General features: G+C 54.7%; 8 protein-coding genes across 10 annotated transcripts; 5 read left to right on the top strand and 3 right to left on the bottom strand.

Moving 5' to 3' along the window:
• Positions 1–572: 572 nt before the first annotated feature.
• KCNA7 (potassium voltage-gated channel subfamily A member 7) lies at positions 573–7,185 on the top strand. The gene is made up of 2 exons (XM_084759148.1): positions 573–2,884; positions 5,331–7,185. The coding sequence occupies exons 1-2, from the start codon at positions 2,327–2,329 to the stop codon at positions 6,147–6,149; spliced, it is 1,377 nt and encodes a 458-aa protein (XP_084615274.1). The 5' UTR covers positions 573–2,326; the 3' UTR covers positions 6,150–7,185.
• A 2,418-nt stretch (positions 7,186–9,603) lies between these two features.
• On the top strand, positions 9,604–12,020 carry NTF4 (neurotrophin 4). 2 transcript variants are annotated; one of them, XM_084759426.1, is made up of 3 exons: positions 9,604–9,728; positions 10,652–10,778; positions 11,377–12,020. In XM_084759426.1, exon 3 carries the CDS (start codon positions 11,388–11,390, stop codon positions 12,012–12,014), a length of 627 nt encoding a protein of 208 aa, XP_084615552.1. In that variant the 5' UTR covers positions 9,604–9,728; positions 10,652–10,778; positions 11,377–11,387; the 3' UTR covers positions 12,015–12,020. The 2 variants fall into 2 exon arrangements, with proteins under 2 accessions (XP_084615552.1, XP_084615553.1); XM_084759427.1 differs by lacking the exon at positions 9,604–9,728 and adding an exon at positions 10,223–10,240.
• Positions 12,021–14,354: 2,334 nt separating this feature from the next.
• SAXO3 (stabilizer of axonemal microtubules 3) lies at positions 14,355–16,439 on the top strand. The gene is made up of 5 exons (XM_084759282.1): positions 14,355–14,556; positions 14,714–14,914; positions 15,002–15,160; positions 15,689–15,807; positions 15,994–16,439. Exons 1-5 carry the CDS (start codon positions 14,401–14,403, stop codon positions 16,328–16,330), a joined length of 972 nt encoding a protein of 323 aa, XP_084615408.1. The 5' UTR covers positions 14,355–14,400; the 3' UTR covers positions 16,331–16,439.
• Positions 16,440–16,590: 151 nt separating this feature from the next.
• On the top strand, positions 16,591–17,865 carry LHB (luteinizing hormone subunit beta). The gene is made up of 3 exons (XM_084759529.1): positions 16,591–16,936; positions 17,186–17,353; positions 17,566–17,865. The coding sequence occupies exons 1-3, from the start codon at positions 16,922–16,924 to the stop codon at positions 17,806–17,808; spliced, it is 426 nt and encodes a 141-aa protein (XP_084615655.1). The 5' UTR covers positions 16,591–16,921; the 3' UTR covers positions 17,809–17,865.
• Positions 17,866–17,889: 24 nt separating this feature from the next.
• On the bottom strand, positions 17,890–30,973 carry RUVBL2 (RuvB like AAA ATPase 2). Its single transcript, XM_084759118.1, has 15 exons — positions 30,766–30,973; positions 26,414–26,468; positions 25,042–25,097; positions 24,657–24,798; positions 23,705–23,834; positions 23,543–23,609; positions 21,395–21,501; positions 21,221–21,314; positions 20,953–21,076; positions 20,520–20,614; positions 20,316–20,434; positions 18,661–18,780; positions 18,359–18,488; positions 18,124–18,238; positions 17,890–18,039 (listed from the first exon to the last, which is right to left on the bottom strand). The coding sequence occupies exons 1-15, from the start codon at positions 30,775–30,777 to the stop codon at positions 18,014–18,016; spliced, it is 1,392 nt and encodes a 463-aa protein (XP_084615244.1). The 5' UTR covers positions 30,778–30,973; the 3' UTR covers positions 17,890–18,013.
• A 382-nt stretch (positions 30,974–31,355) lies between these two features.
• On the top strand, positions 31,356–51,554 carry GYS1 (glycogen synthase 1). The gene is made up of 16 exons (XM_084758945.1): positions 31,356–31,702; positions 33,099–33,280; positions 34,766–34,957; positions 36,320–36,505; positions 36,751–36,895; positions 39,187–39,304; positions 39,641–39,761; positions 40,531–40,637; positions 41,570–41,629; positions 41,723–41,801; positions 45,098–45,211; positions 45,457–45,583; positions 47,994–48,089; positions 48,179–48,342; positions 50,997–51,077; positions 51,202–51,554. Exons 1-16 carry the CDS (start codon positions 31,585–31,587, stop codon positions 51,526–51,528), a joined length of 2,217 nt encoding a protein of 738 aa, XP_084615071.1. The 5' UTR covers positions 31,356–31,584; the 3' UTR covers positions 51,529–51,554.
• A 2,445-nt stretch (positions 51,555–53,999) lies between these two features.
• On the bottom strand, positions 54,000–55,764 carry FTL (ferritin light chain). The gene is made up of 3 exons (XM_084759509.1): positions 55,435–55,764; positions 54,975–55,121; positions 54,000–54,470 (listed from the first exon to the last, which is right to left on the bottom strand). The coding sequence occupies exons 1-3, from the start codon at positions 55,534–55,536 to the stop codon at positions 54,168–54,170; spliced, it is 552 nt and encodes a 183-aa protein (XP_084615635.1). The 5' UTR covers positions 55,537–55,764; the 3' UTR covers positions 54,000–54,167.
• A 2,049-nt stretch (positions 55,765–57,813) lies between these two features.
• On the bottom strand, positions 57,814–63,980 carry BAX (BCL2 associated X, apoptosis regulator). Of its 2 annotated transcripts, none has more exons than XM_084762215.1 (6): positions 63,826–63,980; positions 63,309–63,360; positions 63,064–63,210; positions 61,889–62,024; positions 59,135–59,266; positions 57,814–58,097 (listed from the first exon to the last, which is right to left on the bottom strand). In XM_084762215.1, the coding sequence occupies exons 1-6, from the start codon at positions 63,857–63,859 to the stop codon at positions 57,939–57,941; spliced, it is 660 nt and encodes a 219-aa protein (XP_084618341.1). In that variant the 5' UTR covers positions 63,860–63,980; the 3' UTR covers positions 57,814–57,938. The 2 variants fall into 2 exon arrangements, with proteins under 2 accessions (XP_084618341.1, XP_084618340.1); XM_084762214.1 differs by having other exon boundaries at positions 57,814–58,081; positions 59,162–59,266; positions 63,826–63,979.
• Positions 63,981–66,473: the final 2,493 nt, after the last annotated feature.

Below are 66,473 nucleotides of genomic sequence, written 5' to 3' on the forward strand. Positions count from 1 at the left end.
TGTTTGTGTGTGTGTCCCTGGGATGCAGGCTGTTACCCCAGCCACTCTTCAGGCTGAAATCAGAAGCTTGCCAGTTCAAAACCCACCTGGGCTAGAGTTCAGAAGCAGCCTGGGCAACTTAGCAAGACTTGGTCTCCAAATAAAAATGAAAAAACAAGCAAACAAAAAAGTCATCTGGAGACTTAATCACGTTTATAAGAGTGCCGGGTGAAGGGGCACACACCTGTTATCCCAGCACTCTGGAGGCAGAGGCAGGTGGATCGCTGTGAGTTCCAGGCTAGTCTGGTTTACGAAGCAAGGTCCAGGATAGCCAGGGCAACACAGAGAAACCCTGTCTCAAAGAAAAACAAAAACAGAGAAACAAAGCTGGGCGTGGTGGCACACGCCTTTAATCCCAGCACTCGGGAGGCAGAGGCAGGCGGATTGCTGAGTTCGAGGCCAGCCTGGTCTACAAAGTGAGTCCAGGATGGCCAAGGCTACACAGAGAAACCTTGTCTCGAAGAACCAAAACAAACAAACAAACAAACACACACACAAAAAAAAACAGAAACAAACAACCAAAATAGCTCAATGGTAGGGCTCTCCTCTAGTCAGGTAGACACGGAGGGTCTTCCTGTGTCACGCCTCACAGTACTATTTGAAAACAGTGCCTCTCCCTGAACCTGGGGCCCACAGACTCAGCTAGTCTGGTTAGCCAGTAAGCCCAGGAATCCTCCTACCTCTGTCTCCCCAGCGCTGCCATGATCAACCAGTTTTTGTTTGTTTGTTTTAGGACATGATCTTACCATCCAGACCTACACAGAAAAAACCCTGTCTCGAAAAACGCAGGCTGGCCTCAAACCCAAAGGTCAGGTTGCCTCTGTAGTACGAGTGTAGGGGTTAAAGGTGTGTGACACCCACCACACCTGATCTCATAACTGACTTTTATTTTTTGAGGGGCGGGAGTATCAGAGAGAGGGCGGAAGGGACGCGGCCAGGTTTAGCGGGGAATTACACCTCTTGGTGCAGGTCTCCGTCCCACCAGCAGAGGGCGTGAGGATCCCTTTCCCCGATAGTGACTAGGTATCAATGCCCTTTACTACCACCCTACCCCATCAGACAGGACTATTTTTTACCCAGTGTCATTAGACACCAGCGGCTGGAAGGCCATCTTCTGTCTGCCCTTCGGTTCCTAACAGTGTCCCTGAGCATCTCCCGGGCCGACTCTAGACCCTTCCAGGCAAACCCCGCCTCCCTTGGCGCCACTCTTGGCTTCAGCCCAGGCCGTACTAATCTCAAAACATTCTCAAAACACTTACTGAAATTCTAAGTACAAACTCCAGCGCTCACAGTAGCCCGGGAGCCGGCGCACATTCGCAACCGTTCAGAGTTGCAAAAGAGGCCCCGAGAATTCGGCAAGCACCAGGGACGCCTCAGAGCTCCTTGGGAGTGATAGAGCCACAGAGGAATAAATACATGACGCCAGACACACAGTGACATTCATTGAGAGATACTAGGAAAGAAAAAAAAGAAAGCCAGTAACAAATCCAGGTGTGGTGGTGGTACACATCTGTCATCCCAGCAATTGGGAGACAGAGGCGAGAGGATTGCAATATTGAGCCAATCTGAGCTATATACCGAAACCCAGTGTCAGTAAAAAAAAAAAAATAATAATAAAAGAGAGAGAGATACAGAGGCTCCCAGCCAGAGAGACAGGCGTGGACGAGAACCGGCAAAGGGGTGCATCCCCCAGTGCAGAAACCCAGGAGGACAGACTAGGGACAAAGAGATGAAAACTGGAAGAGAGAAACATGCCGCGGATAGCTTATGGCTGACACCCCCCAGCAATCGGAGGGACGAGGCAGAGGGTCGCCACGAGTTCGCGGTCAGCTTAAGATACAGGCTGAGAAGATTGTCTAAATAACAAACAAACAAATAAATAGCCATGACGCCACATGCCTGCAATCCCAGCATTTGGGAGGTGGAGGCAGAAGGGTCATAAATTCAAGGTCATCCCAGGTACACAAGAGTTCTAGGCTACTTTCGGCTACCCAAGACCCTGTGTCATGAAACCAAAATCCAGACAAAGAGAACAGGTGACCACAAAGGAAGGCTCAAGAGACCCACTGGGACGCGCGCGGGTGGCAGTGGGGAAGGGCAGGTGTGGGAACGGCAGAGGGCGCCCCGCGCCCCGCGGGGTCACGCCGCCCCCTCCCCCGCGCCCTGGCCGGACTTTCCAGGCTATTTTTACGCGCGGACACCGGACACCCCGCTAGGGCGGCTGCGGCACCCGGGCTGGGCGTCGGGGCCACACGTCCGTTCGCCGGTCGCCCGGGCTGTGCGCGCCATGGAGTCACGGTGCCCGCCGCCCTGCGGCTGCTGCGAGCGGCTGGTGCTCAACGTGGCCGGATTGCGCTTCGAGACCCGCGCGCGCACGCTCGGCCGCTTCCCCGACACGCTGCTGGGGGACCCGGTGCGCCGCAGCCGCTTCTATGACGGCGCGCGCCGCGAGTATTTCTTCGACCGACACCGGCCCAGCTTCGACGCGGTGCTCTACTATTACCAGTCGGGAGGGCGGCTGAGACGGCCGGCGCACGTGCCGCTTGATGTCTTCCTGGAGGAGGTGTCCTTCTACGGGCTGGGCGCCGCGGCGCTGGCGCGGCTGCGGGAAGACGAAGGCTGCGCGGTGCCCCCGGAGCGCCCGCTGCCGCGCCGCGCCTTTGCGCGCCAGCTCTGGCTGCTCTTCGAGTTCCCCGAGAGCTCGCAGGCTGCGCGCGTGCTCGCCGTGGTCTCCGTGCTCGTCATCCTGGTCTCCATCGTGGTCTTCTGCCTCGAGACGCTGCCAGACTTCCGCGACGACCGCGATGACCCGGGGCTCGCACCGGTGGCGGCTGCCACTGGCCCGGTGAGGGGCGGGAATTTGGGGGAGGGCCAGGGCGGGGCCTTGGAAGACCTGGCCAGTCAGAAGGTGTGGCAAGGGGCAGGAGGATGGAAGCACTGAAAAAAAAAAAAAATCAAATATGTAAACAGGGTATGGTACTTCATAGTGAAGCCCAGCACTCGGGAGACAGAGACAAGATAGTCGCGAGTTGAAAGCCAGTCTGGGTTACTGATTGAGAGAGCCTTGCCTGGAAAGAGCCAAACAGTGACGGGGGAATGTGCCTCAGAGGTAGACAAGCTGCCCAGAATTCCCCAGCAAGGGACTGGGGCGTGGCTCAATGGTAGATCTCCATTGAATCACAAAGTGACTTGGGTTTGGGGGCTGTGTGGTTCAATGGTAGAGCTCCTGCCTAACACTGCACAGTGAGGGACCTGGAGAGACGGCTCAGCCATATGAAACACCGACTGTTCTCCCGGAAGACCTAGGTTCAGTTCCTAGCACCCAAACGCCGTCTCGCAACCATCTGTAACTCTAGGTCCAGGGGATCTGATGCTCTCTTCTGGACTCTTCGAGCACCAAGGCACACGCATGGTGCACAGACATACATGCAAGCAAATCATCCATTCACACAAATAAAATTTTTTAAAAGCCCCCAGCGAGGGATGTGGCTCAGTGATAGAGCCCCTGCCTAGAATCCCCAACTGAGGAGCTTGGGGGCGTGGCTCAGTGAGGGGCTTAGGGGTGCGGATCAATGGAGAGCAGCTTGCCAAGCACATGCAAGGCCGTGGGTTACATCCCCAGCAGGTGCAAAATACGTGAGGCCAAAGACACTGAGGACTGCAGTGTCTGTGCTTCTAGCAGAGAAGCAGGGAAGATGGATGGATGGTCGGGCAGGGCTGGGTGGCAGTGAGCTGGAACATGGTTCAGTGAGGTTTAGGACCAAGGTGGTAAGAATTTGTACAGAATCAGGCTTGGGCGTGGTGCTGAGGGCCACACAGCAACATTTTAAACCCTTCTGAACCCGTTATAGTCTGGTCCGGGTTGAAAGCATCAGGAAAGGCTAGGCATGAGGGAAACAGAAGCAGAGCAGCACCCTGCTCAGCTCTGGGGAGCAGGGCAGGAGACCAGAAGGAAGGAGATTCTTCCTGATCAACCGTGAGATCAGGAGTTCCCACCAGCGAGGGAACAGTGTCAGAATTTTTGGTTAATTTTTAAAAAGTATACACAAGGGAAAAGATTAACTAAACCGGGTCTCGCTATGGAGCCTATGATGGACTGGAACTCACAGAAGGAGACTAGATGGCCGGGTGTGGTGGCGCACGCCTTTAGTCCCAGCACTCGGGAGGCAGAGGCAGGTGGATCGCTGTGAGTTCAAGACCAGCCTGGTCAACAAAGCAAGTCCAGGACAGTCAAAGCTACACAGAGAAACCCTATCTTGAAAAACCAAAAATAAAAAAATAAATTAAAAAAAAAAATAAGGCTGGGTGTGGTGGCGCATGCCTTTAGTCCCAGCACTCGGGAGGCAGAAGCAGGTAGATCACTGTAAGTTTGAGGCCAGCCTGGTCAACAAAGTGAGTCCAGGACAGCCAAGGCTAACACACAGAAACCCTATCTCGAAAAAACCAAAAAAAAAAAACAAATAAATAAAAGACTGGATGAAAACTCACAGAGATCCAGCTGTTTCCACTCTCTTGGGGCTGGAGTTGAAGGTGTGTGCTGTGACAATTGGCCTTGTTTTAGTTCTTTGTTTGCTTGCTTGCTTTTCGAGACAGGGTTTTTCTGCTATCTTGGCTGTCCTGGACTCACTTGTAGACCAGGCTGGCCTTGAACACACAGAGATCCGCCTGCCTCTGCCTCCTGAGTGCTGGGATTAAAGGTGTGCGCCACCATGCCTGGCTTTGTTTTAATTCTGGATGTACTGTGGTACACCTAGGGCATTAATTAGGCAGGCAACTCTATCACTGGTCCAAGCCCCCAGACCCTCCCTCACTGAGTGATGCTGAACAGGATCTCTGCCACTGAACCTCACACATCACTAGCCCATTTCTGGGGGATTCTAGTGAGGAGCCGCTATTGCTGAGCCCCACCCCCACCCCTCACAGAGGGGTTCTAAGCAGAGACCGTGTCCATGCGCTACACCCGCCACTTTCTTTTTTCTTTTTAAAATTTTGAGACAGTCTCATAGATCCCAAAAAGCCCAGGTCTGCCTTGTAATTACATTTCCTGCCTCAGTCTCCTGAGTGTGAGATGACAGCCTTGTACCAAAAGGCCCGGGAGATGCCACCTTTTCACCCATAGGTCTGAAGAACAGAAATTCGGCCATCCAAAGACAGTCCCTGGGGTCCTGGGTTGTGTAGGACAGTCAGATCACCGGGGAAACTTGGGGACACTGCTACTGGGACTTTGCTATTGAAACGGTGACTAAAGATGTCAGCCTGGTTTCCTGACCGCTTTCTGTCCCCCTCTGCAGTTCCTCGCTCGTCCGAATGGCTCCAGCCCCTTGCCAGGAGCTACTGCCCGCCCGCCTTTCAACGATCCCTTCTTTGTGGTGGAGACTCTGTGCATCTGCTGGTTCTCCTTCGAGCTGCTGGTGCGCCTGGTGGCCTGCCCGAGCAAAGCTGTGTTTTTCAAGGACGTGATGAACCTTATTGACTTCGTGGCCATCCTGCCTTACTTTGTGGCACTGGGCACTGAGCTAGCCCGGCAGCGGGGTGTGGGCCAGCCAGCCATGTCCCTGGCCATCCTAAGGGTCATCCGGTTGGTGCGCGTCTTCCGAATCTTCAAGCTATCCAGGCATTCGAAGGGCCTTCAGATCTTGGGTCAGACGTTGCGGGCTTCTATGCGTGAGCTGGGGCTCCTCATCTTCTTCCTCTTCATCGGCGTGGTCCTCTTCTCCAGCGCAGTCTACTTTGCTGAAGTGGACCGGGTGGACACCCACTTTACCAGCATCCCGGAGTCGTTTTGGTGGGCAGTGGTCACCATGACCACAGTTGGCTACGGAGACATGGCGCCCGTCACGGTGGGTGGCAAGATCGTGGGCTCTCTGTGCGCCATCGCCGGTGTGCTCACCATCTCCCTGCCCGTGCCCGTCATCGTCTCTAACTTTAGCTACTTTTACCACCGGGAGACAGAGGGCGAAGAGGCAGGGATGTACAGCCACGTGGACACACAGCCCTGCGTCACGCTGGAGGGCAAAGCCAATGGGGGGCTGGTGGACGCTGAGGTGCCTGAACTCCTACCTCTGCCACTCTGGTCCCCCACTGGGAAACACATGGTGACCGAGGTGTGAGGGACAGCTGGGGTCTTCAGGAAGCAGTGGGGTGGGAGGGAAGAGGGAAGGAAGGCGGGGACAGGTGCTGGGGTAAAGACAAAGACGAAGGTGGTAACTGAAGAGAGTCTGGATCCGGGGTTCCGTCCTGAGGTAGGGGGACCCTCGTGTAGACACCACGAATGGCCAGGAATTGAGCGGAGCCCAGGGGCTCCCCGTTGGTTGTGCGGTGCTGCAGAGCTGGAGACATTTCTAGCACTGAAAGAGGCTGGATCTTATGGTGTGAGTGAGTGAGTGGGGTCCCACTGGGGGCAAGTGTGGTTTTCTTCTAGTGTACGGTGAGTAGTTATGTGGCTTTGAGTCCCCTAGGGCGTGAGCACGTGGCTGCATGGTCCTACCCAGAGGTCACATGGCGACGCATGGGAGATTATATGGGGCTGTGCTTCTAGGACTCGAGTTATTTTACATTCTGTGAGCTCTGCAGTCTTGCAGGCAGAATGTGTCTGCTCGGGGTCCTGATGGGGAAAACCGGCCTATAGTGTAGGTGACAGAAGAGGCCACAGTTCTCTGTGCTGTATAGTGTTTTAGGGCCACGAGATGTGTGGAGACATGAGGCCCCTGTCAGCCATGACAGTTGAGTCTGATGACCTCTTCTGGCCTCATGGGATCCTGCGGATGCGGTTCAAATGTGAGTCCCATTGGAATGCTGGTTCAGCCCGTAAGGCCACATTACAGAGGAGTGTCAGGACCCAGGGGTCGCAGGGGCACAGATAAAACCACTGCGAGGGAGGAAGCATGGGCCGCACAGGTGGGCCCACTGAACAAGCTTGCTCAGGGATATACACTGTAGCATTGGTAGTTTCCGTCTGTCCCCCTGGGTCCTCCCGTCGCATTCCATCTGGAGATACTCTGTGGCAACCAGCTTCCTTTGCTCATTTGGGACCCGATTCTACGCTGCCCCATGCTGTAGCACAGAGATTCAAAGGCTGGAGGTGGCACAGGAAAGAAAAATGCTGTGGAGGAAAGAGTAGGTACTTGGGCCAGGCATGACAGGGGGACAGAGATCTAAAGGGGGCGGGGAGAGAAGAGGAAGGGAGAGGCCTGGAGAGGGGAAAGAAAGCAAGAATGAGATGACAAGCAGAAAGAGGTAGAAATGAGAGGGAGGGAGAGCAAGAGAGCAGAAATCGTGGTAGCCTTGAGCCTAAGGGCTGCCCTCTCTGTTCTCTGAGTCATGACAGACTCTAAGCCATGGCGTCAGTATCCGTCACAGCCAAGGAAGGTCACCACACTGCTGGAGGTGCTCTATGTTTCCGAGGGCAGAGACCCAAGGCTGTAAAATGCTGTGGCTTTCCCCCAAGGTCACCCAGCACGTCATAGGGCCAGGACTGGTGGCAGGTGGCCTGCCTGTGACACCCCACAACTTCTGGTGTGCAGGTATTGCCTGAGGCCGCTGGTCCTATGTCTTTTCGTTTTGTTTTATCTTTTGAAACAGGGTCCCTCTATGTAGCCCTGGCTGTCCTGGAACCCACTGTGTAGAGCAGGCTGGCCTTGAACTCACAGAGCTCATTTCTGCCTCTGCCTCCTCTTATAGGGGAGGAGGCAACTGTGTTAACCTAGGCTATAGAGAAACAGTTTGGGGGGCTTCTGGGACTGAGATATGTTTTAGGGAAGATGAGCGGTTACAATCACTAACTGAGTTCAAGGTATTTGACTGGCATTAACTTATTAAAACCTGTTCACTGGTTCCTAGTGTTGCGTTATTTTTGATAACGATGTCACCTGCCTCAGTCATATGAACTCTTGCTTAAGACCCGAGGCTGAAGTGTCTTAGGGAGGCTGCCAGGAGGATGTGCCTCCTCTGAGCCATCTAAGACATCAAGGAAGGGATGTGCGGGGAGCCCTTTACGTCCTTCATCTTGCCATACAAGAGAGAGGAAGGGGGCAGGGGGCGGGAAGGGGGGGGACGGCGGTGGGAAGAGCATGATGGTAAGGGACACACGATAGAATCCAAGGGTGGGCATACACTGTCACAGAAATGGGAGACTGCTCTGCACACAGGGGACCAAAGGCAGACGGAGCCTGACTCTAGTCCCAGACGCATCCATCACAGGATACAGGGGAAGAGGTAAAGAGCACAGAGAGGGCAGATACCTGGCAGATAGACAGAAGAGAAAGCACAGTGCAGAGTGCAGGGAGACCGGAAGAGGGACGGAGGGGGGAGAGGGGGAGGGAGGGAGGGAGGGAGGGAGGGAAGGAGGGAGGGAGAGAGGGTAGGACGTCAAGAAAAGCGAGACTTTCCCTCTCTTCTTTACTGATCTCTCCTTTGACCCCCCCCCCCAGACTGGAGATGGAGTCCCTTGGCAGAGATGAGCCATGCCAGGAAAGAGGGAGAGGTCAGAGAGGTGACCCAACTGGACACCCAGACTAGGAAGTGTCCCTTCCCACCTCCAGTAAACAACTGGAGTGGGCTCCTGAGTCACCCTGGCTGGGATGGCAACTTGAGGGGAACACCTTAATCCGGGGACACCCTTCCTTCCACTTTGCCATGCTATATTTAGGTTGGGGGGGTTGGGTGCTGGGTGACCCCCCCCAAGCAAGTGTCAGCTTTCCTCCTAAATATAGCTCAGGGGTAGGGGAGCCAGAGTCCCAGAGTGGGGGCATGGGAGAGCAAAGGGCCCTGCCACCCAAGGGACCCACCCGTCCAGCTGCAGTGGTCCCGACCCTGCTTGAAGTCTCTCCAGCATCTTGCCTTTCTTTCTGAGGTCCGCTTCTTGGGGGTGTTTCCCTCTTTCTAGGGCTCTGGCTTCTCCGGCTGCGTTTTTTGTCCCCTGTTTTCTGTCTTTTCTCTCCTATGGGTCACAGCTAGCTTATCTCACTCAACAGGCAGGTCACAATTCTGAAAGCCCACCACGGTTTTCTCATTCTAAATACCTTGAAGTTTTCTTATCCACCCCAAGACTCCCTGGTCTTCAGCCAGGAAATTCCAGGATGGAAGGCCCTATGGGAGAGAGCCCCCACAGTCACTGTCTCCAGCGTTTGGCCTTATCTCTGCACAAGCCCAGCTGGCTAATGTCTGGCAGAGAGATCCAGGAGAGGAGACAGGAGCAGAGAGGGTGGGAACCGGCACTAGACACCACAGCAATCCCAGGCCTGAATCCGCATCTGAAGGGAAAAGCTGGGGCCTGGACCCCTAGGTCTGAGGGAGGAGGGCTGGGGTTCTGAAACTGGGTCTGAGGGTGGAGGACTGGGGGTCTGCACTTCTGTGTCTTAAAGAGGAGGGGCTGAAGCCTGGACCCCTGGGTCTGCAGGAGGAGGGGCGGGGTCTGGACCCGAGTGTCTGATGGAGGAGGGATACAGCCTAGACTCCTGGAACTGAAGTGGCCGAGGCCAGGCTTCCGAGGTGCCGGCACGCGCGAGCTAGGCGGGATCCCCCGCCCCTCCTCCGCCGTCGGGCGCCGCCCCGCCTCCTCCCAGACCCAGGCCCTCCCAAGCACAAACGGCGGGCAGCGGGCGAGCAGCGGGCGTCCGAGCTGCCAGCGAGCCGGAGGAGGAGCCGCGGCGGCGCCAGGGGCAGTCGAGGAGCAGGGAAGGGCGCCCCAGGTAAGAGCTCCGCGCCTCCTCTGGCAGATTCCGCGGTCCTGGTCGTCCGGCCCCCGGGTAGGGAGGGACGGGGGCGGGGCCGACAGGGGCGGGGCTTGGCGGAGGAAACTGAGGCAGGACAGAAGTGTCCCAGAGGTAGAACGGATTCCCTCCAACCGCCTCAGGAGTAAGGATCGCAGGGAGTCCCCACTTACAAGCACTTTGGAGGAAGGGCCACAACCCTTGAACCTGAGGGTCTGAGGGAGGAGGCGGCTGGAGTCCAAGAAACCTAGTCTGCAGGAGGAGGAGGCATCTAGGGAACCAGGTCACCCTCGCTGAGGAAGGATGATTCTGGGGCCTTGGGACCCTGGGTTTGAGGAAGGTGGCAGCTGGGGACCTGGACACCTAGTCTGAGGGAGGAGGCAGCAGGCACGCTCACTCCCTGTATTAGTGTGGCAAACCTCTGCCCCTGATGATCACTCTCAACACTACCCATTGCCCCATCTCGGAGCCTGGCCAGCCAGACACTCCAGGTATGCGCAGTCGGAGTCTTGGGCGGGCCCTGGCCTGTCCTGCGCGGAGCGAACATTCCAGGAAGCAGCCTCAGGGACCCAGAGCGTGGGCCGGCAGGGACCCGGGTGTCCAGGCCAGCCCCACCCCCGCTGCGTCTAGTGGAGGAACGGGAGGAGGGGTTGTAATCTCTTCCAGTCGCCTCACCTGCCCCTCCTCTCTGTCCTTCCCCCCCCCCCCTCCATCTGCTTCCCATCCCTCCAAGAGCAGTCACCTGCACCGAGAGGAGGGGGCGGGGGCGGCTCTGGAGGTGGGCGGGGCCTCCGCTCCAGGGTACCCTAGGCTTTCAAAAAACTTCTGGGAAGTTGGCTTTTAATAGGGAGATCGTGCCCTCCCCCCATCTGCCTATATAACTGGTTTCCTTCCTCCCACAGGTGGTGGCCCCCACCCTCTCCTGAGATGTCAGGGAGGAGACTACCTGTATCCTACACAGGGGCCCCACAGAGCCTGGGGGCCCCCAGCCCCAGAGTGAGGAGGCGGAGGTGCTGTTGCTGCTGACAGGTCTGGTATTCACTCACCTGCTGCCTTCCAGCCCTGGCCCAGCTTCTAAAACGTTCTAGTCGCTCCATCACCCTCCCAGCATGTCCCAGCACCTAGCCGGGTCAGTCTCTCACTCAATCAACAAGGGCTCCTCTCCTCCCGGTTACAGGAACACGAGGGCCACGTGGCAATGTTCAGAGTTCAAATCTTACCCATCCATCCCCTTGCTGGCTCTGGGATCCAGTTGAACCGATTTTTCTTTGTGTTTGACTATATACAGCCGCTGGCTGGCGAGCAACTAACTCATGGTGTTAACAGAGCAGGCCTCGGACTTGCGGCCATCCCGTGCCTCTGGTCGCCGAGGTTACAAATGTACATCACCACACCCAGTTTTGGCTATTAATTTGCACTAACTGAATAGTTATCTTTAGCCGAAAAGTAAAGCATTCCTCAGGATCTGCAACATAGGGTGCCCCTAAGTCCCTCCCACAGTCTGCCAAGGTGCCGGCTGCCCTGGGGTGAGGCGGGAGGCAGGACGCAATGGGGTCCTCTGACTTCTGTTACCCAGGTGTCTTCCTGCTCCTCTGACGACAGTCTCTCTCTCTCTCTCCATCTTCAGGTGTGCAAGCCATGCTCCCCCACCCTTCCTCTCTCCTCCTTCTCCTTTTCCTCCTCCCCAGCGTCCCCATGGAGGCCCAACCCCCATCCTCCACCCTGCCCCCGTTTCTGGCCCCTGAGTGGGACCTCCTGTCTCCTCGCGTGGCCCTGTCCAGGGGCACCCCTGCCGGCCCCCCTCTTCTCTTCCTGCTGGAGGCGGGGGCCTATGGAGAGCCCGCGGGGGCCCCAGCCAACCGCAGCCGGCGCGGGGTGAGTGAGACGGCGCCCGCAAGCCGCCGGGGTGAGCTGGCAGTGTGCGACGCAGTGAGTGGCTGGGTGACCGACCGGCGGACGGCTGTGGACTTGCGTGGGCGCGAGGTGGAAGTCCTGGGCGAGGTGCCTGCAGCAGGTGGCAGTCCCCTGCGTCAGTACTTCTTCGAGACGCGCTGCAAGGCCGAAAGCGCTGGGGAAGGTGGCCCAGGTGTGGGCGGAGGGGGCTGTCGCGGCGTGGATCGGAGGCACTGGCTGTCAGAATGCAAGGCTAAGCAGTCCTATGTGCGGGCGTTGACTGCAGACTCCCAGGGCCGCGTGGGCTGGCGCTGGATTCGGATCGACACAGCTTGTGTCTGTACGCTCCTCAGCCGAACAGGCCGGGCCTGAAGTCTGGGCTTCAAAACTGCTCAGGTTGAGGGAAGAAAGGAGCTGGACGCTGAAAGGACCTCACAGGCGGCCTGGCTGCTATACCGTGCCTTCTGACTGGGAATAGACGTAACCACAGAATCAAATCCCTCTCGCTTTGAGAGCTCAGCCTGTGGAATGTGTGATGACACCAAATGGGGTTTCAAGAGATGACTAGGAGGTCTCCTGGAGGAACTTGACAACAATGATAATAATAATAGCCGATGCTTACTGTCTACTGTTTATCAGACCGAATACAGGACTCAGCTGACCATTCCAACATCCGAGGACCCTGGTTCACCCTGGCAAGAGGGACAAGGAAAGAACACATACGAAAGTGATGAATGAGCAGAGGCCGTGTCGCAATTGGCGGGCTGTTTCTGTTTGCCTAGCATGCACCAAGTCCAGGGCCCTGTCCTGAACACGGCGTCATAGAACAGGCATGGCAGTACACATCGGCAATTGCCAACATTTGGGAGGTAAAGGCAGGTAGATCAGGAGTTCAAGGCCACCCTTAGCTACTTAGACTGAGGCCAGCCTTGTCTATATGAGAACTTGAGCGAGAGAGAGAGAGAGAGAGAGAGAGAGAGAGAGAGAGAGAGGGAATATGAAGGAAGGGGAGAGAGGGGTAGGGCTGGTATTTTTGATATGTACCCATAACCATAATATTTGAGAGCTATAGACAAAGAATTGCCTGACTTCCAAGGCAGCCTGGGCTACGTAGTTAACCTGTCCTGTGTGTATGGGGGTGGGGGAAGGGCGTATGGTCAGATGGGAAAATATTGAAAGCAACTGGCCCAGAACTTAGAGAATGTGCTCTGTGCAAGAAAGGCCTTGAAGCTCCTGGGAGCCTGGGCTTAAAGAAGTCTGACCTGGCCAAGGCAGACAAGTGTTGGCTAGGAACACAGCAGTCTCTTTTGAGTAGTGAGCTCAACCATCCCGGGAGTGCACACAGGCGTGGATAACTCACAGCAGAAGAGACCCCGTCTTCTTTGTTTCACTTTGATTTTGTTGACAAGGCCTCCTGCAGCTCAGTGGAGGGGTGACCAACTTTTGTGTTTGTTTGTTTTGATTTTCTGAGACAGGGCTTCTCTGGGTAGCCCTGGCTCACTCTGTAGACCAGGCTGGCCTGGAACTCACAGAGATCCACCTGCCTCTGCCTGAGATGTATGCAGTGCTGCGGATGGGCCACAGGGCTTCCTGCGTGCTAAGCAAGTGCTCCATCAAGTGACCTACACACCACCACCACCACCACCACCTTCTTTTATGTTTTGGGACAGGGTCTCATGGAGTTCAGGCTGTCCTAGAACTGGCATATGTTGCGAAGGATGATTGGAATATATTTTTTTAAAGATTTCTTTAATTTTATATGTAATGAGTATTTTGCCTGTATGTATAATGTGCACCATGGGGTCTGCAGCAGCCAGAACAGATGGTTGGGAGGCACCGTGTGGTTGCTGGGAACTGAACCTAGGTTCTCTGTAAGAGCAATAAGCACCTCTTAACCGCTGATCCATCTCTCCAGCCCCGACCTGAAACTTGAATGGCAGGATCACAGGTGTGTGCAATTACCCCTGGATTGACAGGGTCTCTAGATCAGGCTAGACTCATAACTCTCGAGCGTCAGTCTCCTTAAGTGTTGGAGTAACAGGCCTGTGGCACCACCGGAGGACGTATAAACATACTCTTTGAAGGCCGGTTTCTCCTGTCCCTAGTGAGCCTGGACCACTAGCCAGGCAGAAGCCGCCACTGATGCTCGGAGGGTGGCCCTATTCCCGCCCTCAAACCTTCTCAGTCTCTCTGACTTCCCGTCTCTTTTCTGTGGGTGAGGAGACTATGCCCCCCGCCCCCCCCCCCCGCCTCTTCCTAAGTGTTTCCTGGTGTATTTCTTTCCCTTGCTCCCCCAGCCCCCATACCCAGGTGGAAGTTTTCAGGCAAATGAAAGGCAGGCGGGACTGGGGACGCTGGGCCTTCATGGAAAAGGGCTGTCTGGAAACTGTTACTCCGGGGTGGGCAGGCCTGGCAGACGAGGAGGCAGCCGGAGGGCTAGGGGCCCTGAAGGAAAGGGGCGTTTAGGTCCAGTCAGCCTGCCTTCTTGTCTGCTGCGTCTCCTCCCCTGACCTGCTGTTCCCTTTCCTCCTCCTCTGTAGGGAGGAGTCTTCACCTTTCCCCAAGTATCTATTTCAGCGGGATCTTTCTTAGGGTCTCCTCACCCTCCTCTTTAAAAGTCCTAATCGGGGGGGGGGGGGGGGGGCGTTCCCCGAACTCTCCACACGCCATTGGCTCGGCTCAGGGTGGGCGGGTTCTGTTACCAGGGGCAACGGCCACAACAAGCCGGCTCTTTGGCTTCCGTCAAAGGGGGAGGGTCATGACAGGTCGCACGCTAGCTCTGCGACATGGCCCCCCTTGGTACCCCATTTCTGAAACTGGGATGCCTGGATCCTGGCCCAACTGGCATCTCACCAGCAGCGGGGTCGCCCACCACAGGATCCCAACGGTGTCCTTTCCTCCGCCTACTCTACAGGTGAGAGGATTGAGGGGAAAAGGGGAGCCTGGTGGAAAGAGGACTAGGGTGAGGTTCCTGTCTGAAAGAGGGCTCTGGGAGCCTGGGTACCAGGAACTGGAGAAGGAAATGGGCCGGCTTCGTGGGTCTTTGGGCTGATGCACCGCCTTCTCCCTAGTCTACGGTCGGGGCACCCCTGCCTGCAGCAGGGAAGCAAGACCCCCACATCTGGGCTTTTGATGAAGTCATCAGGAGATGGGAAACCACCTCGGGCTCTGCAAACACTCCCAAGATGAAAGGTGGGCCCTGTGCCCAGCCCAAGGCTGCGGAGCACGAGGATCCCAGGCGGTCAGTGGGCGTCAAGGCTTTCGCAGAGAAGGTAGAATTCTGGGATCCCGCGGTCCAGGGGACAGAGGGCTGGACACTGGAGCCCCCCGCCCCCCCCCCACGGGCCACCTTCTTGTAGCTAAGAAGACACCACGGCTGGGACGTTCTGATCACAAAAAAACAGAGCGAGACGAAGGCACAGTACACAGGCTTGCCAGGTCTGGACCAGTGTGCCCCTCTCTTTGTGGACCCCCAACCCCCGGAGCTCGCTGACCACCACCGTGGGGGCCCTTCCCAGGTAGAGTGGACTGTGTGGGCACTGCGGAACGGTGCCTGGACTGCCAAAGGGTTAGGAATTAGGTTGAGCCTCTGGCCTGGAGGAAGCTTGCACCGCATGGTGTAGCTAGAAGGTATTGGATTGGGGGTCAGGGGACCGAGGCCTGAATTGTGGAGGAGACAGGGCAACATCGAAATGCTTCTTGAGGCTGTGGGTGCCTATGCAATGAACTAAGTTAGGTCATTGCTCCCCAGAGGTAGACTAGAATAATCTGAGACAGGGTCGGGTTAGCAGATGAAATTAGGTTTGCTTGGAGAGAAAGGATGAGGTGGAACTGTCGTTCAAGATGCACTTAATGTCCGGTGTCAGTGTTAACTGTTTTGACCAGGAGGGAAACTGGGGAGGGGGTGTGGCTGCAGCGGGAGTTCAGATTCTTGACCTTTAAGTGTTTGGATAGGGTGCAGGGCTCCCAAGGACCCTGATTTGAGGCACTGGTGGGAGAGCTTTTAACAGAGTACCAATCTCACTCCTTTCCTCACTACTCCACAGGCCCTGATCCCTTGGACGAGGAACCCCGAGCTAGCCGGCCAGCCCTTCCCAGTGTGCAAGATGGGCATGCTGGACCGCCTCCAACCCTATCTGACCACCTCAGCACGAGACTTCCACAGGTGAGCTGGCGCCCGCCGGTGCTAGTGTGAGCAAGCCCCTCTCCTTGGCAGCACTAACTGCATACCTCGCAGCCACAGTACTGACCCAAACTGAGGCTCCTCCAAGGCAGCAAGAACCCATTTGCAGGCCCCTGAGATCCGAACTGAGCGGCTCTACGCGCCACTCACCTGCTGCCCCGCCCACAGGAAGGAATTGTCTGGATATTCCGGGCAGGAATTCACGAGCTACAGTGACTGGCTGAGGAAGCCGCAGGCCTCCCGCCAACTGAAGCTGGGTGAAGATTCACGGAGGAATCATCCAGCCCGTGCACGCCCAGCGCCACCGGCCGTGCCGTACCTGGGGGCCCTGCCTCTGACTCGGGAGTCTTATAAGCGCTTGGGGCACCCGCTCTGCAGGGTGGACCACTTTTGCCCATCCTGGGGCGGCTCCCACTCGAAGCCAGTGCCAGGCATCTACAGTGTCCCCAAGGCCTACTGCACTGAAAACTCCCGCTACGGGAGTGGCAAGGCGGAGCTGGTGTGAGCCTTGGATTTGTGGGCGGGTCAACCCGGACATACCCCTCCCTCGCCTTGCAGAGGACCCTCCTCCAGGCAGAGCTTATTGATCAAGGAATTTTATAGCTGAAACTACACCCATCATTTGGACTCAGTCTACGCATCCTGATTCTAGGGGGCTGGGTGAGAGGTGGCGCTCTACCTCTGGTTGGACGTTTAGTAAATGTGGCAGTCCATTCCGCTCGGGAGGAAGCTGACGCTGACGCAATCCATATCCTATACGGTTGCACCCAAGCATGAGAGCGGGCTAGCCTCCAGCTTGAGGTTTACTCCAACATCGCTGGGGCACAGCTGGCAGCATGTAGAGCCCCCCCTTTCCCATAAGGGTTGAAGGACCCAGGGGTCCTTCCTATGAGAGCAGAGCCCGGACACCTGGGCTGAGGGTGAGGCCGACTCACTGGGACACTTGAGCTAGTCCCTCACCTCCCTGACCTTGTCTCGCCCCCAAAGAGCTTAGTGTCTAGGTTACCCAGGCCTGCAGGCGCTCCCTGGCGGCCTTGCCACCCCCACAACCCGCAGGTATAAAGCCCAGGTGGCCAAGGTAGGGAAGGCAGCAAGAATGAAGAGGTTCCAGGTAAGACCGGGACCCGGCGCCTCCCAACCCCACTGGACCCCAACTGGCATAGATGGACAACCCTGTGAGCTAGGGTTAGGGGTGGGAAGGTGAGGGGCTCCTAGCTGGTGGACTCCAAGCAGGAGGGAAATGGATTTGTTGGCGGGTGATGGGTCCTGGAGGGCAGGATCAGTATTATACGGGGTGGGTTCAGAGCCTGGGATGGACAGGCCAGGTCAGGGCTAGACTGAGACACTGGCTATGTCCCAGGGGCTGCTGCTGTGGCTGCTGCTGTGCCCAAGTGTGGCGTGGGCCTCCAGAGGGCCCCTTCGGCCCCTGTGCCGGCCTGTCAACGCAACCCTGGCCGCAGAGAATGAGTTTTGTCCGGTCTGCATCACCTTCACCACCAGCATCTGTGCTGGCTACTGTCCTAGCATGGTGAGCTGACCTGACGGGCAGGGACACCACTTCTGACCCAAGACAGGTGGTGGCAGTGGGGTCCAGGGGATGGCACCTGGGCAGGGATCACAGCTGCTGTGGGGGTATGGAAGACCAAGTAGACATTCAGCTCACAACTGGGGCTGGGGCGTGGGTGTGTGTGTGGGGGGAGCAGGGCTCTCAGATGAAGACTTTTTCCACCCTGGGCTCAGGTGCGAGTGCTGCCAGCTGCCCTGCCTCCTGTCCCCCAGCCAGTGTGCACCTACCGTGAGCTGAGTTTCGCATCTGTCCGTCTCCCTGGCTGCCCACCTGGTGTGGACCCCGTGGTCTCCTTCCCTGTGGCCCTGAGCTGCCGCTGTGGGCCCTGCCGGCTCAGTAGCTCTGACTGTGGGGGTCCTAGGACACAACCGCTGGCCTGTGACCTCCCCCACTTCCCTGGCCTCCTCTTCCTCTGAGGCCCACCTCCCAACTCTTCTATCTCCTGGAGCTAGCAGGTGTTGCCCCCCCCCCCCCAATAAAGGCTTTACAACTGCACATGGGTGTTGCCTGTGGGCTCTGAGGACACGGCAGAGCTCCAGTTTCCAACCATTTTATAAAAAGTCACAGTGTCATCAGAACTTGTAGAAAACGGGGCAGGGATGGTTGGGGCTTAGTGTCAGCTCAGGAGGTGTCCATTGTCTCGCCTTCTGCAGAGGGAAAGCCAAAGGTCAGAGGTCCAGGGTGCTCCCAATGTAGCCCTCTCCCGCAGTGGCAGTCCGACTGGCACTCACTGAGCTCGTTGAAGAGGAAGGCATCCTGGTATTCCTTCATGTACTGTGTGGAGCGGGATTCATCCAGGAATAGGGAGTATACTCGCTTGATGTCATCAACCTGCACCTCTGTGCCCTGGGGACAGGCCGGACTCAGCTCTTGCCAGCATGGAGCCCCTACTGTGGTTCAGCCCCCACTAAATCCACACACTACGCCCATGGGCTACCCTAGGCCCCCCGAGTCCTCCCGGCTAACCTTTCGTTTCCGGCACACCAGGCTGGCCGCTGTGATGAGCTGGATGGCGTAGCGCAGGGAGGTCTCCAGCCCAATGCGGGTCAGCACTGTGTAGGCATCTTCACTCATCTCCACGTCTTCCTCCTCACAGCTGTGGGCAGGCAGACAGGCATGGCCCATCACCCCACCCATCCCTACAGCACACACTGGGTCTCAGAGCCACAGCTGATGAGGCTCCTGACCCCACCCCGTCTGCCAGCTCTCCCCACGGCTAGGGTGCCACACTGGTCTTTTGGGATGCAGAGGCCGGGTGAATGCCGCACCGGATGCGCAGGATCTGCTTGGTGTCCTTCTCGCTGTAGGGGGATGTGGACACAATGAGGAGACGGTCCAGCAGGTCAATGGGGATGCCATGGGGACTTTGGTAGCTGGTGCCTCGGATCCTGGGGGGGGGGGGGGGTCAGGGAAGACTGTTAATGGATGTTTCCGGAAACCACGCTGGCCATCATAGCCCACTTGGGAAGGCAGCCTTCCTCAGCTGTGCTAGTGGCTGTCATGTTCCCTGGTGTCCCGGCAAGCCCAGACAGTCCTTGATATCAATGGGACCCGTATCAGTTTGTTCTGGTCACAGGCAGGTGAGCCACACACCTGAGAATGCTGTTCCCCAGTGAGAAGGCTCAGGACAGAATCCAACCCACCAGTCACATACTTTCAGGGGCTGGGGAAAAACTCACACATACTGACTGGGGATTGTAGGTGAGTACCACCGGCAGGCAAAGGGGTCCTCAGGACTGCCCCCCGCCCCACCCCCCCTCTGGTTTAAGGCTGCCTTTCCTCCCACCCTGCCACCTTCAAATCCATGGCCTTGGGCAAGCTGCTCAGATTTGCTGGCCTACTCTGTAAAAGGAGGGTAATGCAGTGGGGTGAAGGTAGGTAAACAGCCAGGTCCCAGCTTGTCAGGGCTGTCTGTCTGGCCTCTGCCTTCCTCACAACTGCATGTAGCTACAGTTCCAGGGGATCTGACGCCGTCTTGCGGCATCTGTGGGTACCACAAGCATTTGTGCATATACACAGACACCCACATAGAAGTAAATCAGAAAAGGGACTGGAGAGATGGTGAGGAACGCGTAGTTCTTGCAGAGGACCCAGGCATGTTCCCAGCACCCATCTGGGTGGCTCACTACTAGCTGCAGGGGACCTGCCACACTCTTTTGGACTCTGCCCACACCTACACGCACACTTGCATATACCCCATACATATACACATAACTCTTTTTGCTTGTTTGTTTATTTGTTTGTTTTTTGAGACAGGGTTTCTCTGTGTAGCCTTTGCTGTCCAGGTTGGCCTCGAACTCATGGAGATCCACCTGCCTCTGCCTCCCTAGTGCTGGGATCACAGACATGTGCCATTGTGCCCAGCATATACAAATAACTTAAAAAAACAAAAACAAAAACCGATGCCATGGCTAAAAACATGAACTACCATCAGAGGGAGCCTGGCTCCCCACACACAGGTCCTTTGCAAGAGCAGTATGTACTCTTAACCTGAGAGCCATCTGTTTTCTTTTGAGAAAGGGGTTCATGTAGCTCAGGCTAGCCTAGAACTCAAAAGCCTCTAGCCTCAGGCCACATAGGGCGCCACCATGCCCAAGACTTCACAGCATCTTTCAGTCAAAATTTCAGCGTTGTGATGACCCAGTGGCTGGCTCTAAGTGGCCTATCTAATGACACCCCTGTGCTCAGCTCAGGGGAAATTTCCTGGGGTACCTTTGGGTGCCTTGGCCAACAGTTCTGAACTCCAAGTTGAACAGCTTTTATATCTGCCCAGGATTGTGGGGACCACATTGAAGGCACGCTCAGTACAGGGGGTGCTAGGTTAGCTGTGACTGCACTCAGCAGACAGTCCATTTATCCCGAGGACACCACAGCTCCCCGAGGCCCAGAGGACGCTCTCCCCAGAGACCTTTAAGCTGCTCACCGAGTGATGCCTCGGTTGGTGGCCATGATGAGGACAGGCGCCATGTCACTCTCCAGGGCCCGGTTGAGGAAAGAGAAACTCTCAATGTCCAGCATGTGGACCTCATCGATGAACAGCACCTGGAAGCCATGGGGCACAGATCGAGCTCCCCTCCACCGCGCTCCCCAGGTCCGCACACCCCCCACCTCGGCTCCAGCCACTCACCCCGGGGATGATCTCCGCTTTGCCCTCCTCCCTCCACTCGGCCACCTTGGCATTGATCTGTTCTCGGACTTCCGACTTGATCTCCCCCGTGTCTCCTGCCAAAGACAGGGGTGGGCATTGCTGGAGCTGTAGACTCGGGAGTCCAGGGGCAAGGGTGGGCATCGGTGGAGCTGTAGACTTGAGGGTCCAGGGGCAAGGGTGGGCATCGGTGGAGCTGTAGACTCGGGGGTCCAGGGGCAGGGGTGGGCATCGGTGGAGCTGTAGACTCGGGAGTCCAGGGGCAAGGGTGGGCAAAGACAGAGACGGATGCCAGGGAGAAGGGCTACGGTACTACTGCAGCAGGGCCAGGACCCTCAAATGCCCCAGAAAGGACAGACGGCAGAGACGAAAGGAAGGACAGAAGGGGACAGCGGGCTGGGGAGGGGCGGCTGACCTGAGAAGAGGGCCAGGAAGCCCTGAGTGCGGGAGTTGATGACGTCGATCTCATGGAGGGACACCGTGTGTACCACCTCTTTGCGTTTCTGGAGCTCGCCATCAGGGCACTGTACAAACTTGGTCTACAGGGCCAAGGGCAGGGGTGAGGGCTGTGTGGGCACAGGCACCAGGGGGCCCACACTGGGAGGTAACGCAGCATCCAGACCCCATGAGGTAACAGAAGAGATAAAAACATCCCAGTGCCAGGGGAAGGGTCAGCCGAGCACCTGGGAGCCCATGGCGTCATAGTCTCGGGCGCGTGTGAAGGAGCGGCCCAGCTTGGAAATCTTGCCGGTGGCCTTGTCGATGGTGATCACGTCCCTGAAGGAGCAACAGCGAAGAATGAGAAGACCCCACTCCCCTCATTGCTTCCAGCCACCTTCACAGTCCCAGTGGCTCACCCGGCCTGGACCTTGTCCTTGGTCAGAGACTCAATCATCTTGGTACCCAGATCGTAGATGGTCTCCATCTCCGTGGTCTTGAGGGTCAGTTTGCCCACCTTGGATCCCTGAAGGGGACACACCAGGAAATGCTCAGAGGATGTCACCCATGGAAGGGATGGCCTTGGGAGCTGGTTACATGGGTTCCAGGATTTTTTTTTAAAGATTTATTTATTTATTATTATGTATATAGTGCTCTGCCTGCATGTACACCTGCAGGCCAGAAGACGGCATCAGATCACATCACAGATGGTTGTGAGCCACGATGTGGTTGTTGGGAATTGAACTCATAACCTCTGGAAGAGCAGTCGGTGCTCTTAACTGCTGAGCCATCTCTCCAGCCTGGGTGCCAGGATTTAAGTTGTACCCTTCCAGTGTGTGCTGCTGTGTCACTGTGAGCCCACAAAAGAGTGAAGGGAGGCATCAGATTTAACATGGCTCTTTCATGCCAAATGAAAGGCATTTTGGATTTGGATTTTTCTGTAGTTTTGGGGCTGGAACCCTGGGCCCAGCACTGTACCACCAAGCCATGCCCCTAGGCGCTCACAACAGTTCTAGGTAGGCCGGCCCCTCCCACTGACCTGCAGCCTTACAGTTTCATTATATTATCCAGGGTGGACATGAGTCCCTAGGCTCCAGAGATCTCCTGCCTCAGCCTCTGACCACAGTAGGAAAAAAAGCCTTTTTGATGATTACAAAATCAAGCAATAAATAAAGACAATTTAAACTGGGCCATCAAAGTGGCTGGGGGGGGGGCGGGGCACCTGAAACCAACACTAAGGACCTAGGAACCTGCAAGGAAGAAGCGATTCCCACAATTTGTCCTCTGATCTTTACACACACTAAATAAAAGCAAAATGAAACAAAACACAAACCCTTTTATAAAAGGTTAGTTAAAGCTGGGCGTGGTGGCGCACGCCTTTAATCCCAGCACTCGGGAGGCAGAGGCAGGTGGATCGCTGTGAGTTCGAGGCCAGCCTGGTCTACAAAGTGAGTCCTGGACAGCCAAGGCTACACAGAGAAACCCTGTCTCAAAAACCAAAAGCTAAAAACAAACAAAGTTCAGGCAGAGGACTGGAAAGATGGCTCAGCAGGTAAGAGCACAGGGGCCTGAATTTGGATCCCAGCACAGGCATGGCAGCACGCCTGTCTCAAAGAAGCAGAGCTCTGTGCAAACCAGGACACCCGCCGTCATCTAGTCTGCATGTGTCAGCAAGTTCACATACAACATACATATACACGTATGCTCCAGGGCTGGGTGCAGGGGCTCACTCCTTTAATCCTAGCACTCAGGAGGCAGAGGCAGGTTGATTTCTGTGAGTTCAAAGACAGCTTGCTCTGTGTAAGATCCCTGCACGCACGCATGGACGCACGCAGGCTCACACGCGCGCACACACACAGCAAATGAAAGAAGAGCGTCCCTCTGCTGAAGCACTTCTTTTCCCACGCATTTCAGTAACAGCTGACACATCACAGGAAGAGCCAGCAAAACAGTGGGGTTTGTTTGTTGGTTGAGTTTTCAAGACAGGGTCTCTGTATAGCTCTGGCTGTCCTGGACTTGCTTTGCAGACCAGGCTGGCCTCGAACTCGCAGAGATCCACTTGCTTCTGCCTCCTTAGTGCTGGGATTACAGGTGTGTGCCACCACACCCAGCTACAATGCAACATTCAAAACCAGATCACCTGCTGCCCTACATCCATGGGTGCATGCGCACAAATGTAGGACAGAGGACAGACAGTGAGTCCTGGGCACAGACCTGACGTAAGTTCAGGAAGTACCTTCGCCCACGCAGCCATCTCACAGACATGCTGGGGACTTTATTTTTGTTTTTGTCGAGCCAGGGTTTCTCTGTGTAGCCTTGGCTGTCCTGGATTCGCTTTGTAGACCAGGCTGGCCTCGAACTCACAGAGATCCACCTGCCTCTGCCTCCCGAGTTCTGGGATTACAGGTGTGTGCCACCACACCCAGCTCCTGTTAGTTGACTTTAAAGGCATGAAACTGGGCAACAGGTTAACAGACACGGGCCCTTAGGTTTGGCCCAGCTGCAGGTGGGCTGCCCAGGAGCATGGGCGGCGCAGGTGTCGGGACTGAGACTCGTCAGAGACTCACCGTGCCAGTGGCTGGCCGGTCTATCTGGATCTCCACCACCTCACCTTCGATGATCTCTGTCTCCTCCCTGGAGGGACAGACAGACGGCAGAGCCTGGGTCAGACTGGCCCGACACCCCGGGTCTCTGGGCAAGCAGAATGGATATCACCACAGGACACTCACTTGATACGGACGCCAATGGAGCGGCGGAAGGCTTGCGTCAGGGCCTCGGTCTTGCTCATCTCCAGAGAAAAGATCTCACTGCCTGCGATGGCTGTGAATGGTGTGTCGGGGCCCAGCGCCTGGGCCATGCCTGTGGGGACAGTGTCCGGCAGCTGTGGTCGTCCACACCATCAGAACCGTGCGTACCTCCACCCCTTGCCCGCCCTACTCGTAAAGTTTCCAGTCACTGTAGCCGTCCATCTTAGCACATGCCACAGTGGAGGCACGGTGACACGGAGCCCTCCGTAGGGAGGCTGCTTCCCAACTGACTCCTGCTGGAAGCCTGGCTCTCCCTGCCTGGCCCCACAGTCTTAGCAGAGGTGGGGCGAGAAGACAGAAGGTCAGGAGAGCCTCAGACGCACAGAGGCCCGAGGAGGGTTTTGAAGGATGAGCAGGAGTCCAACAAGGAAGAGGGGTGGCTGTGATGTTACATCACTAGTGGACTGCGGCAGAAAAGGGTGTGCGCATCCTCTTCCTTAGTCCCATTACTAAGACAGCAATGATTACAGACCATTGCTGAACATGGTGGTGCATGCCTTTGAGCCCAGCACTTGGGAGGCGGATCTAGCCAACAGGACATGGAAGCGGTAATTTTAAAAGCCCCAAAAGAGCCTCTACAGCCCAAGGTGCCTCCACAGCACCCTGCGCCAGACCTTGCAATGCAGCGGCACCCGGGCTTTCCCCCCAGGGCAGCTGAGGGATGAACACAGTACTGCCTGCCCTTCCTTTCTTCCTGCCTGGAGTACAGGAGAGACGGGTGGAACTTAAGCAGCCTTCTTACAATATAAAGTGACCCTAACATAGAGGCTAGAAGAAGACAGGGGACCCACCCCCAGCCGCTCAGTGGCCCCAGACAGCCTCTTCCTGGTGCTTCTATGTGACTGGGTTCCTCAGGAGAGCATCAGCCCCTTACCCATGGCAATGGCTGTCTTCCCAGTGCCTGGCTGGCCGGCGATGAGCACGGCCCGCCCTGCAATCTTTCCTTCTCGGATCATCTCCAGCACCACGCCAGCCGCTCGCCGCGCAGCCAGCTGTCCCACCATGCCCTGGGAAGCCTGGAGGGGTGGGAGGGAGAGGACGTGGAACTGCCTGCCTCCAGAGCCGCCACATTCCCATCACACCCTGCGTCACTCTGTGGACCAGGCTGGCCTTGAACTCTCAGAGACCAGCGTGCCTCTCTTTCCCAGCACTGAAGTGGCCGCAAGTGCTTCAGTACAGAATCAAGAGGCCTGAAGCCAGGGACAGCCCTGCCCAGGCCTGGAAGGCAGCAGCCCACACACCCAGGCCCTTGGCTCTACCTGTCTCGGCTCCAAGGCATCATCCAGGCCTAGACCCCGAATGTGGGAGTGAGCGCCTGTGTGGGAGGAAGGGAAGAAAACTTAAGTGGTTGGCTCCAGGCAACACTGGGTGGCCTCTGAGTCAAGGGCCCCTCTCAGAGCGCAGATTGCCATCTTGGTCAAACGAGGCCAGGAAGATGTCAGCATCCAAGAGATGGATGAGGCTCCCAAGACCCCAGGTACTGGTGAGGGTCACGGAAGGCAATGTAGGAGGATCCTGGTACTTGGCACTCAGGTGCTGTTTTTCCACATCACCCTGACAAGCCAGAGCTTGTTGCTATCATTTCTGGGCTCATCCACAGGGACATGGGGAGAGAGTGCAGACAGCTTAGGGCCCGAGCCCAGATGCCACCCAGGAGCAGGTGAGGACAGGGGCCCAGTGCAGCAGCCACTGGCTCTGTAACAAAGCTCAAAGGAGCATGGGCCGCAGACCCACCACACCCTGCCCCCAAGCCACCACACTCTTGCAGCGAGTTGTGTCACTTCTGGAAGAGATGGGATTTGGCAAGCACCGTGGCTGCATGAGAGCCCAGGTTCCAACCCAAGCACCGGGAATGGGAAAAAGTAGAATTTATCAGCTAGGCATGGTGGTACACGCCTGTGATCAAAGCACCTTGGGAGGTAATGGCAGAGGCAGGAATTAAAAGTCATCCTCAGCTCCACAGTGAGCTCAGGGCCAGCCTGGCTTATGTGAGACTCTGCCCCAAGAAGGAAAACAAAAGCAGAGTGTGGTAACCTACGCCTTTAATCCCAGCATTTGGGAGGCAGAGACAAGTGGATCGCTGTGAGTTTGAGGCTGGCTTAGTTTACACAGTGATTTCCAGAACAGCCAGGACTACATAGAGACTAAGTAGAAAGATCAGAGCCCAGCAGGCGCCTGCACGCAGAACCCACAGCTCTCTACTGCGTCTTATAGGAGCTGAGTGCAGTCTCTTGCACAGAGGGCCTCCTTGGAGCTGCCTGGTCAGCCGCAACACCTCAATGGGGACAGCATGACAGACTCTGCACCTGCTGGGGTCACAGGACATTTCCAGGGTGAGCGTTCATGAATTTGACGGCCACGTGCCGAGTGCTCTGCAGGCCTGGGGCCTGAGACACACCAGGACTGAGCAGGCTTTGTGCACCCTCAGGGAGCATGTGAATACACACATGCACGCATGCACGCACGCACACGTGTGCAGAACACATGATTAAGATACTCCTTGAACTTCCAGAATCCCCATGGAAGCACCAGGCCTACAGCAGCATAGCCTGGAACTAGGGCACCACCACACCCTTGTCTGTCTGTCTGTCAGTCAGTAGTAGTGGTCTCCCCCGAACCCTGCCCACTCACCAATTCGCTCGATCCTTGTCACATCCCGAATCTCAGGGACTTTGGTGGTGGCCGCCTACAGATGAGGAGGATGAATGTGTCAGAAGATTTCCACTTGTCCCCTTTTCATCTCCTCCCTCAAGGTCCTGCTGCCACCCCCACAGGAGTCACCTCCATACGCTGGGAGGTCACTAATGGCAGGCGATCAGCCTCACTACAGAAAGCCCAGGATAGACATGATCAGGTACACAGATGAGGGAACCGCCCGTCCCCATGACTGTGGGCTCTGTGAGGACGGCAGGGAGACTCTCAGGCCAGTGCTCTGGTCACCAGTGGGTACGCGAACGACCCTCGAATGGTGCAGTCCACACCCTCTGGCGCCCCTTGGACTCCGTGTTTGCAGTTCAACAGGCTACAGCGCTGAGCTCATTCAGCAAGCATCTACCAGGGCCTCCCGTGCGGCTCTGCTCCTGAAGCAGCAGCCAGCACTGTCCTCTCTCACAGAGGGGAGACGTGAGTCAACACGTCCGAGAACATCTGGGCTCCTGAGATCCCCACAAAGCCAGCATACGACTGTTTAGAACAGCTGAAAGGCACCGGGCCCATGTGTGAATAAACGTGATATGGTCTAGTCATATTATTCAGCCATAAGGAGGAGGAGGGAAACTCTGATTCCTGACACACCCAGAACACTGCAATGAGCTAATGTGCTCTACACACACACAGACACTCCATGTTGGGACTGGAAAGCCGGCACTCACTGGCACACGCCTGTAATCCCAGCACTCGGGAGGCAGAGGCAGGCAGATCTGAGCTCGAGGCCAGCCTGGTCTACAAAGGGAGTCCAAAACAGCCAAGGCTACACAGAGAGACCCTGCCTTGAAAACAAAACAAAGCCAACCCCCTGCGTGTTGAGCGATTCTTCTATCAAGTCACCAGGGACAAGTTAGAAGCAGGACAGAGGTTAGCGGGTGGCTCGGGGACACTGGAAGGCGCTGGAGAAACAGCGACACTACAACCACTGGGGAGGCTGAGTGAGGGAGACGGCTGCAGGTCTGGAGCTAGCCAGGCTACAGAGAAATAAGAGACAGAGAAATCCAAACTGTCGACGCTTGCACATCGTGTAATGTTTCTTATGAGCTGAGAGACCACAGCACTAACTAAGCAGGCCTCAGCACGCCTCCTCCCAGAACAAGGACGTCCAGAACACTCCACGGCTGTGAGGCTCCAGGTAATCTTCTTTTCAGGGACCTGGATGGACCACTACACACACGGGGCCGTTAGAAGACAAGCAAAGACGCGCTCTAGGAACCTCAACTCTCCTCAGAGAACCCTATAAAACTCTACGCCCACAGCCGAACAAAAGCCCTGTTAGAATTCAAGACCCAGCAAAGTCTATGTCCATCTGTGGTAGAGTTCCTGCCTGCTGTGTGTGAGGGATCGTGTTCGATGCTGTGACATTTCATCTTCATTTATCAACTTGATGGGAGTTTACAATCACCATGGAAACACAGCTCTGGGCATGTCTGAGAGGGGGTTAGTTAGATGGACCCTAATGGATCACCACCATTCAGCACTCTGCTTCTTGAGTGAGGAAGCAATGACCAGCTGCCTCAGGCTCCTGGTGTCATCAGGGACTGTATCCCTTCCAACTGTGAGCCATCAAAGAAAGCCTGTGTACTGGTCAGATTTATGTCAACTTGACACAAGCTAGGGTCACTAGGGAAGAGAAAGTCTTTATTTTTATTATTATTATTTTTTATTGAGACAGGGTTTCTCTGTGTAATCCTGGCTCTTCCAGATCTTGCTTTGTAGACCAGGCTGGCCTCGAAGTCATAGATCCACCTGCCTCTGCCCAGCAGAAGAGAGGATTATAACTGAGAAACTGCCTCCACAAGGTTGCCTGTAGGTAAATCTGCAGTGTATTTCTTGACTGGTGCAGAAGGGCTTTATAAGAGAGCACACCGAGCAGGCCAGAAGAAGCAAGAAACCAGTAGGCTGCGCTCCTCAGGCCTCTGCCTCAGTTTCTGGAGAATGTACCACAAACTGTTAAAGTGAAACAAAACACCTTTAAACCTAGCACTCGGGAGGCAGAGGCAGGCAGATCCCTGTGAGTTCCAGGATAGCCTGGTCTACAAAGCGAGTTCCAGAACAGCTATGGCTCCACAGGGAAACCCTTGTCTCCAAAAAACCAAACCAAACCAACCAAACAAACAAGAACTGTCTCTATGCCCTAAAGGAGGGGCTAGTCCACTATACTAAAGAATTCTATACACATGGGGGCTGGAGAGATGGCGTAGCTGTGAAGAGCACTGGCTGCTCTTTCAGAAGACCTGGGTTCAAGTCCCAGCAACCCACATGGAGCTCACAACTGTCTGCCGCTCCAGTTCTCAAGGGAATCTGACACCCTCACACAGACACACATGTGGGTAAAATAGCAATGCACACAAAATAAAAATAAAGTATTAAAAAAAAAGTGCCAGGTGTGGTGGCACATGCCTGTAGTCCCAGCACTCAGGAGGCAGAGGCAGGCAGATCACTGTGAATTCGAGGCCAGCCTGGTCTACAAAGCAAGTCTAGGACAGGCAAGGCTAAACGGAGAAACCCTGTCTCGAAATGCCAAAAAAGAAAAGAAAAGAAGCTGGGCTGTGGTAGTGCACAGGCAGGCAGACCTTTGTGAGTTCAAGGCCAGCCTGGACTACAAAGCAAGTTCCAGGACAGCCAGAGCTGTTATACAGAGAAACCCTGTCTCGGAAAAAAAAGAAAGAAAGGAAAAAAAAAAAAAAGAAAGGAAAGACTTCTATACATACAACCCCCAAAATGTGGGCTGTGGATCTGTCACGAGGCTGCTGAGGGAGCCACAGTCTGCAGTGTTTTGTCCATGTGGCTCCTGGCAATCCTAGGGCCCCTTCACACCGGAGGTCATGTTTTGAAGTCCTGTTGAGGCCACTGGCCAGATAATGGAGCCCAGGTGAGGGAAAGTAAGACTGCAGGGGTCAAGGGTCAGCGAGACAATGAGGAGGCCTCCAAGGACCAGCGTGTTGGAGGGACCAGCAGGAAGCGGTGCCTGCCTCCGAGCCCAACCACCTGACCTCAACCATGGGTGGAATCGGGGCCACCACAAGGCCACAGTAGTTTTGTTGTTGTTGTTGTTTGTTTTGAGACAGGGTTTCTCTGTGTAGCCTTGACTGTCCTGGCTTTGTAGACCAGGCTGACCTCGAACTCACAGTGATCTGCCTGCCTCTGCCTCCTGAGTGCCGGGGAATCACAGGCGTGCGCCACCACACTGGACTCGACAGTATTTAATTGGGGGGTCTGGGGAGCGGAAGCCAGGCCAAGGATGTTTGGTCTTACTCATTTTAACAAACAATTGTGTGTTCACACAGACATGCGCTCTCTCTGAGGTTCTGGAAAACAGAAATAGTCTCTGGATAAGATCCCAGGCACTTCCTCTTCATTGCCACACCCCCCAGTCTATGTGTCCTGTGCTCTCAAGCACACAACACGGTTCCCATTGGCTTCTCTTGCCCAGGGCTCAGGGCACTAGTCTCACGGTCCTCAGAGGACTCTGGGACAAAAGACTCTGGAAGAAGATGGAATTTCTATAAGACGATGCGGGGATGAACGAGACGCTGCTACCCCAGGCTCTTGTCTATTCATTCAGAGACACCTGAGTATCCAGGTGGCTCTTCCATCAGACCCAGGATTCTTTTTGTTGTTGTTGTTTTTTCCTCTGTGGAGCCCTGGCTGTCCTGATTACTCGCTCTCTAGACCAGGCTGGCCTCGAACTCACAGTGATCCGCCTGCCTCTGCCTCCCGAGCGCTAGGACTGAAGGCGAGCGTTGCCATGCCCGGCCGACTTAGGGTTCTCAATCCATAATTGCCTTCACTGTCAGATTATAAAGCCGCACGAAGCTTTCTCTTTCCTCAGAGGTCAAGACCCCATCCCCCTCCCTCAGACCCAGGGATTCGGGCTCCAGCCCTCCTCCCACAAACACAGCGGCACACACACCTGCCCTCCTCCCTCGGACCTTGGTATCGTCTCCTCCAACACTTTCCTTAGACCCAGACGTCCTCCCAAGCCCTCCTCCTGGAGAACCAGGCGACTTCCTCAGCCCTTCAGATTCATGCATCCTCTTCGGCTCTCCCCGCTTAAGCCACGCGCGTCCTCCCCAGTATCTCTTGCTCAGACCCAGGTGTCCTCCTCAGCATCCTCCCTCAGATTCCGACGTCCTCCCCAGCCCTCCTCCCTCGAAGCCAGGCATCTTCCCTGTCACTCTTTCCTTCTGACCCAAGAGTCCTCCTCAGCCTCTTCCTTCAGACTCCGTGAGGAGGGTCATTCTCAGTCCCCCACATGCGCACCCAACACTTACCACGGTTGCCATGATGCACACCAACCGCCAATGCCTCAGAGGAAACGGAAGTCGGCTAGGAGCGCGGCCTTTGTCCTATCTAGGCTCCCCGGTCGTCCAGTCATCTCTATGGTTCATAAAATATGTAAAGCCCTCCTGGGGGCGTGCACTAGGCCGCGCCCACCCCTAGAGGCTAACTTGGAAAGGCGGGTGTCAGAATCCGGGGCGGGTTCCTGACGTCTCCTGCCCCTCCTCCTTTTACCCCGAGCCTCCCTTCCCCCCCCAACCCCTCCCCCGGCAACCGCTAAGTCCGATTGCAAAATTCAGAACACTTTTTGTAGCAACCACACGTCCTCCACGATCGCTTTCCTCCCTATCCACCCTTCCTCACCAAATTGGGGCCTGCAAGCTGAGATTGACAGCTCTATTCTCCAATTACTTCCACGCTGCGTAGCAACAAGCCCCGCCCCCTGCAGCTCCCCGGGAGGCTCAGGCCAAAGAAACTGGGACGCATCCTCCAATAAGAAGGCGCAGCAGTCCCCGCCCCCCCAGACGCGAACCAATCGTGCTAGAGCCTCAGGGTGGGCAGTGCCCCCTGGCGGCCACGAGCCTTCACTGCAGCTGCCCGCTCCACTCCGAGTGGCCGCGCAAGCCTACCTGAATCGGGGCGCTCCCGGGGCGGGGGTGCGGTCGGTCGTGCAATAGGAAGCGGAGCGCCTTGCAAGCTTCCCGTGGGACGCCCGCTAACCTAACCGGTCACCAAGTCTGGTGGCATTCCCAGACGACCTCTCCGGTTTTTCCATTTTTCGGTGCTCCAAGTCCCCCTTGCCCGTAGCAGCCATGCCTCTGAGCCGCAGTCTCTCCATGTCCTCGCTTCCAGGGTTGGAAGATTGGGAGGATGAGTTCGACCCGGAGAACACAGTGCTTTTCGAGGTGGCCTGGGAGGTGGCCAACAAGGGTGAGAACGCCAGCGTCGGTCCCTCGATCGAGGAGGGCAGTCGAGGATGTGGGAAGGGGAGCCCCCCGAAACTCCGATTCAGACGGGGACAGAGCTACGTGGAGGACTCTTGGGTCCTGGGAAAAGCGCCCATGACTTCTGTGTCCTTGCGGAGGGGCTGGAGTAGACGTCCTAGGCCCTGGGGGGAAGGGAAGAAAGAGCTCTAAGATGAAGGAGACTTCAGGTCCCGCGATCTAGGGAAGAGGGCGCTTAAGGAGGGATTCCTGGGTCTTGGAGGGAGATTTTCGAGGGCCCGGAGACCTGGGACCCTGAACGGGAAGAAGCTGAATGAGGTGCCCCGGACCTTTTGGTTCTGTGGTCTAGAAAAAGAATGCTCTTAAAAAAGTTGGACTTTTCAGGAAGCGTAGCGGACCCGAGTCCTTCGGTGTAAAGGTGAGAGGGGCTTGAAATTCTTATCTCTAAGGTGGTAAAGAGTTGGGAACTCGAGTGGCCGAGGTTGAAGGCGCCCAGGGCCCTGAGCCATGGCTTCCTGAGTGGAGAGGTGCCTCTCTGTGCCTCTCGCCCCTTGCACGCTGGGATGGGAATGCTGGAACTCCTAAGTTGGTCAGGGGCTGGGCCCCAGGATGGGAGGGACCCACAGGCCGCAGGCTAATGTATGGGTGTCTGGGACCACTAGCTTCTAGCTCATGAGGAAGCTCGCCTGAAATCCCCAGGAGCTGGGCTGGGTCGGAGCTGAGTGTTTCCTTCTCTGGATCTTGGGGGACAAGAGACTGGGTCTTGCAGCACGATGGCAGTCTGCAGACTCGGGGGTGTGTACTGCCCGGGTGCTGGTTCCAGGCGAAGAAGCTGAGGACTCAGCCCCCTAAATCTGAGGTGTGGTCACAGGAGGGGGCAGGGCCTAGCACGCCTGTGCCCCAGCCCAGGGTGAGCACAGTCAGCACCTCTCCCCCCCCACCCCAGGTGAGGAATTTTACTTCCAGCTTCCTTAAGGCGACAGTGGGCAGCTGAACGGGACCCTGTGCCTCTCCCCCCAGTGCATCCGAAAGCTGGGAGCTTCACAGCCTGGCTCTGTAACCCTTGTATTCTAGTTCCGAATTCTGTCAGGCTAGGTTGGGGCCCTTCCCGTCCCACGACCGGGAGCCTTAACTGGGGCGCGCTCCCCGTTCAGCATCTTAGCCTCAGTCCCCGCTCTTTGCAGACCCAAGATGGCTCCCCTCAGGTTTGCTTTACCACAGCCCAGGCCTCCAGCCCCTGCCTTCTCTGATCCCCAAGCGTGGGCCCGTCTTTCTGCCCCAACACTTCGCACACATCCCGTCCCACCCCCCCCCCAGCCCCCAGGTCTCAACGCTGTGGACCAATGGTGGGGTTGTCTGTCCTTCTGCACTTTGGCCCACAGTGGGTGGCATCTACACTGTGCTGCAGACGAAGGCGAAGGTGACGGGGGACGAATGGGGTGACAACTACTACCTAGTGGGGCCATACACGGAGCAGGGTGTGAGGACGCAGGTGGAGCTGCTGGAGCCCCCGACTCCTGAACTGAAGAGGACCCTGGATTCCATGAACAGCAAGGGCTGTAAGGTGGGTCACAGCCCTGCCCGAGGGGGTGGGGACATGGCCTGCCAGCAGGGGCCTAGCTACAGCTGAAGAAAGGGTCGTAGGGGGCCGGGCGTGGTGGCGCACGCCTTTAATCCCAGCACTCGGGAGGCAGAGGCGGGCGGATCGCTGTGAGTTCGAGGCCAGCCTGGTCTACAAAGTGGGTCCAGGACAGCCAAGGCTGCACAGAGAAACCTTGCCTTGAAAAAACAAACAAACAAACAAAAGGAAGGGTGGAATGGAAACAGGAGCCATGGATAGCTATGCATAGCAAGTTCCCAGAAGACCTAGGGGGGGAGGGGGAGGGGAAGGGTAGACAGGTATAGGATCTGGTGAAGTAGGCCAGTGGGTACCAGATGTCTGAAAGGCTGGGTGGACGGAGAAGGACCGAGGACCCAAAAGAACAACAGCGAGACTGGCGAAAGGATGGAAGACAGATGAAGAGAGGAGAGTCGGGGAATGGTGGCTGGAGATGGGCAGAACCAGGGACTAAGGAGAGGAGGGGAGTGTGGCTCAGTGGTGCAGCCCCTGCAGAGTGTGGTCCTTGGTTTCCTTCCTAAGAACCATAAAGAGAAGTGGGGGTGGGGGGGCTGGGACGGGTAGGGGGCAGGTGGGGGGGGGGTGGAGGGGAAGGGCGTGTTGTCCCAGCTCTGGAGAGGCAGAGGCAGGCAGATCTCTGTGAGTTCGAAGCCAGCCTGGTGGTCTACAGAGTGAGTTCCAGAACAGCCAAGGCAGAGAAACTGCGTCTCAAAAAAATAAAAAATAAAAAAGAAAAGAAAGAAAGAAAGAAAGAAAAAATGACGTTTGGGGTGGGCTCCAGCGTCCAGCCAGGCCAGACCATGTCCCTACGGGACCCCGAGTGGCCACGTCCCTCCCCCAAGGCAGCTGTTCCTAAGAATAGACCCCTCCCAGCAAAAGGGCAGACAACAGCTGGGAGGGGGAGGGGTACCCCAGCGAGGATCTGGCCGGATGAAGCCAGGTTAGGACACATCAGCGAGCTCCGTGGCCTGCAGCCGTACCTGTGGTCTCAGGAGGAAAGCGGCTGATGGGGGCTGAAACTAGAACTTCAAGTTTTAGGACCGAGGCAGTGGGGGAAGAAAGTGCCGTCTCCGCAGGGCGTGGCGGCGGCGCACGCCTTTAATCCCCGGCACTCGGGAGGCAGAGCTAGGTGGATGGATGTTGAGTTCGAGGCCAGCCTGGTCTACAAAGCGAGTCCAGGACTACCAAGGCTAACACAGAGAAACCCTGTCTCAAAAAAAGAAAAATGCAGTTAGACATGTGACTACAGATTACGAAACGGGGCTGATGGGAATAGGAGAAAGATAGCAGGTGGCAGTTCCACAGGGTCACAAATGAGGGAGGTGTCAATCAGCGGCTCTCGGTTCCCAGGCTCTCGGGAACTGAGGCGGTGAGTGAGACAGCGGTGCCAAAAGTGCGGGTTTTCTGAGTCTCCCTATGTTTTGTACCCAGGTGTATTTTGGGCGTTGGCTGATCGAGGGGGGACCCCTAGTGGTGCTCCTGGATGTGGGGGCCTCAGCCTGGGCCCTGGAGCGCTGGAAGGGTGAGCTCTGGGACACCTGCAACATCGGGGTACCCTGGTACGACCGCGAGGCCAATGATGCCGTCCTGTTTGGCTTCCTCACCACCTGGTTCCTGGGTGAGGTAGGCCCTACCACAGACCCCACCTCGCCCCTTGTACCCACACTTGAAAGGATTGTCATCCTCACCCCTAGGCATTCTGGGAATTGTATGCCCTTTAATCCAAAAATCAGCTCTGATTTGGTGGGACATGGGCCCCTCCCCTAGGCTAGCTTCTTGTCTCAGAGACCGGAAGTGTCCGCCTGAGACCGGAAGTGCCCACCTTAGCATCATCATTATTTTTTTTTTCCGAGACAGGGTGTCCTGTACTCACTTTGTAGACCAGGCTGGCCTCGATTTCACATCGATCCACCTGCCTCTGCCTCCCGAGCGCTGGGATTAAAGGCCTGCGTCGCCGCCACCACCCGGCTGCATCAATTTGTTCTAATCTTCCAGGTGCAAACACGCTGTGCATTGCCTCCAGGGAGGAATTCTGGGAGTGGCCCTCTAGTTTGATATCACTTACTTCTAAGCGCATTTGAGACTTACCATCTTGAGTTGGTTTCAGAATCATGAGTTTGGGGTTTCTGCACCCTGCACACGGTCTAGGAGTTTTAAAAAATGTTTGGGAGCCGGGTGGTTGTGGTACATACCTTTAATCCCAGCACTTGGGAGGCAGAGGCAGGTGGATTGCTGTGAGTTTGAGGCCAGCCTGGTCTACAAAGTGAGTCTAGAGCAGCCAAGGCTACACAGAGAAACCCTGTCTCAAAAAACAAAAAAACAAAACAAAACAAAAAAAAAACAGGAGCTGGAGAGATGGCTCAGAGGTTAAGAGCACTGACTGTTCTTCCAGAGGTCCTGAGTTCAATTCCCAGCAACCACATGGTGGCTCACAGCCATCTATAATGTGATCTAGTGCCCTCTTCTGGCCTGTGGGTATATGCAGGCAGAGCATTGTATATATAATAATAAATAAATAAATATTTAAAAAAACAATACAAAGCCGGGCGTGGTGGTGTACACCTTTAATCACTCGGGAGGCAGAGGCAGGCAGATCACTGTGAGTTCGAGGCCAGCCTGGTCTACAAAGCAAGTCTAGGACAGCCAGGGCTACACAGAGAAACCCGTGTCTTAAAAAACCAAAAAAAAAAAAAACCAAAAAAAAAAAAAAAAGGAAAAGAAAAAAGAAAGAAAGAACAAAACAAGACAGACAGACAGACAAGTCTCCTCGAGTTGTGACTAGGACTAAGACAAATAAACAGCAAATTCCCATCAGCCCCTGGGAATGAGGTCAGCCGGTTGGCCTGACTTGGGTTGTGTTCCTTACCCCTTCATCTGAGGCAACGCTGCCTGCTCTGTGCTGAAGGGCAGTGGTTACCTCTCCTGATCGCTGGTTCCTTTTGTGACATGTGGAAACGCAGTGACCCTGTCCCTGTTGCCCCGTAGTTCCTGGCCCAGAACGAAGAGAAGCCCTACGTGGTTGCCCACTTCCACGAGTGGTTGGCAGGCATTGGCCTATGTCTGTGCCGTGCCCGGCGCCTGCCGGTGGCAACCATCTTCACCACCCACGCCACACTGCTGGGGCGGTATCTGTGTGCCGGCGCCGTGGACTTCTACAACAACCTGGAGACCGTGAGCTGGGGCTGGGGGTGTTGTGGGAGGCACAAGTATTTCAGGGTAGCCCGAAGCTCTGGCAGGGAGCCTTGCTCCTCAGAGTCCCCACGGCTCCCAGCCCTTCTGCCATCAGACTGGGGGAGGGGTGGGGGGAGTGCACACCCCATCCCTTCTCCCTCAGACCCGCCTCTCAGAGCGCAGCTGCCAATCCCAGCATCCCTCAGACCCTGGTCCTCTTAACCCTGGCTTCCTTCGCTACCCAGTTCAACGTTGACAAGGAAGCCGGGGAGAGGCAGATCTACCACCGCTACTGCATGGAGCGCGCAGCCGCCCACTGCGCTCACGTCTTCACTACGGTGTCCCAGATCACCGCCATTGAGGCTCAGCATCTCCTCAAGAGGAAACCAGGTAGGGTCGGAGCGTGTGGTCCCTACGTGTGGATGGGGTAAGAGCCTCTACGCCCAGCCTAGTATACCCGTTTTGTTTTACCACGGAGAAAAGAACAGCGACTCCCAGAAGTCCCGGGTTGAGGTGGTAACTGATGGATGAAGCCTGAAAGGATAACGGGAGCCGTTGGTTTCTTTTATTCTAATCTTCCAGCTACGTAACTTATATGCTGACCTTCTGGAAGAAATGCAGATATAGTGGCCTTTACTTTCAAGCAAAGTAAATTTGGAACTGGGTTTGCTCCTAAAACTTGGCCCTGGGACCTCACGAGGGTTGCAATCTTTTGTTGGTTTGTTGTAACTGTGTGTTGTATACATTGCTTTATATTTCCATGCCTGTGTGTATGGAAACCAGTGTCGGGCATCTGCTCAGTGACTCATCGTCTACCGGGTTGGGTTTTTTTTTTTTTTACAGGTTTGTGTTATTTTTATTTATGTATATGTGTGTGTCCCTGTTAACTATCCACAGTGGGTGCTGCAGGAACAGGAAGTTCTCTCGGCTGCTGAGCTGTATCTCTAGCCCTTGCACCTTCTAAGGCAGGGTCTCTCATGGAACCTGAGTTTGTCACTGCTTTTAGAGTCTTTTTTTTTTTTTTTTTTTAGATTTATTTATTAGTTATACAGTATTCTGCTCCTGTGTGTGCCTGCAGGCCAGAAGAGGGCACCAGATCTCATTATAGATGGTATGGTTGTGAGCCATCACGTGGTTGCTGGGAATTGAACTCAGGACCTCAGGAAGAGCAGTCAGTGCTCTTAACCTCTGAGCCATCTCTCCTGCCTACTTTAGGGTCTTTAAGGTCCCAGGATCTACCTATCTTCTCCCACCCCCAGTATAGGGTTACAGACACATTTACTCATGCCTAGCTTTTATAATTTTATTTGTTTATTATTTATTTTTTAAAGATTTATTTATTTATTATGTATACAGTGCTCTATCTGCACATACACCTGCAGGCCAGAAGAGGGCACCAGATCTCATTATAGATGGTTGTGAGCCACCATGTGGTTGCTGGGAATTGGACTCAGGACCTCTGGAAGAGCAGCCAGTGCTCTTAACCCCTCAGCCAGCTCTCCAGAGCCTGTGGGTGTCTGCACCGGGACCTGGTGCACTTAGGAACTCTGGGAGGTGCAGTTTTTCATCTGTCCTTCTCCCACTCTGAAACAAGAACTAGAAATACCACTACTGCTCGGCTTCTCCCAGGATACACGCTCCCTTTCTCTTTTATTTTCTGCTTTGCGCCAGGGTCTCACTGGGTAGCTCTGAACTGAGGGTACTTTATTAGCCTCCGCCATCACACCTGGCCCATACATAATACACTGTCTAGCGTCATGCCTCTTTTAAGGACTCAACCATTTCCTCCCTCGTAATTTTTTAAAACATTTACCAGCTGGGCAGTGGTGGTGCAAGCCTTTAATCCCAGCACTAGAGAGGCAGAGGCAGGAGGATCTCTGTGAGTTCAAGGCCAGCCTGGTCTGTAAGTCCAGGACAACCAAGGCTACACAGAGAAACTCTGTCTGAAAAATTAAAAAAAAAAAAAAAAAAGGGCTGGAGAGATGGCTCAGAGGTTAAGAGCACTGACTGCTTTTCCAGAGGTCCTGAGTTCAATTCCCAGCAACCACATGGTGACTCACAACCATCTATAATGAGGTCTAGTGTCCTCTTCTGGCCTGCAGGTGTATGTGCAGACAGAATATTGTATACATAATAATGAGCACTGTATACATAATAATAAATCTTTAAAAAACAAAACAACAAAAAACTCCTAGTATCTGGCAGACTGTCTGTTTGCCTCTGTGTGTGTGTGTGTGTGTGTGTGTGTGTGTGTGTGTGTGTACGCGCGCGCGTGCACGCGCCTGAGTGTATAAACACTGGTTGCTTTTCCGGAGAACCCAGGTTCAATTCCCAGAACCCAGCACACACATGCCTTGCAAACATTTGTAGTTCAACTTCCAGGAGACCTGACACCCTCCTCTGGCTTCCACAGGCAGCAGGCACACACGCGGTACATAGACATACATGTAGGTCAAACACCTGCGTAAAATACCAACACATAAAACAGAGGAATAAATCCTAAAACAGGAGAAGAAGGAAAAGGGCCAAGTAGCAGAGTTGAGTCAGTCACCATGGAGCCGGGGTCACACAAGGGCCACCGACACAGTGGGGCTGTGAGGAACGCTGCCTCCCTCCTCTAGTCGCCGGTGACGGTGACCAGACTGAGGAAGGGAACATGAGACCTTCTCCCCCGATCCCAGATATCGTCACCCCCAACGGACTAAACGTGAAGAAGTTCTCCGCTATGCACGAGTTCCAGAACCTTCATGCGCAGAGCAAAGCTCGAATCCAGGAGTTCGTGCGTGGCCATTTTTATGGGTATGTGGGCCGGCAGGCACAAGAGAGGAGGAGGGTGGGGGTGAGACTCCTGGGTCTGAGGAGAAGCCCTGTGCTCGGGACCCCAAGCTCTGAAGGAGAGAAGACGTCCGAGTCTCAGGGAAGAGGTGGAGGGCTTGGATTCCTTGGTCCTTCGGCCCCGGGACAGCCATGGTCTCCATTATTTCTAGATGTCTAGAGCCATGGGATGCGTATTACAGTAAATTCCCGTCTAAGGATAAAATCCTGCGACTCTGATGCCTGCGCTTTGGGGTTTGTGGGGTTCATATCGGGCTTAGGAGCTGGGGCCTCACTCTCTCTCTTCTCTGGCTTCTTTAGGCACCTGGACTTCAACTTAGACAAGACTTTGTATTTCTTTATCGCTGGCCGCTACGAGTTCTCCAACAAGGGAGCTGATGTGTTCCTGGAGGCCTTGGCCCGGCTCAACTATCTGCTCAGAGTAAGGCCTGGTCCACGGAACAGAGGGAGGGGGGGCTGGAGGAGAAGACAGGTGGTTGTGGGAAGCCTTGGGTGGGAGCAGAGCAGAGCATCCCAGAGGGATCAGAAGTGAGAGCCGTGGCACATGCCTAGCGTCCCTGTCCCTGGGAGGCTGAAACAGAAGGAGTGACATTTTAAAGTCAGCTTTCGTCTACAGCATGAGTTCAAGATTGACCTGGGTGGTTTTGAGATCACATATCAAAATAAAAACAGATTTGGGAGCATGGCTCAGTGGTAGAGCCCCTGCCTAGAATCCCCCAGTGAGGGGCTGGGGTGTGGCTGAGTGGTAGAGCCCCTGCCTAGAATCCCCCAGTGAGGGGCTGGGGCGTGGCTCAGTGGTAGAGCCCCTGCCTATAATCCCCCAGTGAGGGGCTGGGGCGTGGCTCAGTGGTGGAGCCCCTGCCTAGAATCCCCCAGTGAGGGGCTGTGGGCGTGGCTCAGTGGTAGAGCCCCTGCCTAGAATCCCCCAGTGAGGGGCTGGGGCGTGGCTCAGTGGTAGAGCCCCTGCCTAGAATCCCCCAGTGAGGGGCTGGGGCGTGGCTCAGTGGTAGAGCCCCTGCCTAGAATCCTCCAGTGAGAACGTGGGAGTGTGGCTCAGTGGTGGAGCCCCTGCCTATGCAGGAGACATTGATTTTAGTCTCCTATACATAAAAAAGAAAATCAGAAGTCTCGTAATTCTTGTGGCACGGTTGAGTCCGGCATCCTGACGTCCCTCTCCTCCCTTGTCCCAGGTGAATGGCAGCGAGCAAACCGTTGTGGCGTTCTTCATCATGCCGGCTCGGACCAACAATTTCAACGTGGAGACCTTGAAGGGCCAGGCCGTGCGCAAACAGCTATGGTCAGCAGTGCTTGGCCCAAGACCCTGTGCGCCCCAGATGTGCTGGGTCCCTGGGCTTATCTCTCTGTGTCTATCTCTGACGTGATCAGGATTCCTAGAGAACTTGTCACTTAGAGCATCTGGCCTGGCTAGACGAGTGTGCGCACGTGATCAGGGCAGATGTCATACAGTAAGCTTTCTGCCACCAGCTGTGGCCTTCCCTGGTGTTTAGCCGAACCACTGCATCCACACTGGGCCGGCTTGCTGTTCTCTGAAACCCATCCCGTCATCGTCCGCCAGTCTCTGAAGGCAGGCGCTGCCCTACGCCCTGGGAAGGGAAAGCCAGGAATGCAGCTCGGCTGGGAGACTGCTCAGTATTCACAGTCCCAGCTCTGCATAAACCAGGTGTGGGGAGGGGAGGCAGAAGGGTCAGGAGTTCGAGGTCATACTAGGCAGCATCCTGAGGCCAGGCTTGGAGGCATAGAGGGGCCAGGGACAGGAAGAGAAAGGGGAATCCCAGTGTGGCTAGATCAGCATGTCCCAGGCAGGAGGACATGGGCCACAGCCTTGGGAGGTTTCGGAGTCATGGGACAGTAGGATGACAGCCTTTCCGACGTTGTGTGCCAGGATGTTCCTCTCTCGGAACACTGTTCCTCTTGTTTATAAAACAGGGCCTAGCATCGCCCTGTCGGAGCCCCGTCCTACCCCTAATAATAGCTGACATTTCTGGAAGGCTCGGTGTGCTGGGCTCCCTCCCGACCTCAGGCTCCTCTGAGGAAGATTCTATTTTTACACTGAAGTCGGAGAGGAAAGGCCACCTGTTCCCAGCGTCCCATCTCAAGGAGCCAGCTTTTCCCAGTGCGCCGTCCTCTGGCTTCTCTGCCCCGTTGCTCGGTTACCTGACTGTAAATAGCGGTTGGTGTCTGTGTGATCTTCCCCTCTCTCCCGTCCAGGGACACAGCCAACACAGTGAAGGAGAAATTTGGGAGGAAGCTTTATGAATCCTTACTAGTGTGAGTGCCCGGCCCCCATCCGCCCCGTTATGGGTAGCCCGACCTGTCCCAGCGCTTTGTTCCCACATGCCCCTCCCCTCCTCTCCCCTGCAGAGGGAGTCTCCCAGACATGAACAAGATGCTGGACAAGGAGGACTTCACCATGATGAAGAGAGCCATCTTTGCCACTCAGGTATGGTCTGCACCTCTGAGCCGCAAAGGTTTCTGGGAGTTTTATTCTCTCTCGTTTTTGTTTTTTGTTTTTGTTTGTTTTTTGTTTTGTTTTTCGAGACTGGGTTTTCTCTGCGTGGCTCTGGCTGTCTTGGACTCACTCTGTAGACCAGGCTGGCCTCGAACTCACAGCGATCCACCTGCCTCTGCCTCCCGAGTGATGAGATGAAAGGCGCGCGCCACCACGCCCAGCTAAGTTCTGTTCTCTTTGGTGGCCCTTGATAGTTGCGCTTACAGAGGTCCGAATTCTGAGATGCACAGAAATGTCAACGTAAAAAAACACAACTTCCACACCAAAGAGGGTAGAGAAGTTTATTCTTGAGCCAAGTAGGGCCATGGACCAGGAACACAGATTCAGGTCACCATGTTCCAACATAGGAACGGTTTTGTGACTTTTTATGATTACAAAAAGTGAGGAAAGTAATAAATCAAGGCACTTTTAAAATACATTGGTGGAGACATTAAATTAAGAAGGGGCACAGTGCCGGGTGATGGTGGCGCACGCCTTTAATCCCAGCACTCGGGAGGCAGAGGCAGGGGGATCGCTGTGAGTTCGAGGCCAGCCTGGTCTACAAAGCGAGTCCAGGACAGCCAAGGCTACACAGAGAAACCCTGTCTCAACAAACAAACAAATAATAAACGGGGTGCAGCAAAGGGGAGAATCTCAACAGCAGATCTGGAATGCTGTCTGATGGTGTTTCTAGTCTTGCTTGGTGAAAACCAGGATTTCCTTAAGTTACTGCATCCCAAAAGGTTTTAGGTCAGGGCTCTTAGATCAGAGACAGGTGGCAAGGAGTGCCTATTTAGGAGGCTGAAATAGGCCAAGGTAAGTTTTTTGCTGGTGATGGTGTTTTGTTATGGTTTTCTTTTTATTTTTTATTTTTAATTTTATTATTATTTATACAGTGTTGTCTGCTTGTTTACCTGCAGGCCAGAAGAGGGTACAAGGTTACATTATAGATGGCCATGAGCCACCATGTGGTTGCTGGGAATTGAACTCAGGACCTCTGGAAGAGCAGTCAGCGCTCTTAACCAATGAAATATCTGTCCAGCCCCATGGTTTTCATTTTTTTGGGTTTGTTTTTGTTTTTTGTTGTTGTTTGGTTGTTTGGTTGGTTTTGGTTTTTTGTCTTTTTGAGACAAGGTTTCTCTGTGTAGCCTTGGCTGTCTTGGACTCGCTTTGTAGACCAGACTGGCTTCAAACTCACAGCGATCTGCTGTGATGTGGAGGCTGCTCACTGTTAAGGTACATTTCTTTCCAGGAACTGTAGTTCACCAAGGAGGTCAGAGGCCCACCAGGTGATAGCTTCCGTTTCTGGAACACGTTGGGCAGTTGCCACAGCGGATGCTGGGAGTTACGGGCTCTCGGGTTAGTGGAAAAGAATCAGGAAGAATTGCTATTTCCCCATCTCCCTGACCTTTATCACACACTGGCTTCTCTGCCGCCCCCGGGCCTGCTGAGACCGGTACTTACAGGAGCCTTTAGGTCATGGGAGACAGGTAAGCCAATATAGCTAGTGTTTCCTGGAGAAATACTCAAGGGCCTGGGCTGGAGAGATGGCTCAGCGGTTAAGAGCACTGACTGCTCTTCCAGAGGTCATGAGTTCAATTCCCAGCAACCACATGGTGGCTCACAGCCATCCACAATGAGATCTGGTGCCCTCTTCTGGCCTGAAGGTGTACATGCAGGCAGAATTCTGCATGCATAATAAATAAATATTTTTAAAAAAAAAGAAAGAAAGAAATACTCAAGGGCCACCATTCCTTGTCCCACAGCTGTGTCATTTGGCTTGTTTGTTTGGTTGGTTGGTTTTTTTTGAGACAGGGTTTCTCTGTCTAGTCCTGGCTGTCCTGGAACTCGCTCTGTACAAGAGGCTGGCCTTGAACTCAGAGATCCACCTACCTCTGCCTTCCTAGTGCAGGGATTAAAGATGTGCACTACCGGGTCCCGGCTTCTTGCTGTGTCGTATTTCCCATAGACCCCTCTGATTCCTGAGATTGGAATTAAATGGATGGAAACTATTTAGGAAGACATGGCTCACAAAATGAGAACTACAACTCCCATCAGTCCCTGGGACATTTAGCACATATTGACTGACTGCCCATGAGGCTTTTGGGAGTTAGTTCTTTCAATTCCTGTGGGTCAAGGGACTTTAGCGCCTATGGTTGGCATTGGTGTGGCTGGATTTTGGATTCTAGACAGTTAACATGCACTAATGAGGAAGGTTGTCCTTTTGGGCAAAATATTTCTACAATGAGGTACCTGGCTTCATTCATGAAGAATCCTAACATGGGGCTGCTGGGAGTTGTAGTTTTTGAACCTGATGCACCGCCAATGCTAGGCTGTAATGAATTCTTCGTGATAGAAAAGGCTGGGGTTGCCTGTCAGTCCATCTTTGTGTTGCAGCAATGACTCCTAGAATTGTGCTTTCCTTCCCTGGGTGGTAGTGGTGAAGATAAAGTGTGAATTTCCATAAGAAAATTACAACTCCCAGCTGTCCTTGCAGCTTGCTACCTCGTAGACATAACTATCCGCTTGTCTATGGGGCATTTAAAATTCCTGGGGCTTTATTTCCTGAGGTGTTGTGGGGTGGGTGTGTATGTCAACATTCAACTGTCATTCTGGTTTATGGTAAATGGTTATGTCAGCCAAGATGGCGGTGAAGTCACGTGGTTGCTTCCTTCTCTGTGAGATTTTTTCAAGCCAGGGTTTCTTGGTGTAGCCTTGGCTGCCCTGGAACCCTCATTGTACACCAGGCTGGCCTCAAACTCACAGAGATCCGCCTGCCTCTGCCTCCCGAGTGCTGGGATTACTGGCGTGCGCCACCACGCCCAGCTCGGTGAGATTCTTTGAGGCTTCTTTAGGGACACACAAGAGTATTATAGCTAAGTGTAGACACTTCCTCTTAATCTATGGAGCCCCTGCCTCAATTTAGCTGGGATTTTTGTTGTTGGTGTGGTTTTGTTCATGTTTTTGTTTTTTGAGACAGTGTTTCTCTGTGTAGCCTTAGCTGTCCTGCTTTGTAGACCAGGCTGGCCTCAAACCCACAGATATCTACCTGCCTCTGCCTCCCGGGTGCTGGATTAGAGAGGCATGTGCCACCACTGCCCGGTGGTTGCTTGTGATATTTAAAGGGAAAAGGCTGGGCTCCTGTGTTTAGTGTGTTGACCTCTGCTGGTGGCGCCATTGTAGCCCATGAGCGGTGAATCTCCTGACCCTCCCGTGACCCCCCCCCACCTCCCTTGTGGTTTCTACAGCGGCAGTCCTTCCCCCCTGTGTGCACCCACAACATGCTGGATGACTCCTCAGACCCCATCCTGACCACCATCCGTCGCATTGGCCTTTTCAACAGCAGTGCCGACCGCGTGAAGGTGAGGGCTGGCAGCGTCGGTTGGGTGTGGCGGGGGGGGGGGGGGGGAGGGAAAGGGTTGTTCCACAGACATCACACTTCTCAGCTCCCTATTTAGAAGGAACCCTGGCTTCTGAAGCCAAGTGTATTAAGTTTAAGTCTTTGGCTTGTTGTCGACTTGCTGTGTGTGTTTAGAGTAGTGTACTACCCTCTCTGGCCTACTCTAGGTGGCTAGGATACAGCTAAGGCCCTCCCTTCTGTTCACAGGTCATTTTTCACCCAGAGTTCCTCTCTTCCACAAGCCCCCTGCTCCCAGTGGACTATGAAGAGTTTGTCCGTGGCTGTCACCTTGGGGTCTTCCCCTCCTACTATGAGCCCTGGGGCTACACGCCGGGTGAGTGCAGGAGGTGAGGGGGCGGCAGAGTTGCTGGGAGGCGGGTGTCTTGTTCAATTCCGGCATGGACCTCCAACATGGCTCCTGGGTTTGGGCATGATGGTAAGGGCCCATCCTGTTCTAGTGTGTGGACTTTGTGACACGGAAGTCTCCGGGGCTCGGGACTGGAAGAGTGGTGTTCATTTCCAGTGCTGTCACTGAGGACCTCATCTCCGCTTTGCTGATGTTTGGTCCCCAAAACACACGCACTGCTGCCAAGCCTCTCAGACCTGCTGGTAGCTAAGACCGGTCTTGAACTCCTGTTGTTGCTTCCACTCCCAGAGTGCTGGGGTCACAAGCCTGCACCCCTGCCACCTGCTTATACGGTGCAGGTTGTAGAGCCCGGGCCCTGTGCTTGCCAGGCAGCCGCTGCACTTCCTCTCCCGGTCCCCAGTGACTTTCCACTTCCTCTTCCTCGCCTCACCTCTCTTCAGCCCTGAGTGATGAGCTGTAATTGCTTGTCTACAATTCCCCTCCACTGAGGGGAAAACTCTGGTCTTTTCTCAGTTATTTTTGGTTTTTAGTCCTCTGTGGTTGGTTTTTACTATGTTTGTTTGTTTGCTTGCTGTTTCTGTTTTTTCCGAGCACGGCTTTCCTACGCTCACTTTGTAGACCAGGCTGGCTTCAGTCGGCCTGCCTCAGCCTCCCAGGTGCTGGGATTAAAGGTGTGCGCCAGCACAGCCCAGCAGCCTTTGTGTTTTGTAAAACCCAAACTGGCCTCAGGCTCGCCTGTATCTGAGGGTGACCTTGAACTCTTGACCTTCCTACTTCTACCTTTGAGTGCTGGTGTCATAGGCATGCTCTGGGAGGGAAGCATGGCTAGAATCTCCAGAGACGGTTTCATGTCCGCCCCCCTTCTCTGAGGGGGCATCAACAGGTCCTAGGCTTGAGGGGCCCTTGCAGATCATTACTCTGTTCTAGTTAAGATGGTCATGGAGGCTGGAGAGATGGCTCAGTGGTTAAGAGCAGTGGCTGTTCTTCCAAAGGTCCTGAGTTCAATTCCCAGGACCACATGGTGGCTCACAACCATCTATAATGAGATCTGACCATCTATAATAAATTTTTTTTTTTTTTTGGTTTTTCGAGACAGGGTTTCTCTGTGTAGCCTTGGCCGTCCTGGACTCGCTTTGTAGACCAGGCTGGCCTTGAACTCACAGCGATCCACCTGCCTCTGCCTCCCGAGTGCTGGGATTAAAGGCATGCGCCACCACGCCCGGCCAATAAATATTTTTTAAATTAAAGATTTATTTATTTATTTATTATGTATACAATGCTCTGCCTGCACGTACACCCTCAGGCCAGAAAAGAGCATCAGGTCTCATTACAGATGGCTGTGAGCCACCATGTGGTTGCCAGGAATTGAACTCAGGACCCCTGGAGGAGCAGCCAGTGCTCTTAATTTCTGAGCCATCTCTGCACCCCACAAATAAATCTTTAAAAAAAAAAAATGATGGTGATGATCGTGGAGGCGCACGCCTTTAATCCCGGCATTCAGGGTGTCAGAGGCAGGTGGGTTCATGAGTTCGAGGCCAGCCTGTTCTAAAAATAAAATGTTGTCTCGAAGAAACACACACACACACAACACACACATGTTGTTATGCTTGGACAACAGTGTTCTACTGTGGGGTCTCTGCTACCATTATATCTCACTCTGAGACCTCTTCTTGCGTCTAGTAGAAAGACTGAGCAGGGTGTGGTAGCAGCACGCTGGGGAAGCTGAGGCAGGCCAGTCACCCTTTCCCAGCCTGCCTGGGCTGCACAGTAAGACCCTGTCTCAAAAGCAGACCAAGTAACTGCAGCTGGCATGTACACCTCTAATGCTAACTCATGATATGCGGGTTAGGAGTTCAAGGTCACCCTTGGCTACACAGTGAGTTCAGAGCCTTCCTGGGCCACATGGGATCCTGTATTTAAAAAACAAAACAAAAAACAAAAACAAAAAAACCCAACAGGGTCTGGTAGTGGCGCACATCTATAATCCTAGCACTTTGAGGGGGCACAAGCAGGCGGATCTCTGTGAGTTCGAGGCCAGCCTGGTCTACAGAATGATTCCACGACGGCTAAGACGACACAGAGAAATCTGAAAGGTGTGTCTTAGTGTCGTGATCGTTAAGTAGTTATTTATGTGAGCCCAGCGTCACATATAGAGTGTATAGAGTGTTCTATAAATAAGTATTCCCGTCACCTCGGACTTTTTTGCGGACTCATTTCTCTTAGTCCTAGCTTCTCTTCCTAGAAATGGGGCAGGCGCTCCGCACCCTTGCAGGTGCCGCGAGGGCGCACTGGGCTCGGTGGCCAGCAGGTGGCGATGTAGAGACATCTCTCACGGAGTAAGCTGCTGAGCTGGCCCTTCCCACTCTCGGCCCTACAGCGGAGTGCACAGTCATGGGAATCCCCAGCATCTCCACAAACCTCTCCGGCTTCGGCTGCTTTATGGAGGAACACATCGCTGATCCCTCAGCTTATGGTCAGTGCACGGGGGTCCTGGACCACAATTCAGACTGTTTTTTGTTTTGTTTTGTTTTTTAAAACAAACCCTGGTCACTACCTGTACAGGCATTTACATTCTTGATCGGAGGTTCCGCAGCCTAGACGACTCCTGCTCGCAGCTCACCTCCTTCCTGTACAGCTTCTGCCAGCAGAGCCGGCGACAGCGCATCATCCAACGGAACCGCACCGAGCGGCTGTCAGACTTGTTGGATTGGAAGTACCTAGGCCGGGTATGACTGACTTCCTGTCCTCACCTTCCTCTGGTTCTGTGGTCTTAAGAGGATGGAGATGGCCGGGCATGGTGGCGCAGGCTTCCTTCTGCTCGGGAGGCAGAGGCAGCCTGGGCTACAGAGTGAGTTCCAGAAGCTGGGCGTGGTGGCGCACGCCTTTAATCCCATCACTCGGGAGGCAGAGGCAGGCGGATCACTGTGAGTTCAAATCCAGCCTGGTCTACAAAGCGAGTACAGGACAGCCAAGGCTACACAGAGAAACCCTGTCTCGAAAACCAAACAACAAAAACAAACAAACAAAAACCCAGAGTGAGTTCCAGGAAAGCCAGGGCTACACAGAGAAACCCTGTCTCAAAAAACCAAAACAAACAAACAACAACAACAACAAAAACCCCCACAAAATCTGGAGATAGGGCAGGGTCTCCTGCTTATAATACTTGCTGTCTCTTTAAGAAATTAATGTCAGGGGCTGGAGAGATGGCTCAGTGGTTAAGAGCACTGACTGCTCCTCCAGAGGACCGGGCTTTAAATCCCAGCATCCACATGGCAGGTCATAACTGTCTATAACTCCAAGATCTGACATTTTCACACAGTCAAAAATACAAACAAGCCGGGCGTGGTGCACGCCTTTAATCCCAGCACTCGGGAAGCAGAGGCAGGCGGATCGCTGTGAGTTGGAGGCCAGCCTGGTCTACAAAGCGAGTCCAGGACAGCTCAAGGCTACACAGAGAAACCCTGTCTCAAAAAACAAAAAAAAAAAAACAAAAAACAAAAAAAACCCAGACAAAACACCAATGCGCGCGCGCGTGCGCACACACACACACACATACATACACACAAAAAAAAAGAGAGAGAGAAAGAAAGAACTTAATGTCAGAGCTGGAGAGATGGCTCAGTCGTTAAGTGTACTGGCTGCTCTTCCAGAAGGCCAGGGTTCAATTCCCAGGACCCACGTGGTGGCCTACAGCCATCTGTAATTCCATTTCCAGGGGATTTGACGCCTTCTTCTGGCCTCTGTGGGCACTGGGCATACTTACGGTGCGTAGACACACATGCTAGCAAAACACCCATACACATCAGTTTTAAGATGCCAGCACTACGGTCCCTGGAGGTGTACAGCAGGGCCAAGCATCTTTAACCCCAGCACTCAGGAGGCAGAGGCAGGCAAGTTGCTGAGTTCAAGGCCAGCCTGGTCTACAGAGTGACTTCCTCTTCATGGCAAGCCTCTATCTCAGAAAACAAGATGAAGGCCAGGTGTGGGGTTGCATGCCTTTAATTTTAGCACTTGACAGACAGACAGACAGACAACAGACAGACGGATTTCTGTGAGTGCAAAGCCAGCCTAGACTCTATAGCAAGACCTTGTCTCAAAAAAAAAAAAAAAAAAAAGAAAGAAAGAAAGAAAGAAAAGAAAAAGAAAAAGAAAGAAAGACTGGAGAGATGGTTGTGTGTGGTTAAGACACTTGCTATGTGGTGGCGCACGCCTTTAATCCCAGCACTCAGGAGGCAGAGGCAGGCGGATCGCTGTGAGTTCGAGGCCAGCCTGGTCTACAAAGTGAGTCTAGGACAGCCAAGGCTATGCAGAGAAACAAAAACAAAATATCTAGAATTAGCATCTGGCCAAAGTTCTCATTTGCATGGAGGGTGTGGCCACAACAGTACTTGATTTGAGAACTCACCTGCCCTTTAGTAACGTGTGTGACTAGAAGATTGTCCTTGCTTAGCCCAGATGGGACATTTACATAGTGACATTTACATAGGAGCGATAAGTTTGCCCAGTGTGCTCATTTGCATAAAGGTGTAGTAGATAGAGCCTGGTTCAAAGTTCAAAGTCGGCTGGGGCGGGGTGGGGGGTGGAGGTGGGGGAGGTCTGGGAGGATGGGGGGGTGGGTACATAGTGATATTCCCAACTCAAAACAGAAGGTACAGTGATGTGTGGCCAACAGTACCTATTGGCCCAGGATGTCATCCAGCTGCTAGGAAGGCTGGTGAGGAGGCAGGAGAGCCAAGCTGTGTATAGGCCAGTCGAGGCTAGTTATCAGGCGGTAATTGATGGGGATGTGGTCAGCTGTAGGGCCCATCCCTAGACTCTACCAGTGACAGGGGTGGGACATGGCTCAGGGTTGGGGTGGAGGAGCTGGGAGCACTGCTAAGTTTGTAGACCTTACCTACAATCTACCAGAGTGGCTCAGAGGTAGAGACCCTGATTAGTGTGGTCCCTAAGTGTTGATTGGGGCGGGGAGTTTGAGGGGTGGACCTTTTTTTTTTTTAATGTGTCCTGGCAGTAGTGGCACGGGAAGCCAGGGAGGCGGATCTCTGAGTATGAGGCCAGCCTGGTCTACAGAGGGACAGAGGGAGTTCCAGGACAGCAGCCAGGGCTACGGAGAGAAACCCTGTCTCAAAAAAAAAAAAAAAAAAAAAAAAAAAAAGGCCGGGCGGTGTGGTGGGGCACGCCTTTAATCCCAGCACTCGGGAGGCAGAGGCAGGCGGATCGCTGTGAGTTCGAGGCCAGCCTGGACTACAAAGTGAGATCAGAACAGCCAAGGCTACACAGAGAAACCCTGTCTCGAAAAAAAAAAGAAAGAAAGAAAAAGAAAACGTGGTTGGGAGTATAGCCGCTGCCCTTGACCCATTCTGCCCTCCTTTCTGCCCAGTACTACATGTCTGCGCGACACATGGCTCTGGCCAAGGCCTTTCCAGACCACTTCACCTACGAGCCCCATGAGGTAGATGCTGTAAGTAGAGCCGGGATCAGGGCTGGGCTAGGAATGGGTTGGGGCGGCGCTCAGCGGACACCTCTAGGGACCTCGGTGGCTGGCGTCCATTCACTCTGACTTGTGCTTGCTCTGGGCTATGCAGACCCAGGGGTACCGTTACCCACGGCCAGCCTCCGTGCCGCCATCACCCTCACTGTCTCGACACTCCAGCCCACACCAGAGTGAGGATGAGGAGGAGCCCCGGGAGGAACCCCTGGGGGAAGACAGTGAGCGTTATGACGAGGAAGAAGAGGCCGCCAAGGACCGCCGCAACATCCGAGCACCTGAGTGGCCACGCCGGGCCTCCTCTTCCTCCTCCACAGGCGGGAGCAAGAGAAGCAACTCAGTGGACACTGGGCCCTCCAGCTCCCTCAGCACGCCCACCGAGCCACTCAGTCCCACCAGTTCCCTGGGCGAGGAGCGCAACTAAGCTCCTCCCCCTCCACTCCGCTCCCTGTCTGTCCTGTGTTTCTCTTGCAGATGGCAGGGTGCCTGAACCCCCACTCCAGACCCTGAGTGGGAACTCCCTACCCAATGTGGTCCATAGCCCAGCCTCCGTTTCAGACACTCCAGCCCCTGGCTCCAATCTTGGGAGTCCCCTCACTCCACGCCGCAGTGCCTTTCTCAGATTGCAGAACGCTCTCTGCGTGCTCTGGTCTGGAGTCTCCCGGCTTAGACTGGGTCCCAGAGGCCAGGAATCTGCCACTGTTAGTCAATGCCAGAGGTTTTAGGACATCTGGTTTCTTGTTTTCCAGGCTGCGGCTTCTTTATTTGATCCTATACCCATACAGAGTATGTGATGCTCAGGCCTTTCCCCGCCCCTGGGGACCACCTCATGTTGAAATCTGCATGGCCTCCCTGCAACTGGGACAGCCAAGTTCAGAGTTAGGACACTTCAGGGATTAACACGATTCGGTAGGGGCTGGAAAGGTAGCTCGGCTGGCAGAGTGCTCGCCTAGCATGCCGGAAGCCTGGCGAGGGTTAATTCTACCACCTCATAGGTAGAGGTATAAGGGTCAGGAGTTCAAGACCAGGCAGAACAACATGAGCCACTGAATGCTTTTGGTCTTCCATTTCAAGCAAGCCTGGGACGCCAGGCCAGGCTGCGAGGTCAGCCTCCCTGGGGATGTGCTGTTCATTTCTTCAATGGGGCATGCACAGTAGGACCAGGTCTTACTCTTCTCCTCGGTCCACTGTCCCTTCTAGGGACTGCCCCCGCTGAGGACGGAATGTTTGGCAACCCCCACAGCTGCTCAGCCCACTGTGAAACCACTGGGCTCTGGGTCCCAGTGCCTGAATCAGGGGTCTTGTCAACTATGCCACACCCTGGTCCCCTTTCCTGATCTAGAGACCCAGCCCAACGGCTTCTTGAAGCCCCACGTGTACCTCGAGGCCTTTCTGCCTGCAAGCTTCGTCCTGTCCCCAACTTTAAAGAGTGGGCAGAGGCCCCTCACGTGTGCTGTGTCTGGCCTGCCTGGCGCCCTTGGTTTGCATTGGGAGGGGGGAAGGCAGAAGATGTGTGATTGGAGTGTGTCCAGAGATTGAAAGAAAAAAAATATATATATATATATATACACACCTGTATTTAAGAATTCCAACTGCAGCTGCACGTGCCCTTCTGTGGTGTGATGGTCCTCCTCCTCTCTTCCGTAATCCTGTAGTTTTTAAGTTGAGTTTTTACAGATGGGACCTTGCCACATGCCCCAGGGTGGCTCAGATTCACAGCAGGCCTGCAGGAGCTCAGCTTCCTGCTGGCATCAGTTCTGCTTTTACATGCTCCATGGTCCTTCTCTCTCATGCAAGGACTCAAACTGCTGTTCTGCAATTCCAGCGCTGTTAGGAAAGGTGGCTGACGTGGAAGATGGGGGTGGGGTGGGTGGGGGGCGGGGACGGACACAAGAGCACACAGCAAAGGATCCAAAGTCCACAGCCTAGCTGGACTACAGAGTGAGTTTCTAGGGCCCGCTCCAGCAGTTCCGTGAGACCCAGCCTCAAAGTGAAGAGAAAGCAGCCCAGCGGAATGTCGGCCCAACAGTATGAGAACCCAGCTTCCAACCCCAGGACTCTGACTAAAAACTTAAATCCTGTTTCTCAATCCTGGGTCCTTTTTTTTTTTTTTTTTTAAAGATTTATTTATTAATACATATACAGTTCTGTACCTGCAGGACAGAAGAGGGCATGTTGGGAATTGAACTCAGGTCCTCTCTGGCAGAGCAGGCAGTGCTCTTAACCTGAGCCATCTCTCCAGCCCTCCTGGCTACTTTATGGGGCTCTTCTCACCTCAGTGGCCTCTGTATGCCTGAGTTCTTCCTCTAAACCCTAGGCCCTCTGAATCTGGGTCCATCGGAGTGGCCTGGCTAGAAAGCTGTAGTTCCAGTGTCTTCCTGTGCACCTGTGTCACCCTCAGATTCCCGGTGACTTGGTGCTGAGCTGGGACAGGGGTGTATCCTGTGGCTTCATATACAGCCCTGGGTTTCACATCCTCCCTGATGGCCCCCATCTCTAACTCAGCATATAGTGGACACCCCGTGACCCTAGTTTGCTCCACCCTCCCAGCATGCACTGGCATTTCCCAGAAGCCAGGCTCCAACTCGTTATCTTCTTCACCCAGCCTGGTTTTGTTTGGCCTGTCCCTTTCAGTGTTAGGGGTGTAGCGCACTTCTGAGCTTGCATATTGGGGCCTCTTCAGTCTCCTGCACAGTAACAAAACTTAGAACTAGACAGATGACTCCAACAGACTCCCGGGACCTGGTTTTGCCACTGGAGAAGGCAGGTACTGCTGTGTAGGCAGAGATGCTGGCACGCTCGTCACATGTGGATATCCACACAGAACACAGTAAGTAGGGCGCCCCCCTCTTCTTTCCCATGTGGTATGTTCCCACATACAGAAAAACAACCAGCTGCTGTTTCAAAAGGCTTTATTGTTACTTGGTCCAAGTCTTGGGAGGGGCTCCAGGGAGGGTTATAAAGCTGCCTACTGGCTTGAGAGGTTCATTCGGGTGGAGGTCCTAAGGCTGGCTGGTGCAGAGCTGAGGGGGGGTTTGGGCCCTTGGGAGGCGGGGAGGCCTCTTAGTCGTGCTTGAGAGTGAGCCGTTCAAAGAGATACTCGCCCAGAGCCCCCTGGGGCCCGCCAGTCTGCGCCGGCTGCGGCCCAGTCACCCGACGGATGTTGGTCAGGTGGTTGCCCATCTTCTTGATGAGTTTCACCTCCTCGTTCAGGAAGTGGTTCTCCAGGAAATCGCAGAGGTGAGGGTCTGCGCGAGTGGAGCCCAGGGAATGGAGATCCAAGAGGGCCTGGTTCAGGCTCTTCTCCAGGGCCAAGGCAGCTTCCATGGCCTCCTGGGTTTTACCCCACTCATCCTGAGATGGCTTCTGCACACACAAACAGCACCGTCTCAGAACTGCTTACATCCCTTCACCTAGCCAAGCAGAGCTGACTACATGGGGAAGCGGGCACAGCGGGGGGGAGGGGGGGGGAAGGACAGCGCTGTACCTCCTTAATCCTAGCACACTGAGGGGTTTGGCGGAAAAAACTTGAGAGACCCACGTCAGCTACAGCTACAAAGGGAGACCCTGCCTCCCCAAAACCACAGCGGTCCTGTGGTCTAAATTATTAACTGCGTTTCCCAGTTTTTGAGATACTTGGGCCTTTGGCTGCTCCTACCTACACGTTCCGAGAGGTGACGCAGTGACCTGGAGTGTGACACCCTGTTGTCTTCAACGCCCTGCCACCACCACCCCGTCCCGCCACCACACCCCGCCCCGCCCGGGACGGGTACGCAACTTCCCAGCATTCCCCCAAGTTCCGATCAAAAGCAAAGAGCCGCCTGCGCCAGGCATGCTCGGTGGTGTGCCTGCCATGTCCGCGGCCCTTACCTGCACATCCTGGAAAAGAGCGCGGCCCCCGCGGTCGTTCTGCAACTTGAGGAGACGCTCGGCGCCCTCGCGCTTCTCCTCGGCCAGTTCGCGGAAAAAGTGGCCCACACCCTCCAGAGCCACGTCATCCCGATCAAAATAGTAGCCCTGCGGGAAGAAATGTCACAAACCGGAGTTAGCGGGACACAGTGGCGCGAACTTTTCAGTTGCAACACCCGGAAGGCAGAGGCAGGTGTATCTGCGATTTTTCGAGGCCAGCCTGGTCTACACGGCGAGTTCTAGTCAGGCCAAACTACACAAGTGAGATCCTGTCTCAAAATAATTGGGAGGGGGCGAGGCCGGAGAGTGGTGTCCTCCCCTCCGTGGAACAAAGGCGGCCCGCGCGTGCGCAGAAGGTTGGGTTTGGGGTGGGGGGGAGACCCGCGGTTGCGGGTGGGGGAAGCAAGCCCGTGCCACTCACCAGAGAGAGGTAGGTGTAGGAGGCCCGCAGGTGCAGGTTGACCAGACGGTTCACGGCAGCTTCCACGTCGGTGGAGTAATTCTGACGAACCTGGGAGGTCATGGCTGATCGGCAGTCTGGAGCTAACCGCAAAGAGACGGTGCTGGCTGGTCCTAGGAGCCGAGGGAGGGCGGCGAGGCGCTGGTCCCGGAGGCTGCGGCTGGAGAGACCCTAAAGGCGGCGGGAGGCCAACAAAGAGGGAGTGCCCGGGTCTGTTCCGTCCAAACACTGTTGAAGCAAGACACAGATCCACGGGAGCTCCCCGGCGCTGCTCTGGGGCCCGGGCAGGCGCGCTCCCTTTATAGGCTGCTGCCCCCCCCACGGGGGCGGGACGCCAGCTGCCAGGGATTAACCAATCGGCGCTGGTGTGAAGCGGAGCGGGGAGGTTCTGGTTGACCAACCCGGAGGTGAGGGGCCATCTCGGGTTCCCCCACCCTCCCACGACGGGGTGTCACGCGCCTGGAGCTCGAGGCCGTTGTGAAATGGAAGTTTGGGGGGAAGGGCGGGAGACGCAATTCCCTCGCGGGTTCTGAGGAGAGATGCTACGGCGCGGCGCCAAAGGCGACCCCCGGGAAGGGATGACTTTGCAGTCTTCAGGGGCGGCGGGGCGGGGTGTATCTCATCTCACAAAAGGCAGTTTTTGAGCCTGAGAACAAGAGTTTCGGGATGTGCTGACTGTGGGGTATTTTTGTAATGCTGAGAGAACACCCAAGGGCCCAAGAATTGCTTCAGGATGAAGGGGTATCACTTCATGAAGTTTCGGAGGACCCTGGAAATTTCCTTGAGGGATGGAAGGGGTACCCATAATTATAGGGTTTTAGGTTCACGATAGGAGCTTCGTTGTTGTTGTTGGTGTTGTTTTTTTACTTTCTGGGGGGAGGTCTTGAAACTCCTGAGGTGGCCTGCAGCATAAAAGTTAACTAGAAAGCATTGGGATTTTCGTGTGTGCATGCATCCTGATGCTCTGCAAAGTAAGGTGACACGTGGAGTTTTAGCCTGTACTTTGGAGTCCTGGTCAGCCTGTTCGCTCTGGGTTCTGTTATCAGGGGACCTGTTTTTCCAGGAACAGAGATGGGCAAAGGAATGGCGCTTTGGGGAATTCCTGAGCTGCTTTTTTTTTGAGACAGGGTCTATGCTAGTCCTGGCTGTCCTGGCCTCACTTTGTAGACCAGGCTGGCCTCGAACTCAGATATCCGCCTGCCTCTGCCTCCTGAGTGCAGCAATTAAAGGTGTGCTCCACCACACCTGGCTGAGCTGCCTTTCCTGGATGCTAGTCCAGAAGCTTCCCTGCAGCTTGCTCTTTTGGAATCACTTAGAGAAGCCTGAATCATTAACTCGGGACCCAGGAACATAAGTCTGTTTTCAGCCAAACACTTGATGCATGCCAGGTCCAAGTTGACTTTTTTTCCGAGACAGGGTTTCTCTGTGTAGCCTTGGCTGTCCTGCACTCGCTTTGTAGATCAGGCTGGCCTTGAGCTCAATGATCTGGGATTACAGGAGTGGGCCACCACCACATGGCTCCAAGTCAATTTCTAAGGACAGGGCAGGCTTTACCAGGGTTCCAACCTCAGGAGCAAGGGGGTAAAGGGAGAACTGCCCTTATCGTGGAAGGAGAGCTGAAGGAAAGATTGGTCAAGAGAGCCCTGCCCTGGAGCCTGGGGAAAGAAGCGCAAAGGCCTTTGCGGAAGGGAAGGCAGGGGCAGCAATGCTGAGTCACGCTGAGCTCAGCTTGGTGGTGGTGGTTGGGGCCGGCGCTGGCCTCACCCAGGCTGCCAGCCTGTTGTCACCTGCTGAGAGGGGGTTGTGGTCTGTTTTCCCCTACCCCCTTCCTTCCCCAAGTGTGGTCAGGCAGTTGTCTCTCTCTAGGGTGGCTGTCCTACACATTTCTTTCTCCTGACTCGATGTCTGCGGTGCCATATTGATTTGGGGGACAAAAGTTACTCATTAACCACGGTGCTTCGGAGCCTGACCTTTGGCATCCAGCCTCTGACAGGCCTGGACAAGGCTGTAAAGGATAAAACCCAGGAACCCAGAGAACAAGGGTCCAGAGAAGGGTGGGGTGCACACATGTCGGTGGGTGTCTCAGGGGCTGGGGGCAGGGCGCTGGCCAGGACCAAGTCCCCTTAAAAATGTCCTCCCCTCTCCCCCTCTTCATTTCCTGTGCCTCTCTAGCAACCTAGCACCTAGAGGCTTGCTCCCATTCCTCTGGCCTCCTTCCTCCATTCTGTTCTAGAACCAGGAGATGTCGCTGGGCTCCCAGGACAGCACTGGGTGCTTACTGCCTCAGGTGGACCGTGGGTCCGTGTGATGCCCGCGGGGTGGACATGGGACCATACAATCCAAAGTGGACCTGAGGTTTATTGTTCCCTCCCCCGGGCCACCATTCCCACCCCTCCCAATAATTACAAAAGTAAGAAAAATGCCTGTCCCCTGTCCCCATTCATCCCAGAAAAAAATGCCATAATTTATGAAGAAAAGACACAGTCCAAGGCAGCGGGCGGCCTCAGCCCATCTTCTTCCAGATGGTGAGTGAGGCAGTGAGGACTCCAGCCACAAAGATGGTCACTGTCTGCCATGTGGGCGTCCCGAAGTATGAGAGGAGGCCGTCCTGAGAACAGAGACATGGGTGTTACGTCAACACGTCACATGAAGGGTTGCTAAGGGGACCCCAGGCCTATAATCCCAGCACCCAGGAACCCGAGGAAGGAGGGGTACAAGTTAATGTCAACCTGGAAAATTTACTGAGATCCTCACTCAGAAAACAAAACATTGGGGCCAACAAGATGGCTCATGTGGGAAAGATGCTTGTTTGCCAGGCCTTTATCAACATAAACTCCATCTCCAGAACCAACAGGGTAGGAGAGAACAAACAGACTGCTGCAAATTATCCTGACTTTCACACACATGGCACAGTATACATGCTCACAAATGTATATACATGTTAAAAAAAAAAAAGGACCCACCCCAAGTCCCTAAACAGGAAAACAAAAAAACAAACATAAAACCCACAACAACAACAACCCAAAACCATGATTCTAATCTGGAAATGGTGGCCCACACCTGCAGTCCTAGCGCCTGACAGGCTAAGACTGAAGAGCAGTGTTTGTACTGTAGTGTCGGCTCCACAGTAACCGCTAGACCAGTGGTGAACCTCGCCATCTCAGTAATCGAATGAACAAAACAAGCTGGGGTCACAGGGTCACCAGGGCACTTGAGAGATTCCGGAAGGCACCTATCTGATGGCACCAAGGGTCAGTGAGCACCAGATGCTCCAGGCCAGTAGATCTAGTCTGAATGCCTGGGGCACCTCTGTGGAGACCCTGGGATCAAAAAAAGTGTCTCTCAAGCCGGGCGTGGTGGCGCACGTCTTTAATCCCAGCACTTGGGAGGCAGAGGGAGGAGGATCGCTGTGAGTTCGAGGCCAGCCTGGTCTACAAAGCGAGTCTAGGACAGCCAAGGCTACACAGAGAAACCCTGGCTCAAAAAACAAAACAAACAAACAAAAAAAAGTGTCTCTCAACCTGAAGCTCATGATTCCCACAGGGTCACATATCAGATTCATAACACCAGCAAAATAACAGTTATGAAGTAGCAATGAAACAATTGTATGGTTGGGGGTCACCACAACGTGAGGAGCTGTATTAAAGGGTGGTGACATCACGAAGTGGAGCAAGGCCTGAGGTCTCACCCAGCCACCCTGGTCTTGGATCCAGACAAGCAGCCGCTCTCGGAGGAAGTCCAGCGTCCAGCCCATGATGGTTCTGATTAGCTCCGGCACTTTGGTGCACAGGGCCTGCAGGGAGTGGGAAGGAAGGTTACACTTGGGGACTGAATCCTGCTCCCACTCCCCGGGGAAGGTGACCTGAAGCCTTTGCTTTTAGCCCTCTGCCGTTACTAAGCAGTCCCCCCCAGTGGTTTGAGTCAGCTCCATTAATTATAAACTTGGAAGCCTCCCTGACCAGCTCAGGAGCCCTCCGTGACTCCTCAGTGCCCTCTAGATATAAACTGAACGGCTCGCTGGGCGTCAGGGCGCACGCCTGCAATGCCAGCACTCGGGAGGCAGAGGCAGGCGGATCTCTGATTTCAAGGCCAGCTTGGTCTACAGAGTGAGTTCAGGACAGCCAGCCAGCCAAGACTACAGGGAGAAACCCTGTCTCGAAAACCAAAAGACAAGCTGGGCGGTGGTGCCATGCGCCTTTAATCCCAGCACTCGGGAGGCAGAGGCAGGTGGATCGCAGTGCGTTCGAGGCCAGCCTGGTCTACAAAGCGAGTCTAGGACAGCCAAGGCTCCACAGAGAAACCCTGTCACGAAAAACCAAAAGACAACAAAAACAAAACCTAAAAGGTTCAACAGTAGAGCCTAGCATGTGTGTGCTCCTGGGTTCCAGCCCAGCACCAAAAACAAACACTGGGAAGAGAGCTAGGAGTCCAGAATGTGTGAGCTGAGCAGCAGGGCCCAGATTCTTAGGTTTTATTCTTATCTGTCTTTCTACCAACCTACCCACCTTTCTTATTTATTTATTTATTTATTTATTTATTTATTTATTTATTTATTTTCAAGACAGAGTTTCTCTGTGTAGCCTTGGCTGCCCTGGAATTCACTTTGTAGACCAAGCTGGCCTCCAACTCACAGTGGTTCACCCACCCATGCCTCCCGAGTGCTGGGATTATTTTTGTTGTTATTCCAGACAGGGATTCTCTGTGGAGCCCTGACTGTCCTGGACTCACTCTATAGACCAGGCTGGCCTCGAACTCACAGAGATCTTCCTACCTCTGCCTCCCTGAGTGCTGGGGTTGCAGGTATATGCCACTGTGCCCAGCACTATCTACCTACCTATTTCTTTTTTTTCCCCCTCGCCCCCACCCCCATTTATTTCTGGAGACATACTTTCTCTATGTAGCCCTGGCTATCCTGGGACTCTCTGTAGACCAGATTGGCTTAGAGTGCAGATACACCAGCCTCTGCTCCCTGAGTGCTGGGGTTAAAGGTGCACCTCCCACTCCTGCACTAGACACCTAGTTCTTTTGGAAGGACAAGGGTGTGGCGTTCCAGGACGCGCCCAGGACCTAGATATACCTCAGGGTCCCTGGGAACAACACGGATGATCTGGAAAGCCCGAAAGCCCACAAAGCCTGCAGTCCCAGTTTTGTTTGAGCTGAAGTGTCCCAACACTGCCCCAGTCTACCTTGAACTTCTGAACTAAAGAATCTTGTGCCTCACCGGGCGTGGTGGCGCACGTCTTTAATCCCAGCACTCGGGAGGCAGAGGCAGGTGTATCACTGTGAGTTCGAGGCCAGCCTGGTCTACAAAACGAGTCTAGGACAGCCAAGGCTACACAGAGAAACCCTGTCTTGAAAAACAAATAAACAAAACCAAAAAGATTCTTGTGCCTCAAGTGTACCTGGGTCTATGCATGCATGCACGCATGCACACACGCACGCGCGCGCACACATGCACGCACGCAATCTATCCTTGCTAATACAGGCTGACTCTGACTGACTCAAAGCTTGGGCCCAAGCAACTTGTAGAGGTTTTCTAGACCAGGTAGGACCACCTGCTGGCTGACTCAGGACTTGCCCTCCTGACTAGAACCTTCTCTTCCCAGCCTGCACTTTGGATTCCAAGGGGGACTACTGTACGGAGCACGAGACCCTTCTGCCTCCAGGACCGACGTCCCATCAGCTCAGGCAGGAGATGGGAGGAGGCACGAAGGACGAGCAGAAGTCTGTACTAGACATGTGGCAGCACCGCTGGAAACAACAGACCTGCCTCAGCCTCCCGCCCCTGCCCTAACATAGCCCACCACAGCCTGGTCCTGCGCTTGCTCGGTATCTAAGGATGACCTTGAACTCTGGACGCGCCTACTTCCAACACCAGCCACAGCGGGCTTACTTGGTACTGAACCCGGGCTGCTATATACGCTGGGAAGCACCCGCCTGTCCTGGGGTTAGCTTTGTTTTGTGTTTGTGTTTAAACTAAGCCTCAGGTTGCCCAGGATAGCCCAAAGCTCAGCATTTGACTGCACTTAGCTCTCAACTCCTAACACTCCGCAGCCTGCTGAGTCCTGAGTTACAGCAATGTGCCACCACATCAGTTTAAAGGCCACCTGCGCCCTGACAAACATTTCTAGACCTTTCTGATCCATCTTGCCTTGACTTTACACCTACCCACCAACCAGAGCTCCATCAAGGAAGGGTAAGCCTGCTTTGTTCAGGACAGAGGCCTGGCACTGGGGACAGCCACCATACACAGGGGCCACCACATGTATTGAATGAGTAACTGAAGGTGCAGGCATTCAACACACAGCCACCTCTGCATTCCCTGGTGCTCGCAGACCTGACGGGGGTACCCCCCCATACACCCCCCCACCCCACCCCCCACCCCCAGGCCCATGACACTGTAGCTGCTGCCCACCTTGAGCACCAGTTTGCTAGCAAAGTAGAAAAGGGCCACAACCCGGCCCCAGTTGAAGTTGCCGTCGGCAAACATCTCGGCCGCCACACGGAAGAAGACCTCTCGGGGGGAGTCCGTATCCACGTCAGCAATCATCCTACGGGGAAGAGAAGAACAGACGATGGGCAAGGGGGGCAGACCCAGTAGGGGGGTTGTTCTCACGTCTTCCCCACACTAAAGATAAAGAAACAAAGGCCAGAGCCAAGCTGAAAGGAAGGAAAGTAACAGTGGCTGGGAAGGAAACAAGCCGCATACCTACGAGAGAAGGAATGATACCTTGAATTAAGAGCCTCGAGGTCCCAGGATTAACTGAGGTAAGGGCTAAGTTCAGCAAAAGCTTGTTTTCCTAAGTGGAGGGCTGGGTATGGCTCAGCAATAAGGCTGAGGGTGTGCCTCAGTGGTCACGCCTGCCTATAATTCAACAGCCAGGGGCTAGAGGCATGGCTCAGTAGTAGAGCACCTGCAAGCACCTACCAGTGAAGGGCTGGAGACATGACTTTAGGGTACAGTTACTGCATAGGACCCCACTAGTGAGAGGCTGAGAAGCACAGCTTTGCCTAGCGTTACACCAATGAGGCGCTGTGAGTACAGCCAGAACCCACCAGTGATGAGCACCCGCCAAGCGTCCACCGGCAAGAGGCCGGAAGGCAGGGCTGGAGAGCTGGCTCAGAGGTTAAAGGCACTGGCTGCTGCTCTTCCAGGGGTCCTGAGTTCAATTCCCAGCAACCACATGGTGGCTCACAACCACCTATAATGTGATCTGATGCCCTCTTCTGGCCTTAGGGTGTACATGCAGGTGGAGCACTGTATACATAATAATAAATAAATCTTTTTTTTTTCCAAGACAGGGTTTCTCTGTGTAGCCTTGGCTGTCCTGGACTTACTTTGTAGACCAGGCTGGCCTCGAACTCAAAGCGATCCATCTGCCTCTACCTCCCAATAAATCTTAAAATAAATAAATAAATAAATTAAATAAATAAAATAAAAAGAGGCCAAAAGGTGGGCTCAGAAGAAACGACTTGGCTAACACCCACCAAGCAAGGGGCTGGGGGTGCAGCTCAAGGGTAAAGGGAACACCTGGTCCCTTGGGAGGACAGGAGTGCCCCTGGATTGACCCCAGGTCCCAGGCAGCATACCTCTGCAGCTCCATGTTGCTGTCCAGTTCATCTCCAATCCGCCTGAGACACTCGCTCAGCTTTTTGGTGGATGGATCCTGGGGTGGCTGCTCCAATGTCAGCTCAGGTGTCTCCCCTGCCATCCTCCCGGCTCGGTCCTGGATGAAACTGGGTGTGAAAGGAGAAGGCGGAGGGGCACAGTGAGACACAGAGCATTACATTTGAAACCCATCCCACCACAACAGGGGGGGGGGGGGCACACTCACCCCTGTAGCAAAAAGGCGCCTGTCTTCATGATCTGCTCAGAGCTGGTGGGCCCTAGCGGAGAGAGAAAGAAAGGGGTGCCTGGGCTCCTGAGTGCCAGGGAGAGTGAGAGGGCTGCACAGGCCCATAACCCTCAGGGGAGACAGAGCTGGGGTCCCTAACATTGAGACGTGACACGGGAAGTTCGGCTAGTGCTTCTGATGGACAGGGGGCGGGACCCGCCTGCCCGGCATCTCGGCTCTCCGCAGACCCAGACAGCCACACACCAAAAGCAAACAGACCCCAGGCCCGAGGGGCGGCGCCGGGACCTGGCCCATCCCAGGCCACCAGCAGGAAGTGGCGCCAGCGACAAGCCCGGGCCTGCCCCGGGGGCGCGCACGCGGATGTCCGCCCTCGGGGTGCGGGTGCGCCCGTCGGGATGGAGGATCGGCGCGCCCCCGGCCTGCTCCCGCCCGAACCCAGAGCCCACGGGCTCCCGGGGTGCCCCGACCGGGCCTCGTCCTCCGCCTCCCGCCTCACCGCCGCCTCCGAGCTGCTCCCCGGACCCGTCCATCACCGCCGCTGCCTCTCGCCGGGTGCGCCCCGGGCGGCTGCAGCGCGCCCCGGTCACGTGACGGCCCGCGGACGTGCGCCCTTCACGTGGGTGCCCCGCAACATGGCCTCCGCCCCGCAGGACGGGTCACGTGGGCGCCGCGGCCTGCCGGGGCGGGGCCTCTGCCGGGAGAGTACGCGTGCGCGACGGCGCCCGAAGCCGGACCGGTCCCCAGGGTTGTTTAGTCCTCTCTCCGTGGAGGAGCGGCGGAGGGCACTGCGGAGGCTGAGACAGAAGGATCGCCGCGAGTGCAAAGCCTGCCCAGCATGGGGTGGCTGCGGCAGGAGGGGAGGACTGCCTCAAACTCAAAGCCAGGCAGGACAATAGCGAGACCCCCTCCCTCCGACTGGAAAAAACAAAACACTGGACCAAGGTGATGCCCTGAGGGAGAGTAAAGCTGGACGGTTGCGGAGGACTTTGAGGCAAGCATGGACTGCATAGTCCGAGCTGCGCTGCTAAGGCCCAACCTCAAAAGCAGAATCGAACGGTGCGCGGTGGCTACCACATCTTTAATATCAGCTAAGGGCAAGCAAGTCTCTGCATTGCTACCACATCTTTAATATCAGCTAAGGGCAAGCAGGTCTCTGCATTGCTAGGGACAAGTCAGCTAAGCTACACAGTGAGACCCTCAATAAGCAGAGAGAAGAAGGGGAGGGAGGCCCCGGTGTTAGGGTCCATGCCTGTCATCCCGGACCATGGGATCGCTGTGAACCGAAGCCAGCCTGGCATACAGAGAGAGACTATAGTCTCAAAAGGAAAAAAAAAAAGGGTCGGGCAGTGGTGGCGCGCTCCTTTAATCCTAGCTCTCCGGAGGCAGAGGCAAGCCTGGACTAAAATGCCATGGCTATACAGAGAAACCCTGCCTCAAAAACACAAAAACAACAGATGAATGAGAAAAAGAAAACAAGATAGCAACAGTCCAGGGTAGACTCTGGAGTATTCAAGTAGGAAATTATTAGTCTTCTGAGGGTGGCTGGGACCCAGGGGAGTCATCTGGGTGTCAGAAAGGCAGCCTTCAGTCCTCTACTGGAAAAGCACCCAGGCTTTTCTTTTTCAAGACAGGGTTTCTCTGTGTAGCCCTGGCTGTCCTAGAACTCTCTTTGTATACAAACACCAGGCTGGCCTTGTAGCCAGAGATCCACCTGTTCTGCCACCACAGGCAGGTCTGTCTGTCTGTCTTTCGTTTGTTCTCAATTCCTGAGAAACCGGCACAGCGCTTGACACGTGGCTGTCTCCGAATGGATGCCTTAAATGCCTGGCTGAATGTCAGGGATTGTGCCCAGGAGCCCCTGGCTGCCTCTGAGATGCCGGACTTCTCAGAGGCCGGATCTGCCCGCCCTAGCCGCGAGAGATGAGCTTCACATGAAAACTGGAGTCAAAAGAAACGTTGTGATGTGTAACCCCTTGCGTTCATGTACTGGAGAAGATGAATAGTAGACTTCCAGGGTCGTATGAGGAGGCTATGGGACCTTTAAGAGGAGCAGCCTAGTGGGAGGGCACTGAGTCACTCACAGCCTTAGGTTAGGGGTCCTCTGCCTCTGGAGCGCTGGGATTAAAGGCGGTCACTACTGTGCCCATCGATGACACCGCTTCCTTCCTAACTTTCTTTTTCTTCTTCTTTTATTTGGGGGGGGGGTTGTTTTGTTTTTTGTTTTTCGAGACAGGGTTTCCCTGTGTAACCCTGGCTGTCCTGGACTCATTTTGTAAACCAAGCTGGCCTCGAACTCACAGTGACTCGCCTGCCTCTGCCTCTCTGAGTGATGGGATTAAAGGTTTGTGCCACCGCACCTGGCTTTTTTTTTTTTTTTAAAGAGAGTGGGTTGTTGGCTGTGGCTATAGCTCCCCTGGCAGAGTCTCTACCATGCCATCATAAAACCATGGATTTCGGTAATCCCACTGGTTGACTTGTGGAGGCAAGAAAATAAAATATGAGTTCGAGGCCAGGTTGGTCTGCAAAGTGAGTTCAGGAGAGTCAAGGCTACACAGAGAAACCCTGTCTCGAAAATCCAGAGAGAGAGAAAGAGGGAGAGGAGAAAAGAATTCAACTACACAGGAGTCTGAAGTCATCCTGGATTACATGACACTCAATCTCAAAAAGAAAACAAACAAACTCTGAAGAGATGGTCTGGCTGTTCAGAGTGTTTGCTCTTACAGAGAGGACCAGATTCCATGTGAGCACCAACACTAGGCAGCTTTCAACCAACTGCCTGGAACAGCAGCTGCAAGGGGCCAGGCTCCCTCTTTTGGCCTCTTTGGGCACTGCATACACCTGTATATATGCACATTCCCACACATACGCTCACATAAGCACACGATTAAAAATGAAATCTAAGCTGAGCATGGTGGCGCAGGCCTTTAATCCCAGCAGCACTCGGGAGGCAGAGGCAGGCAGATCGCTGTGACTTCGAGGCCAGCCTGGTCTACAAATCAAGTCCAGGACAGCCAGGGCTCCACAGAGAAACCATGTCTCGAAAAACAAAACACACACACACACACACAAAATAAAAAATGAAACCTACCTGGGCATGGTGGTGCATGCTTTGAAACCTGTCACTCTGGAGAATCTCTGTGAGGC

The sequence above is a fragment of the Acomys minous genome (assembly GCF_964271855.1).
Source record: "Acomys minous genome assembly, chromosome: 2".
Taxonomy (NCBI): domain Eukaryota; kingdom Metazoa; phylum Chordata; class Mammalia; order Rodentia; family Muridae; genus Acomys; species Acomys minous.

Coding starts and splice junctions, on each gene's coding strand:
- BAX (XM_084762215.1), bottom strand. CDS start 63,859: ATGGACGGGTCCGGGGAGCAGCTCGGAGGCGGCG. Junction 63,211..63,308: donor GGCGCCTTTTTGCTACAGGG/GTGAGTGTGCCC, acceptor TTTCACACCCAG/TTTCATCCAGGACCGAGCCG. Junction 59,267..61,888: donor CTAGCAAACTGGTGCTCAAG/GTGGGCAGCAGC, acceptor CACTCCCTGCAG/GCCCTGTGCACCAAAGTGCC.
- SAXO3 (XM_084759282.1), top strand. CDS start 14,401: ATGACAGGTCGCACGCTAGCTCTGCGACATGGCCCCCCTTGGTACCCC. Junction 14,915..15,001: donor TCAAGGCTTTCGCAGAGAAG/GTAGAATTCTGG, acceptor ACCTTCTTGTAG/CTAAGAAGACACCACGGCTG. Junction 15,808..15,993: donor TCAGCACGAGACTTCCACAG/GTGAGCTGGCGC, acceptor CCCCGCCCACAG/GAAGGAATTGTCTGGATATT.
- RUVBL2 (XM_084759118.1), bottom strand. Junction 24,799..25,041: donor ATGCCTTGGAGCCGAGACAG/GTAGAGCCAAGG, acceptor CCACCCCTCCAG/GCTTCCCAGGGCATGGTGGG. Junction 21,077..21,220: donor ATGACGCCATGGGCTCCCAG/GTGCTCGGCTGA, acceptor TTGGCCCTGTAG/ACCAAGTTTGTACAGTGCCC.
- LHB (XM_084759529.1), top strand. Junction 17,354..17,565: donor CTGGCTACTGTCCTAGCATG/GTGAGCTGACCT, acceptor CCCTGGGCTCAG/GTGCGAGTGCTGCCAGCTGC.
- NTF4 (XM_084759426.1), top strand. CDS start 11,388: ATGCTCCCCCACCCTTCCTCTCTCCTCCTTCTCCTTTTCCTCCTCCCC.
- GYS1 (XM_084758945.1), top strand. CDS start 31,585: ATGCCTCTGAGCCGCAGTCTCTCCATGTCCTCGCTTCCAGGGTTGGAA. Junction 39,305..39,640: donor GTGCGTGGCCATTTTTATGG/GTATGTGGGCCG, acceptor TGGCTTCTTTAG/GCACCTGGACTTCAACTTAG. Junction 45,212..45,456: donor GCAGTGCCGACCGCGTGAAG/GTGAGGGCTGGC, acceptor TTCTGTTCACAG/GTCATTTTTCACCCAGAGTT.
- KCNA7 (XM_084759148.1), top strand. CDS start 2,327: ATGGAGTCACGGTGCCCGCCGCCCTGCGGCTGCTGCGAGCGGCTGGTG. Junction 2,885..5,330: donor TGGCGGCTGCCACTGGCCCG/GTGAGGGGCGGG, acceptor CCCCCTCTGCAG/TTCCTCGCTCGTCCGAATGG.
- FTL (XM_084759509.1), bottom strand. CDS start 55,536: ATGACCTCCCAGGTTCGTCAGAATTACTCCACCGACGTGGAAGCTGCC. Junction 55,122..55,434: donor CCTACACCTACCTCTCTCTG/GTGAGTGGCACG, acceptor TTCTTCCCGCAG/GGCTACTATTTTGATCGGGA. Junction 54,471..54,974: donor CTCTTTTCCAGGATGTGCAG/GTAAGGGCCGCG, acceptor TTGTGTGTGCAG/AAGCCATCTCAGGATGAGTG.